The sequence below is a fragment of the Peromyscus eremicus genome, chromosome 9, assembly GCF_949786415.1.
Source record: "Peromyscus eremicus chromosome 9, PerEre_H2_v1, whole genome shotgun sequence".
NCBI lineage: Eukaryota > Metazoa > Chordata > Mammalia > Rodentia > Cricetidae > Peromyscus > Peromyscus eremicus.
This window is the reverse complement of record NC_081425.1, coordinates 105,947,306-106,019,394: the sequence shown is the minus strand read 5'-3', so window position 1 is coordinate 106,019,394 and position 72,089 is coordinate 105,947,306. Positions and strand designations below refer to the sequence as shown.

Below are 72,089 nucleotides of genomic sequence, written 5' to 3'. Positions count from 1 at the left end.
CAACTGCTGTTGAACTCTCAGAAGTATCAACTGCCTTACCTTTAAAATGGCTAACTAATTAACCTGTCTGGGTTGGACAATGGCCTTTGACAAAAGAGAAGCTACCAGCTTTAGAACAGCTGGTTCAAGAGCAGTTAAATGCTCAACACATTGAAGAATCTACCAGGCCTTGGAATTCTCCTGTATTTGTTATTAAAAAAAAAAAGTCTGTAATTGGAGAATGCTGACAGATCTGAGAGCTATTAATAAAGTAATTCAGCCAATGGGCTCCCTACAGACTGGAATGCCCTTGCCCTTTCTGCTACCCAAAGAATGGCCTATAATAGTTATTGACTTAAAAGACTGTTTCTTTACCATACCCTTACAAGAAAATGATAGAGAAAAATTTGCCTTCACAGTACCTAATTATAACAATACCCAGCCATTCAAGAGATATCAATGGAAGGTCCTCCCATGGAGTGTTAAACAGCCCTACCTTGTGCCAATACTTTGTGCAAAAAAGTATTGGAGATAATTCATGTAAAGTTTCCACAATCCACAATTTATCACTATATGGATGATATCCTATTAGCTGATCCAAAGTTAGACACATTAGAAAGCATGTTTGAAGAAGTAAAAAAAGTTTTGCCTCACTGGGGACTGTAAATTGCTCCTGAAAAAATACAAAGAGGAGATTCTATTAATTACTTAGGATATAAGATAGAGCTACAAAAAAAATAGACCCCAAAAGGTACAACTAAGGAGAGATCGATTGAAGACTCTTAATGATTTTCAAAAGTTGTTAGGAAGCATTTCCAACTTACTGTGTATCATGGGAATACCTAAAGATGCACTACAAAATTTGGCTAATACTCTAGAAGGGGACAAAGAATTAAATAGTCCAAGAGAATTATCAGCCGAAGCTGAGAAGGAATTGGCTCTAGTAGAAAAGACAATTCAAGAAGCACATGTGGATAGTGTGGATCCAGAACTTAAATGCATTCTTGTCATATTCCCCTCCAGACATTCCCCAACAGGTATTTTGATGCAGAGGGAAGATATTATAATGGAATGGATATTCCTACCACGTACACCAAATAAGAAATTAAAGACTTATATAGAAAAGATCTCTGATTTGATTCAAAAAGGTAAACTAAGACTTCGCCAGTTAACAGGAATGGACCCAGCAGAAATTGTAGTACCTTTAACTAATGAGGAAATTTCATCACCATGGAAAGATAATGAATACTGGCAGAGAGCCTACAGTAACTTTTTGGGAGAGATTAATAACCATTATCCCAAAAGCAAGAGAATAGAATTTATAAAGAAGCCTGAATGAGTCCTTTCTCACATTGTACAACAAAAGCCAATTTCTGGAGTTGTCTCATTCTATACTGATGCAAATAAATCAAGGAAAGCAGGATACAAATCAGGAGACTTAAGTAAAGTGGTACAAAGTCCATATAATTCTGTATAAAAGGCAGAACTGTATGCCATTCTTATGGTACTGATGGACTTCATACAACCCCTCAATATAGTCACTGACTCTCAATATGCAGAGAGAGTTCTTTTACATATTGAAGCTGCTGAATTTATTCCTGATAATACAGAACTAACTTCATTATTCATATAATTGCAGGAAGTCATCAGAAAAAGGGAACATCATATATATATATATATATCACATATCAGATCCCATACAGGTTTGCCAGGACCTCTAGCACAAGGTAATGATGAAACTGATCAGTTACTAATAGGTAATGTGCTAGAAGCCTCAGAATTTCATAAGAAATACCATGTAAATAGCAAAGGTTTGAAGAAGGATTTCTCCATCATTTGGCAACAAGCTAAGGATATTGTGAAAAAATGTCCTACTTGTTCCTTCTATAACCAAACTCCATTACCTGCAGGGAGCAATGCAAAAGGTATACAAAGAAATGAAATTTGGCAGATGGATGTGTTTCATTTTGCAGAATTTGGAAGATTAAAGTATGTACATCATACTATTGACACCTATTCAGGATTTCAGTGGGCAACTCCTATGAATTCTGAAAATGCTGATTCTGTGATTACACACCTATTAGAAGTTATGGCCATCATGGGAATACCTGTACAAATTAAGATAGACAATGCCCCCGCATATGTCTCCAATAAAATGAGACAGTACTTTGCTTATTACAATATAAAGCATGTTACAGGTATATTCACGATATTGGTGAAATTATTAAGGCCACTCCACATAGTTAAAAGGGAAGTTTATTTTGTGGGGTAACTTACAAGTGAATGGATAGTTTACAGAGTCTGAGAAAGGCATGGCAATGTCTGGCAATGTTCTCTGGAGAACACTGCTTGGTCCACCTCCAGCGTCCAGGGTTCAGAAACTAAGAGGGCCTGTGCATCCAGATCTCGGGTCTTCAGGGTCCACCCTTGGATCCGCCTTGTAGGTGTGACAGTTACCAAAGCCTCAATGGGGGTTGGAACTTCCAGATCAAAGCTAGAATGGCTACCCACTACATCCAACCAGCAATGGGAGAGTGTTCCCATGACTCCACATCCTCTCCAGCATGAGCTGTCATTTGTGTTTTTGATCTTAGCCATTCTGACAGGTGCAAGATGGAATCTCAGAGTCATTTTGCATTTCCCTGATGGCTAAGGATACTGAACATTTCTTAAGTGTTCCTTGGCCATTTGAGATTTTTTTTGGTTGTGAATTCTCTGTTTAGCTCTGTACCCCATTTTTAATTGGGTTATTTGGTTTTTTGATGGCTAGTTTCTTGAGTTGTTTATATATTTTGGAAATTAGCCCTCTGTCAGATGTGGGATTGGTGAAAATCTTTTCCCATTCTGTAGGCTGATGTTTTGTCCTATTGATGATGTCCTTTGCCTTATACAAACTTTTCAATTACATGAGGTCCCATTTTTTAATTATTGATCTTAGTATCTGCTATTGGTGTCTTGTTCAGCAAGTTGTCTCCTGTGTCAATACGTTCAAGGCTGTTTCCCACTTTCTCTTCTCTAAGGTTCACTATATCTGGATTCATGTTGAGGTCTGCTATCCAATTAGACTTGAGTTTTGTATAGGTGATAGATACAGATTTATTTGCATTCTTCTACATGCTGTTATTCAGTTAGGTTGGCAGCATTTGTTGAAGATGCTTTCTTTCCTCCACTGTATAATTTTGGCTTCTTTGTCAAAAATCAGATGTCCATAGGTGTGAAGATTTACATCTGGGTCTTTGATTCAATTCCAGTAATCTACTTGTCTGTTTTTATGCCAATACTATGTGGTTTTTACTACTATAGCTCTGTAGTAGAGCTTGAAATCAGGGATGATAATACTTTTGGAAGTTCTTTTATTGTACAGGATTGTTTTAGCTATTCTGTGTTTTTTTATTTGTTTATTGTTCCATCCGAAGTTGGGTATTGCTCTTTCAAAGTCTGCAAAGAAATGTGGGATTTTAATGGGAATTATATGGAATGTGTATATTGATTTTGGTAAGAAGACCATTTTTACTGTGTTAATCATACTGATCCATGAGCATGGGGGATCTTTCCATATTCTAATGTCTTCTTCAATTTTTTGCTTCAAAGACTTGAAGTTCTTGTCATACAGGTCTTTCACTTGCCTAGTTAGTTACCCTGGAATATTTTATAGTATTTGAGGCTATTGTGAAAGGTGTTGATTTCTTGATTATTTTTCTCAGCCTCTTTATAATTTGTATATAGGAGGGCTATTGATTTTTTTAATCTTGTATCCAGCCACTTCACTAAAGGTATTTATCAGCTGTAGGAGTTCCTGGGTAGAATTTTTAGGGTCACTTACATATACTATCATATCATCTGTGAATAGTGCTATTTTGACTTCTTCCTTTCAAATTTGTATCCCTTTGATTTTCTTTAGTTGTCTTATTGTTCTAGATAGAACTTCGACTACTTTATTGAATAGATATGAAGAGACTGGACAACCTTATCTTGTTTCTGATTTTAGTGAAATAGCTTTGAGTTTTTTGCCATTTAATTTGATGTTGGCTGTCAGCTTGTTGTATATTGCTTTTATTATGTTTATATATGTTCCTTGTATCCCTGATCTCTCCAAGACTTTTACCATGAAGGGATGTTAGATTTTGTCAAAAGCTTGTCATCTAATGAGATGATCGTGTGATTTTTTTTTCTTTCAGTTTGTTTATATGGTGGATTTATGTTGACAGATTTTCATATTTTGAACCATCTCTGCATCTCTGGATGACCTTTTTTATTTAAAAAGTTTTTTTTCATTTTACATACTAACCACAATTCCCCTCCCACTCCCCCCACAACTCCCCACTACTTCTCCTCACTCCATTTTCCTTCCACTCCTCAGAGAAGGTAAGGCCTTCCATGGAGAGTTAACAAAGTCTGGCACATCAAGTTGAGGCAGGACCAAGCCCCTTCTGCATCAGGGCTGAGCAAGGCATTCCTCTACAGGAAATGGGCTCCAAATCATCCACCATGATTAAGTAGGTTTCATCCTAGTAGTGATGACCTTTTTGATGTGTTCTTGGATTCAGTTTGGGAGTATTTTATTGAGTATTTTTGCATCAATGTTCATGAGGGAAATTTTCTGTAATTCTCTTTCTTTGTTGAGTCTTTGTGTGGTTTTAGTATCAGGGTGACTGTGGCCTCACAGAAAGAATTTGGTAATGTTCCTTATGTTTCTATGCTTTGAAATAATTTGAGGAGTATTGATATTAGCTCTTTTCTGAAAGTCTGGTAGAATTTTGTGTTAAAACCTTCTGGCCCTGGGCTTTTTGTTTGTTTGTTTGGGAAATTTTAAATGACTAGTTCTATTTCCTTAGGGGCTAAAGTCTATTAAAATTGTTTATGTAAACTTTATTTAACTTTGGCAAGTGGTGTCTATTAAGAAATTTGTCCATGTCTCTTAGATTTTCCAACTTTGTGGAGCAGAGGATTTTGAATTATGACTTAATGATTCTCTGGATTTCCTCAGTGTCTGTTGTTGTGTCCCCCTTTTCATTTCTGATTTTGTTAATTTGGATATTCTCTCTCTGCATTTTAGTTAGTCTGGTAAGAGTTTATTTTGTTGATTTCTTAGAAAAACCACCTCTTCATTTAATTGATTCCTTGCATTGTTCTCTTTGTTTCTATTTTATAAATTTCAGCCTCAGTTTGATTATTTCCTGCCATCTACTCTTCTTGTGTGTGTGTGTGTGTGTGTGTGCGCGCGTGTGCGTGCGTGCGTGTGTGTGTGTGTGTGTGTGTGTATGTGTGTGTTTCTAGAGCATTCAGAAGTGCTGTTAAGATGCCAGTATGAGATTTTTCCAATTTCTTTATGAAGGCATTTAATGATATGAACTTTCCTCTTAGCACTGCTTTTATAGTGTCCTATAAGTTTGGATATATTGTGCATTTATTTTCATTGAATTCTAGGAAGTCTTTAATTTCTTTCTTTGTTTCTTCCTTGATCCAGGGGTAACTCAGTAGAGTTGTTCAGTTTTCATGAGTTTGTAGACTTTCTGTTATTGTTGAAATTAAACTTTAATCCATGTGGTCTGATAAAATACAGGGGGGTTATTTCATTTTTTTTTTTTACAACTGTTGAGACTTGCTTTGTGGCTGAGTATATGGTCAGTTTTAGAGAAGATTTCATCAGGTGCTGAGAAGGAATATTCTTTTGTGTTTGGGTGAAATGTTCTGTAGATATTTGTAGGTCCATGTGAGTCATAATGCCTGTTAGGTCAGTTATTTCTCTATTTAGTTTCTGCCTAGATGCCCTGTCTATTGGTGAGAGAGAGTTGCTAAAGTCTCCCACTATTAATGTATGGAATTTGATGTGTGATTTAAGCTTCAGTAATGTTTCTTTTGCAAATGTGGTGCCCTTGCATTTGGGGCATAGATGTTCAGAATTGAGACATCATCTTGGTAGATTTTTTCCTTCGATGAGTATGAAATGCCCTTCTCCACCTCATTTGATTAATTTTGGTTTGAAGTCTATTTTGTTAGATATTAGGATTGCTACACAAGCTTGCTTCTTAAGTCCATTTGATTGGAAAATCTTTTTCCAACTTTTTATTCTGAAGTAATGTCTATCTTTAATGTTGAGGTGTACTTCTTGTATGCAGCAGAAGGATGGATTCTGTTCTTGTATCCATTCTTTCAGCCTGTGTATTTTTAATGGCAGATTGAGTCCATTGATATTGAGAAATATTAATGCCCATTGATTGTTGTGGTAGTTTTTACAACAGCCTTGTGTAAGACGAATTACTACACAGTCTTATTAATAAAAAACCTGGAGCCAGATATTAGGGTAAAAATTGAGAGATTGGGGAAGCAGAAAGAAGCCAGCCATGTTCTTACCACTAGAAATCCTTAACCAAAAAGAGGTTTACTTTCTGTATACTCATGCCTATATCTTTTCTGTACCTGACATCTCATTTCTTCTCTCCACCCAGATACATTTCCTGTCTGTCTGTACAGACCTCTAGACCTCCATGGTTAGTGCTGGGATTAAAGGTGTGTGCCACCACATCTGGCTCTGTTCCCAGTGTGGCCTTGAACTCACAGAGATCCTGTGGTGAATCTCTGCCTCCCGAATGCTGCTAGGATTAAAGGTGTGTGCTACTACTGCCTGACTCCTATGTTTAATATAGTCCCTGGCTTTTTCCTTTGAACCTGATAATCTTTATTGGTGTGTGCAAAATAAACTATCTCCACATGGTAGTTTGAATGTAATTGACTCCATAATCTCAGAGAGTGGCACTATTAGGAGGTGTGGCTTTTTTGGAGTGAGTATGGCCTTGTGGGGGGATATGTGTCCCTATGGTGGTGGACTTTAAGGTTTCCTATGCTCAGGATTCCACCCAATGTCTCAGTTGACTTCTTGTTGCCTGTAAGATATAGGAGTCTTAGCTACTCATCCAGTACTACATCTGTCTTCATGCTGCCACACTCTCCAAGATGATGATAATGGACTGAACCTCTGAAGCTTGTAAGTGAGTCCCCCTCAATTAAATGTTTTTCTTATAAGAGTTACTATAAGGATTCTGTACATGCACAGCTTGGAGGTCTTGTCTAGCACCTTATTACATCATCAGTGGGCAACTGTGTCCCAGCCTAAAAGTTGGATGTGCACCTCCTCTGTATGTCTCTGTCTCTCTCTCTCATGCTCTCTGCCTCTCTCTCTGCCTCTCTCTCTCTCTCTCTCTCTCTCTCTCCTCTTCTCTTCTCTTAATAAAGCTCTAAAAGGTACCACTGGGTTCTGTCATGACTGTGACCTTTCCACTGCCAGCCAAACCAGCATCCTATACCCTTTCATTGGTGCTGTTTGGACTCAGTGGATCTCAGAGTTGCCCACTGCCACCTCCGCAGTATGCGTCGGGACTGTGCTCATGAGACTGCCGCTGCCGCCTCCTTCCAGCAAGACCGCAAGCATGCGTGTCCTCCACCCTCGAGCCTCTGCTCCTACTGTGGCTTCCAGCCACTGGACCTGCACACCACTCCCACCACTTCAGCCGGAGGCTCCTACTGCCGCATCCTCCACCACACCAGGCTGCAGTCTGACCTATGTTCTTCATGCCAGACCCCTCAGAGGTGGTCCTCGGCTTCGTACCAGGACACATTCTATCTTGATGAAGGATAGAATATGCTCTCCGGCCCCTGGGGGGGTCTTCTGGGTACATACGCCTCAGCTCTTAGCCATAGTGCGATGGCAGTTTTGGGTAACCTGTGCTGATTCACAGATCCTTCCTCCTAGCCTCAGGGATGCTTGGGATAGAAACCTAGGATCCCAGTTTGTTATTTTAATTTTTTATTTTTCTCTTGGCTGCAGCTATGGGACAAAGGGGTGGATACCACTTAAATTGGTGGATACTGATAAATCTGGTCGCATAACAGCTTTGCAGGAACTTCTGCCAGCAAATGGGCAAATAAAAAGAGTTACTTTATCCCCAAGATTTCTGCTAAAGCTCTGAACCCTTTTCCCTCCCTGTTTCTGATGTTTTCTTTTTCTCTGCCATGTGTAACCATTTCTGTCTGTCTGACTTCTGCCTTCTGCTCTCTGGCAGTGGCAGGCTCTGTACTGTTGTGTGGGCTGCTTCTACTGACTCTAACTTTAACACTCTTCCCACTCATTCTCAAGCTGCCGTGAGAGGCATAGACGGGTCTGGAAGCAGGCTAAGATCCATACAATTAAGTTTACAGTAATCAAGATGGCTCTTAATCCAGAGATCAGTTTATAGTCTGCCTCCTGGCAGATCTTCCAAAAAGCTGTCCTTAAGCCAGCAATCATCAAAGAAAAAAATTCAAGACACAGAGTAAAATCCGTCTCTTGTTCCCCAGACCTCCCTGACTAAAACTTAAGTATCTAGAGAGCAAGGCTCCTGACCCCACAGGCAAAAGTGTTATCTGTGGCATTTAAGGTGTACCAGGGAAGAGATAAAACCCCAAAAACACAATTGCTAAGTACTGGCACTTGCTGACTCCTGAATGCTGTTGGGTCCCTGTTCTAAGTGTGGAAAGAAGGCCACAGGTTTGCAAGTGCCCTGCCAGGCCATCAGTAGCCTTGTTGAAAGTGCTGTCTAGAAAGACAACTGGTCAGCTGATTGCCCCCCCCCTTGCCAAGACACATGGGAACATCAAACTAAGACCTCCAGGAGACCTAGGCTTGACTACAGGCTTGCAGGGAATCCAGAACGCAGCATGGAAGTGATTCATTTCTTTCCTTCTAGACACCAGAGCCACTGACTCGGTCCTGGGAATTTGGGGATGTCACCTCTCCTCGTTTCCCTATTGTCAGGGTAGGGAGGACAGCCTTGCTCACCCACCTCACCAGATTTAATTGCACTTTCAAAGTACTTAATGGGAAAAGATTTCCAGCTAAGATAGGAGCTTCCATGTGCCTCATTTGAGGCTCACCCGCCTGTGCTTACAGGGTCCTGATCTTTGCCTTGTCCCTAATTCCAAAGAAATAAGTTCTCATGCACCACAAGCTTTTCTCTTCCCTGTTCTCTGTTCTAATTCACTGTTCAGCTAATGGTACAGGACCACCACAAAACCAGAGTCCAGAGATCATAAAGTAAGAAACTGTAACAGCTAAAAGTTATTTACACCCCCAGACCCAAAAGTATCTGGGCTCTATAAAAACAGACTTTAATCGGGGCTTTACAAAAAAAAAAAAAAAAAGACTTTAATATAAACATCTAGTATGTAAAATGCTTTTTAACAATTGATCCCCTCTCTTCTGGAGGCTAAACTAGTAAAGAAAACAGGTGCCTTAAATAATCTGTCTCTGATAAAACTTAACATGTTCCAATCTCTCTGTCTCTCCCATTAACACTAACCAATATAAGCAGACTACTAAACACCACATATGGTCACTAATCTTCTCATGGCTGCTTCTTAACATGGTCAAAACTTTCCCCAAGCTTCAGAAACCAGATTAAATCCATCTGGACAGGTTAGACCTATTTCCAGCTTATCCTGTCTCACCAGCATCCTGTCAAATACAAAAGCAGCCAGAGTGCCAAGCCAAGAGGGATGCACATCTCCAGAACAGTGGACAACAGACAGCCCATCATCCAACAACACCTATCTACCTCGGAAGACCCTCCTTCCCTCTTCCCCCCTTCCCAAGAGCCAACCAATGCCCTCCAAGTCAGCTGGCAGCAGTTTTTCCTGGGAGAAGCAATGCCCCTATTCATTCCTATCTACTTGCTTTTTTTTTATGATAAGCAAAAGTCTGGAATGTAAGGATTCTGTATATGCGCAGCTCAGAGGTCTTGTCCAGCACCTTATTACGTCATCAGTGGGTGACTGCGTCCCAATCTAAAAGCTGGACTTGCACCTCCATGCTCTCTCTCTGCATCTCTCAGTCTCTGTCTCTGTCTCTCTGCACCTCTCTCTGTCTCTGTGTCTCTGTCTCTTTGTCTCTCTCTCTCTCTCTCCCTCTGTCTGTCTCTCTCTCTCCCCCTCCCTCTCCTCCCAATAAAGCTCTTAAAGGTACCAATGGGTTCTGCAATAGCTGGAGTCATCCTTGTGGATTCCTGGAAAATTCCCTAGCACCAGGTTTCTCCATAACCCCATAATGGCTCCCTCTGTCAAGATATCTCTTTCATTGCTCTCCCTCTCCCTCCCCCAAATCACCCATTCTCTTTCCTCATGTTCTTATTCCCTATCCCCTCCCCTCTATCCTCCCCCCTACTGCCCCCAGTTTACCCAGGGGATCTCATCTATTTCCCCTTCCTAGGGCAATCCATACATCTCTTTTAAGGTCTTCCTTGTCACCTAGCTTCTCTGGGACTATGGATTGTAGCCTGGTTATCAAGGGAGGGATTTTTTTCATTTCCTCTTTAAGGACTTCTACCATCTTCATAAAGTTATTTTTAAGGTTGTTTTCTTATGCTTCAGCTGTGGTGGAATGTTAAGGACTTGCTGCCGTAGGATAACTGGGCTCTGGTGATGCCATATTGTCCTTTCTATTACTGATTGTATTCTTACACTGGAGTTTAGGCATCTGGATTTGGGATGATTATAGGTCTAGGTGTTGATTCCTGTGTTTGTCTTTGTTGAATGGGTGTTTTGTTCCTTGGTTTCTACTTCCTCTCTGATCTTCTGGCCTATGTGGACAAAGTTTCTGGTGACTAGTAAGTCTTAATGTCCTATAGGGTGTCTCTGCTGGGTTTGGGAGGCCTACAAACCTCTGGAATTTGGGGGCGAAAATGTTGCCACTGCAGTTCCAAGTATCTGTGTGGCCTCTGGGGTTCGAGGTACCTGCTTGGCCTCTAGGATTCCTAGTGCAATATAGTGTGGCCTTCAGTGTAGAAGAAGTTTTCTTCCATGACTGGGGTTCCTATGTCCACCCTGGCCTCTGGTAAAGCTGAAGTCTTCTGAAGTTGTAGGCTGGGATATTGAACCTCGGGAGGAGGGTGTTGGGAGGGTGGGGATGCAGTCTCCTTAAAATTACATATTATTCTTAGTTGTGGTCTTTTCATAATGTCCCAGGTTTCCTGGATATTTTGTGTCAGGAGTTTTTTAGATTTAACATGTTCTTTGACTGACATATTTATTTCTCCTATCATATCTTCAATACCTAAGATCCTCTCTTCCATCTCTAGTATTCTGTTGGTGAAACTTGTAATTTCTGTTCCAATTTCTAAACTTTTTTGTATTTCCTGATCAAATTCCTAAATTTTTTATTTTCAGAATTCCCTCAGTTTGGATTTCTTTGTGGTTTCTATTTCCATTTTTAGTTTTGAATAGTTTTATTAATTGCCTCACATTGTTTGTGTTTTCTTTAAGGGATTTATTCCTTTCCTCTTTAAGGACTTCTATCATCTTCTTACAGGCTGTTTTGAGGTCTTTTTCTTGGGCCCCACCTATGCTGGAATACTCAGGGCCTGCTGTGGTAGGGTTGCTGGGCTCTAGTGGAGACATATTGTCCTGGCTGTTATTGATTGTGTTTTTATGCTGGCTTCTAGGCATCTGAGATTGGGATGATTATAGGTCTGTGTGCTGGTGTCTGGCTTTGTCTTTGTTTTGTGGTTGTTTCCTTTTCCTCCTTGGTTTCTGTTTCCTCTCTGGACTTTAAGAGAGTGTGACAGGTGTGTGGTGCCTGGTAAGAAATTTTCTGTGGACCAGTTTCCCTGGCCTGCTCAGCTGGTGTTGTGTTCCTGGGGGTTGTCTGCTGGTGTTGGTGGCTGGGATAATGGAATGGATTGGGGAAAGGAAATTTGGAGGAGAAAAACTTTGTAATCCTGTGGAGATAGGGTCAGAGAAGAAAGGGAGACCACAGTCGGTGTTCTTCCAAAGAGCTGGAGGTGAGACTGGGAAAATGGATCTGGAGGAGCAGAAGGAGAGGTGAAGATCGGCAACCAGCCTACCTGGTTCCCTGGCAGGAGTGGCCTGTGGGTTAACAGAGTGCCTGCTGGTGTTGGGGGCAGGGATAAAGCAATGAGTCTGGGAGGGAGGTTAGAAAGGAAAGATCTTTGAGATGCACAGGAGATGTGGGCAGACTGGAAGGAACCCTGTAGAAGGTGTTCTGTTGCAGAGCTAGGGATGAAACATCTACCAAGCCCCTTCTGGATTTCAGCGTACATTGAAGAGCCTGGTGTTCATCTAATAGGTCTTCCTTTATATGTGACTTAGTATTTTTTCCTTGATGCTTTTGATATCTTTTCTTTGTTCTGTACATTTTGTGTTTTGATTATTATGTGCCATGAGAAATTTCTTTTCTGCTTCAGTTTGCTTGGTGTTTCTTGTACCTTGACAGGTACACCTTCTTTCGTTTGAGGACATCTTTTTCTATGATTTTGTTAAAAAATATTTTCTGTGTGTTTGATCTGAGTTTCTTCTCCTTCTTCTACATCTACTATTCATAGGTTTGGGATTTTTTTTTTTACTTAATAGGTTATTTGACTGATCTATCCAGTTCTTCTACCTTGTCTCTAAGACCTGAAATTCTCTCTTCTATATCTTTTAATCTGTTGGTGAGGCTTACCTCTGAGGTTTCTGTTTGATATCCTAAGTTTTTAATTTCCAGTTTTATTTCAGTTTGGTTTATTTAGTGAGTCTGTTTCTTTGTTTAATTCTACCTTCACATCTCTAGAAGTTTTCATTATTTTATTCAACTGTGTGTGTGTTTTCATTAAGGCATTTATTCATATCCTCTTTATGGTCCTTGAACATATTCATAATTGCTATTTTGCAGTCCTTGTCTCACATCTTGTGCTTCAGCTAAATTGCTTTCCTTGAGCCTGTTGCAATAAGGTGACTGGTTTCTGAAGATGGTATACTGTTCTGGCTGTTCATCTCTATGTTTTTGTACTGGGATCTGGACATCCAGAGTTGTGATATTTGAGGTGTCTTGGTGTAGATATCTGGTCTCATCTGTTACTGTCCCATGCTGGATCCCAGGCAAGTATGGTGGCTGTGAGGTCCCTGGTAGAGCTTTCATTTGCAGGTTGGTGGGTGACATAAAGAAATGGAGAGGAGCTAGGAGGAAAGGCTGAGCAGGGCATGAGGAAAGAGCTAGGAGGACCCTGGATCTGTACCAAGAGGTGGAGTTCCCAGGGGATGGAGGGAGTTGTGTAGCTGCAGTTTTCTCTCCAGGTCCCACCAAGCCCTGGCAGTTTGACAGCCCACTTATAAAATAAACACACAGATGTTTATATTATTTACAAATTGTATGGCCATGGCAGGCTTCTTGCTAACTGTTCTTATATCTTAAATTAACCCATTTCTATAAATCTATACCTTGCCACATGGCTCATGGCTTACCGGCATCTTTACATGCTGCTTGTCATGGCGGCAGCTGGCAACCCCCCTCCTTCCTGATCTCTCAATTCTCCTCTCTGTTAGTCCCACCTATACTTCCTGCCTGGCTACTGGCCAATTGGTGTTTTATTTATTGACCAATCAGAGCACATACAGACCATCCCACAGCAGAGTTGGGAGAGATGTCTCCTGTAAGCAAGCTACAGTAAGACTCTATCTTTTACTTTTTGAGATTAATAGAATTACATCATTTCTCCTTCTCCTGTCCTCCCTTCTAAACTTCCCACATACTGCTCTTTTCTCTCTTCCAAATTCATGACCTCTTTTTCAGTTATTTGACATATTAATGCTTTCATTTCCAAATTTAATTTCACTTTTTCAGTATTTCTCTTTTCTGAATTCCTCCTGTAGTGACTTTCTTATTCACATACTCTTTTTATTTTCTCAGCAGTTTGTTTGTGTTCTCTTTTAATTCACTGAATATTTTATGATCATTGTTTTAAATGATTTAGAATGTTGTCTCACTCATTTTCACTGGAATCCATTACTGTGGCATTTGTGACTTGGGGAGGGTGATATTGCCTGAATGTTGCATGTTTCTTGTGTTCCATTGTTGGTATCTGTGCATCTGGGATTACATCACTGCTTAGACCCTTTTTACTCTCTGGTGTTCTTCAATTTGAAGTATTTGCAATGTTCAAGAGGAACAGAGTTGAGATGTAATAACTTATCTGAACTAAGACTGTAACTCAGTGACTACAACTCCAGCCCACATGCCTGAGGTACAAAGCACAATGTTTAGTGCCACTCTGAGCTCAAAGTACTAGATTATTACATAGAGGAAAAAGTAAAGAGAAGCATAAAATTAGATATTGGTAGGCTAAACTGCAATTAATTATTACCAATGCTATAGGGAATTATGCTTTAAAATAAAAAGAAGAGGGATTACAGAAAGAGCAAATTAAGTAGAAAAGAGAGGGGAAGTATATGTATTATAGCTAATAAATAGTGGTAATACAATAAAATAGGTACAGAAACAGAGTAATCTTAAAACCTTGTTAATTGATGTAAAAAATAAAGCCAGAAAAATTGAGAATTATGTGAGCATGTGTGAAGGTTTAAAAAATGACAATAACTGGCAAAATTAAATAAAATTAAAATAGAAATATATATACAGCATCAGTCAGAATTACTTCCTTGTTGGGTCCTTTTCTTAGTTTGGGTACATTTGATCCACAGAGTTTAGCTAAGGTTGTCTTCATGGAGGTATTTGCATGATTCTGTGGTTGTCTGTTCTTGTGATCTTAGTGGGTAGAGAACTCTGAAGTTTGAGGAGTTGTTAGTGCTGAGAGTTTTGTTTATTTTTTTTTTGTTTTTTGATTTCAGAGTTTTTCTCAGGATCTGTCTCTTCTTGCTCCAGATTAATAGGTAGTGACATTGGATGGAAGCACTAAGTGGTTTCCCAGCATCTACTCCACCCAACTCTTTCAGCCAGAACTTTGCTTTCACTTTATTTACTTCTGGAGATTTCCTCTTTCTCTTTTGTTTGTAAGCCTAGACTGGGGATTATAATCTACTTCACTCTTCAGTGGCTTAGCAAAGAGTCCTTTGTTTCTGTTATAGTCCAACATTCAATGTTTCTGTGTTTCATCTCCTCATTCACAGTTTCACAGTTTGCTGTGAACTCCCTTGTATGTCCATGATTCTCTCCTCTTCATAAGATGTTTTCTTTCATATTTGTGGAGAAATAGAATGGTGATGCCTGTGTCTACATTATCAACTTCTGTCAGTGGTCATGGGCTGTTTCTTGATCCTTCCTAAGATCTTGCTAAAAGTCAGACTACTACGGTTGTAAGAACATTGACTAAAGTTAATTTTGTCTGAAATAATCTTTCATTTCATCTAACAGACTAAATTTTCATTTCACTGGCTTGTGATTACTAGCTGGGTATTAAAAACTTTCAATTCTAATGTTAGAGTTTAGAATATGATACCTCAAGGAATGTGTCCTTGGAATGCTGAACATGTTAAACTAAAGGAAAATGGGAAACTGCAGAAGCAAGAAGGTCAGTCTGAATTTCTGCTTTTCTCTCTGGAGATATGGCCATCTAGCTCTTCTCTACATCCCTCTCCTGAAAGTGGGCCATAAGGCCTCATTCCAGGGGCCTTGTGCAACACTGAACTCAGCTTCATTGAAGTGACACAGGAGGAAGGCAGACAGCTTCTTTGCTAGAGTACAGAAATGGCTTCTGGCCCATTTCCAGTAGTCTGTAGGCCTCCACAGACTGCAGTTTTCTCTACCTATGACCTCTGGATCTCCTCCATAATGCACACTGAACTTTGGTTACATCATTTGAGGGCTTTTTAGCCCAAAATTCCACACTCTTCCAAATTCTTCTCACAAATAAATTTCAAAGGCCTAAGAACCACATGGTCAGGTTTATCATAGCTACTATCCCACTTCTCAGCACCAATTTCCTGTCTTAATTAATTTTTTATTGTTGTTATAAACTATCCTGACAAAAAGGTTTATGTTGGCTTGCAGATCCTTTATGACATGGAAAGTATGGCAGCAACCAGGGAAGGCATGGGGCCAGGAGCAGGAAGCCAGATGGTCACACTTCAGTCATAGTCAGAGAACAGGAAGCCAGCTGGTCACACTGCAGTTACAGTCAGAGAAGAGGAAGCTGGCTGGTCACATTGCAGTCACAGTCAGAGAACAGGAAGCTGGCTGGTCACACTGCAGTCACAGAGAACAGGAAGCTGGTTGGTCACATTGCAGTCACAAGTCAGAGAACAGGAAGCTGGTTGGTCACACTGCAGTCACAGTCAGAGAGCACAGTGAACAGGAATAGGAAGCTGGATGGTCAGATTTCATTCACAGTCAGAGAGCATAGTGAACAGGAGCAGGAAGCAGAATGAACAGGAAGTAGAGTTATGATATAAAGCCTCAGGTAAATGGAAGTTGAAAATAAACTGGTATAATTATTACAATATTTGACAAAGTAGACTTCAAGCTAAAATTAATGAGAAGATATAAAGCAGACTACTGTATTATTAATAGGAGGAACAATTCATCAAGAAGGTATAAGAAATGTAAATGGATAAACACATTAAAAACTTAACAGTTTGCATCACAGCAAACTTAAGAAGGTAGTGTGGAAGTTTCTAAATGAACCAAAAGTAGAACTGCCTTATGACTGTATCACTACATATGCTTAAGATTCTAAGTCAGCATATCATAGAGCAACTCACATGCCCAGGCTGATTAACACACTGTTCACAAAGCTGAGAAATACAAGCAGCCTAGACTCCCAATCAACAAATGAATGAAAAATATTTAATATACACATAATAGAATTTCATACACTCAATAAGAAAAATAAAATCACTGCATCTGTAGGGAAATTGATGGAACTGGAAATCACTATATTAAGCAAAATAAGTCAGACTTAGAAAGAGAAGTGCCATGTTGTCTGTTACATACAAAAATCTGTATTTAAATTTATGTACTTGCATATATATATATATATATATATATATATATATATATATATACATACATATATTTATACTGTGTGTGTGTGTATGTGAAATTAGAACAGGCACTGTTTCCATTCTTTTTCTGTCACTGTGATAAAAACCCTGACTAGAGGAACTTAATGAACTGGTTCTCAGTTCACAGGAATGGTAAATTCAAGAGCTTGAACAGCTGGTTACAAACCACCCACAGTCTGGAAGAGAGCAGTAAATGTAAGATGCTGATTATTTTGTTCCACTTGAATAGTCCAGGATCCCCACTGCAGACTGTGTTACCCCCAATAGAAGTACGGGGTCTACCTACTTCTGTTAACACAGTCAAGACAATCTTCCTCAGGTGAGTCCAGAGGCTCATCTCCTAGGTGAGTCTAGAGTCTGTCAAGTTGTAAACACTAACCATTACATAAACCATGAGAGGTGCAGAGGAAATCTTAAGGGCCGGCAGAAATGGGGAGACAGATGGAATTAAAATACATGTGACATTAAATCAGAGTGGGTACTATTTAGAAAGGAAATGAATGAACCAAAAAATGAAATGAAGGGTGGTAGGCAGCATCACTGGGAAACAGGGATGAATATAAACAAATTATGTGGCATATGTATGAAAATGCTTTGCTAGCCTTAAAAATTAATAGTAAAAAAACTTAGTTCTTAAAAAAATAAATTTAATAGCAGCTTGTTACTCTGTTCTACAATGCTGGAAAAGTAGGAAACACACACACACACACACACACACACACACACATGAGTTTTTTTTATCATGAAAATCTCAGCCAATCTCTCTATAGAAAATAATACCTCTTTATAATGTATAATGACAGTGTATGTAGCCAACATTATAAATAATAATAGAAGAGGTGAGTGCCTGGGCTCAGCCTAGATCCCATCCCTGGGCACCAGCCACTCTGGGGAAGACCTGCCCAACTTGGCCCCAGGTTCTGGCCATTGGGCAGGATCCCTTCAACCCCAACCCCCACTGGGAAGGCTCCCCTTCTCCAAGATCCCCGGCAGACCCTGCAATCTCCACGCCCTGCCCCCATGCCCATCATCGCCCGAGACCCCAGCCACTTCCTGAGACGTAGAGACCGGCCCCCAACTCCCATCCTGCCCCAGACTTCCCTTCTGGACAAGAGGTGAGTGCCTGGGCTCAGACTAGATCCCATTCCTGGGCACCAGCCATTCCGGGGAAGACATGCCCAACTTGGCCCCAGGTTCTGGCCATTGGGCAGGATCCCTTCAACCCCAAACCCCAACAGAAAGGCTCCCCTTCTCCAAGACCCCCAGCAGACCCTCCAATCTCCACGCCCTGCCCCCATGCCCATCATCGCCTGAGACCCCAGGCACTTCCTGAGACTTAGAGACTTGCCCCCAGTTCCCATCCTGCCCCGGATTTCCTGTCTGGACAAGAGCTCTCATCCTGCCCTGGACTTCCTGTCTGGACGAGAGCTCCCATCCTGCCCCAGACTTCCCATCTGGACAAGAGAGAGAGACTATCTGAATCTGTCAGCTCTGTCTGGACCAAGTGTGCTGATAAGACCAAGAATGAACTACAAGGAGATGGGCAGACATCAAGGCAGAAGTACATACAACAAAATGAAGAGCAATAGAGCATCACCAGAACCTAGCCCTCCTCCAACATCTAGACCCGAACATAAAAAATTGGAAGAAGCAGAAGAAAACAGCCTTATGAGTAACATCATGAAGAAGGTAGAGGCTTATACAGAAGGAATCACAAATGAAATTGAGGAAAAGACAAACAAAAAATGGGAAAATGCTATAAAAAACTAGAGGAAAGGACAAATAAAGCAGAAGAAAACAATAAAGCCCTGAAAGAAAATCATGAAAAAGCAATGAAACAGATGAAGGAAACAGTCCAAGACCTGAGAAAGGGAAATAGAAAAAATGAAGAAGACACAAACAGAGGGAATGCTGGAAATACAAAATCTGAGTAAATGAACTGGAACTTCAGATGCAAGTATAACCAACAGAATGCAAGAGATGGAAGAGAGGATCTCTGGCGTTGAAGATACAGTAGAAGAAATAGATTCATCAGTCAAAGAAAACACTAAAGCCAACAAAGTCATGACCCAAAATGTCCAAGAAATTTGGGACACCATGAAAAGACCAAACCTACAAATAATAGGGATAGAAGAAGGAGAAGAATACCAACTCAAAGACACAGAAAATATATTCAACAAGATCATAGAAGAAAACTTTCCCAACTTAAAGAAGGAAATACCTATGAAGATACAAGAAGCCTATAGAACACCAAACAGACTAGACCCCCAAAAAAAGTCCCCTTGCCACATAATAATTAAACAACTAAACATACAGAATAAAGAAAGAATATTAAGAGCGCCAAAGGAAAAAGGCCAAGTGACTTATAAAGGCAAACCCATCAGAATAACACTCGATTTCTCAATGGAGACTTTGAAAGCCAGAAGGACCTGGACAGATGTAATGCAGACACTAAGAGACCATGGATGCCAGCCTAGACTAATATACCCAGCAAAACTTTCAACCATCATAGATGGAGTGAACAAGACAAAGCCAGATTTAAACAATACTTATCCACAAAACTATGGTGGTATTTTATTTGTACTGAAATGTGATTTTAATTGTATGTTAATAAATGAAGTTGCCCAGGGGTCAGAGCTATTAGCAAGCCACAGGAAAGCTGGGCATTGGTGGTGCATGCCTTTAATCCCAGCACTTGGTAGTCAGAGCTCTATAGATCTCTGTGTGTTCAAGGATACAGCCAGCATTGGAGACACATGCTCCAATGTGTGTCTGAAGGTCTATACAGACAGGCTGTGATGAGGCAGTCATGTGGTTGGTTTTATAACCAATGAAAAGGCAGAACAGAAAGTTTATATAAAGACAAACAGAAAGGAAGTAGGTCTCTTTTTCGGAGAGGTCTCCTGGATGAAGAGGCTAGCTGCAGCAGGCTGGTAAGGCTCTTAGCTCTGATCTCTTGGCTTTCTTCTTTGCTTTGGTTCTGTGTTTCTTATTTAATAAGATGGTTGGTTACATCTACATTTGGTGCCCAACATGACAAGAATGCATTAAAAACCGCTTGACTTGGCTTGGTCCGGTTTCCCACCTGGGTGGCTGGCTCCCTAGCCCAGGCCCAGGTCAGCTTGGCCTCGGGCCAGATTGACTGTAGCCCCAAGCTGTTAGCTTAAAGCTGGTGCTACAAACAGCTCAGTCCTGCCCTGCCGAACAGGGCCTCTGCCTGTAAAGCCAATGCACGTGGTCAGAGCTTAAGGAAGCCAGAGCCAAGGCTTGACTCTGCTCAAGCGGGAACACGTGGCTGGATTTAAGCTCTTAGCCAGAATATGTGGCTTCTCTCTCTCTCTCTCTCTCTCTCTCTCTCTCTCTCTCTCTCTCTCTCTTTCTCTCTCTCTCTCTCTCTCTGGATTCACACCTCGGACACTAGGTGGCTGCTTTGAAATTCCCTCGGATTTCTACTGTTCTACACAGACTTGGTAAGTCACTTAACATATCAGATATTTTAAAGGAAACTATTTAAAAGGGAAATTTTTTTCCACATTTAAAAAAATGGGTTTTATGTGTACATTGGAAGAAAATTGGGCTTTGTTTGAAATTTTAGGCAGTCCGACAATGGAACAACTATATGAGATTAATGTTGATCGAATTATGCAGTTTATTACTATGCTTATCCTCATTTTACTATTTAGAAGGATAGTCAATTTAAGTGCCAGGATAAAAGTTTTAGAAAAACTTGTTAAACCTGTAAAAAGGAATCATAGAGAAATTCAAATTCAGACAGAAGAAATTAACAGTGAAGTTGTTTCAAGATTGGATCATAAGGTTACAGAAAGAAAGTCTGTTTTCACACAGTCATCCTTAATTTATCCGGTAACCCTACAGCAGTTGCCTAATCAAATGACTACACAAAATATTTGGGCTCCAATTGAAATGTTATTTTTACAAAGGTTTAAGGAGGCAATAGTATCTTATGGCATGCATTCCCCATATGTAAAGCAAATGTTAAACTCTTGGTCAACATATAATAGGATTATACCACAGGACTGATGGGGGCTAGCACAAGCTGTTTTGGAACCAAGTCGAAGGCTCCAGTGGCTAACTTGGTTCAAGGATGAGGCTAAAAACATATAAAAACAATAGAGGAATAAAGGAATACAAGTCTGCCAGGATCAGCTTATTGGAGAAGGCCAATATACTTCAGTACAAACACAATGTTTGTGTGATGTCCAAACCCTAATTTTATGTTGAATGGCAGCCTTGAATGCATGGGACAGAGTTGAGAAAACAGGAAAAAAAAACTGAGTCATTTACAAAGAATCTTTCACAGATTTTTTTTTTACAAAGACTGGCTTCAGCAGTAAAGAGAATGGTCCCAGATTCAGAAGCTAGTCAGATAATAATTGAATCTTTGGCCTTTGAGAATGCGAACACAGCATGCAAAACAATAATCAGGCCATTAAAGGCAAGATCTGCACCTTTGGAAGATTGGATTAGAGACATGGTTAATGTTGAGGCTCATGACCAAGATGATATGTGGGTAGGAGAAACAATTTCAAAAGATTTGAGGAATGTTAGATGTTTTGGATGTGGAAAGCAAGGACATTTGAAAAGGGACTGTAAACAGGTCATTCCTAGAAATAATATTTCCTCAAGGAACAATGGCAACAGAATGCCCCTTCCTTCTGGAGTATGCAGAAGGTGTGGTAAGGGAACACACTGGACCAACTAATGTAGATCAACAAGGGATAAACAAGGTAATCCTTTGCCTCAGTTTTTGGGAAACTCCCAGAGGGGCCTCATGCAGGCCCCCATAGCAAATCCAGTTCAAACCTTTCCTGAGTCATAGAAGAAACCCCTAGTCAGAGCAATTAAATAACCAAATGCCTATTGAAATAAATCATGCTGGTCAGGATGATAAAACAGAGAGAATAGAAAATTCAGGGGAAAACATAAAGAAAAATTTTTGGCAAACTTCTATTAATGAACAAAGACCAAAATTAACATTAAAAATAAATGGTGTTTTGTTGTCTGGTCTGGTAGACACAGGAGTAGACGTTACCATAATTGCACCAGAATTTTGGCATCCAACTTGGCCTCTTCAGGAGGTAAATGTTCAACTGTTAGGAATTGGGACATTATCTCAAGTGAAACAGAGTGCAAGATGGCTTGAATGTATAAGTCCAGAAGGACAGAGAGGAAAATTTAAACTATATATGGCTAACATAGCTATGAACCTGTGGGGTCGAGACTTGTTGCAACAATGGAATACTCAGATTAACATCCCTCCAATCTCAGAAACAAATCACAAACTAGCACATGTTTCTGAGAGAAATATTAGAAGATATTATTCTAATGAGTGGTCACCAGCCATCCATATTATACAAGAACAGGGCACAACTGATGATCTTCCAAAGACACCAACAGCTCTACCTTTAAAATGGTTAACAGACAAGTCTGTATGGGTTCAGCAGTGGCCTTTAAAAAAGAGAAACTCCAGGCTTTAGTAGAGCTGGCAGAAGAACAGTTAAATGCTCAGCATATTGAAGAATCAACCAGCCCTTGGAATTCTCCTGTATTTTTTATTAAAAAGAAATCTGGTAAATGGAGAATGGTAACAGACCTTAGAGCAGTTAACAAGGTAATTCAGCCAATGGGCTCTCTACAATCTGGAATTCCTTTGCCTACTCTGTTACCAAAAGGATGGCCTCTCATAGTTATTGATTTAAAAGACTGTTTCTTTTCAATACCCTTACAAGAAAAAGAGAGAGAAAGATTTGCCTTCACAGTGCCTACTTATAATAATTCTCAACCTGTTAAGAGATATCAATGGAGGGTCCTCCCACAGGGAATTTTGAATAGCCCAACTCTGTGCCAATATTTTGTACAACAGCCATTGGAAGGGATACATAAAAAATTTCCTACATCTATAATTTATCATTATATGGATGATATTTTACTAGCTGACTCAAATGCAGATACTTTCGAAAGAATGTTTGAAGAAGTAAAGAAAATTTTGCCTTGCTGGGGATTACAAATTGCTCCTGAAAAGATACAAAGAGGATATTCTATTAATTATTTAGGATATAAAATAGAGCTACAAAAAATTAGACCCAAAAAAGTGCAAATTAGAGATAGACTACAGACTCTTAATGACTTTCAAAGATTATTTGGAGATATTTCTCATCTAAGAACTATTGTTGGGGTAAAAAAATGATGAACTGCATAATTTGTTCAAAACCTTAGAAGGTGACAAGGACTGAAATAGTCCAAGAGAATTGTCACCTGAAGCTGAGAAAGAATTGGCCTTGGTAGAAAAGAAAGTACATGAATGGCACGTCGATCGTATTGATCCAAAGCTGGATTACATTTTGGTTATTTTACCTTCTAGGCATTCTTATACAGGAATATTAATGCAGAGGGAAGATAATATATTGCAATGGATATTTTTACCAAATAAACCAAACAAAAAAATCAAAAACTTATGTGAAAAAAATCTCTGACTTGATTTTTAAGGGAAAATTGAGACTTCGTCAATTAGCAGGAATAGACCCAGCAGAAACTGTCATATCTTTAATTAAAGAGGACATTGAAAAATTATGGACAGAAGGTGAACCTTGGCAAAGAGCTTGCAGTTATTTTTTTGGGAGAAATTAACATCAAATATCCCAAAAGCAATAGAATTGTTCATATAAAGAGAGTTGATTGGATCTTGCCTCAAATTGTATGGGAAAAACCCATATCTGGAGTTTGTACATTTTACACAGATGCAAACAAACAAGGAAAGGCAGGTTACAAATCAGAAAATTTAAGTACAATGGTTCAAAGTCCTTATAATTCAGTTCAAGAATCAGAATTGTATGCTATTCTGTTGGTATTAATGGATTTTTCAGAACCTCTCAACATAGTAACTGACTCTCAGTATGCTGAAAGAGTAGTATTGCATATTGAGATGGCAGAATTTATCCCTGATGCTTCACAATTATCTTCACTATTTATTCAATTACAAGATACAATCAGGAAAAGGAGTCATCCTTTATATATAACTCACATCCAATCCCATACTGCTCTGCTAGGCCCTCTAGCACAAGGCAATGATGAAATTGATAAATTATTGACAGGAAATGTGCTGGAGGCCTCAGAATTTCATAAAAACATCATGTCAATAGTAAAGGTTTAAAAAAGGATTTTTCCATAACCTGGCAACAAGCCAAAGAAATAGTAAAGAAATGTCCTACTTGTTCCTTCTACAATCAAACGCCATTACCAGCAGGATGTAACCCAAAGGTTACTCAGAGGAATGAAATCTGGCAGATGGATGTGTTTCACTTTGCAGAATTTGGAAAATTGAAATATGTACACCATACCATTGATACTTATTCAGGATTTCAATGGGCAACTGCTTTGAGTTCTGAAAAAGCTGATTCTGTAATCACTCATTTGCTAGAAGTTACAGCATTCATGGGTATACCTACACAGATTAAAACTGACAATGCTCCATCATATGTCTCTGTTAAAATGAAACAGTTTTTTGCTTATTTCAATATAAAGCATATTACAGGCATACCACATAATCCTATAGGTCAAGCAGTTATAGAAAGATCAAACAGAACTCTAAAGGATATACTAAATAAACAGAAAGGGGTAACAAAACCCCCCAGAAATAGACTGCATAATGCTCTATTAACTTTGAATTTTCTCAGTGCCAATGAGAAAGGAACAACAGCCGCAGAGAAACACTGGATAATAGAAAAAACTACAGAATTAAATCAGCCTATATACTTCAATGATGTGCTGACCTCAGAATGGAAACCAGGATATGTGTTACATTGGGGACGAGGTTTTGCTTTTGTTTCTACAGGAGAAGATAAGCTGTGGGTACCATCAAAATTGATAAAGGTTCAATTTGAACAAGAGAGACCTCTTAATTAGAGGAGGTGATAGTTTATCAACCAGCATGAACATACAATTTAAACTAACTTACACCATTAACAAATGCCTTTTCATTTAACCAGATAATAACTTGCCAAAAAGGAACATCCCCAAAATTAGTCTTGGGGAAAGGTTTTTGTTTTTGTCTTTTAGGATAATGAAGGTTAAGGAATCTGAAGAACACTGGACAAATGAGACAACTGAAGAAAAGGAACAAATTATCTACCCCAGGAAACAGAGTGAAATGGCATATAGGTATATCATCTAAAACATTTTATGTCTTTCTAAATGTTTGTTTCTGCTCTTCTCTAAAGATCTAACACTACTGGTCTTCTAATAGTCCCAGTTCAATTAAAATTTAAAGCTGATTTTGGAGTTGGAGAATGGCTCTCTCCTTCTTTAAACTCAAGCATGTTGTTAAATGGAAAATGCAAACTCCCTGTATCATGCCAGAAGAAAAAAGCCATCTTTTTCTATGGGACAGGAGAAAAGCCAAATTAATTAAGGGACTATTCTATTACTAATCTCAACTCTTTGATTCTATTCTGATTCTTTAAACTTTTCTTAAAGTATGAATTTTATATCAAAATTTACAAGATTAATATATATATATACATACATTTTAAATTTTGTTAAGATATTAATGGTCGTATAGAATACTAACTAAATCTAGAGAAAAGGCTTCAATTAGCTGCATATATATGTGTCTTTGTGTTCCAGTCTCTTATCAGTTTTCTTCAGGAAATCACGGCTAGGCCTAACATCAACTGAAGTCTCCAGAAAGAAGATGGGGCCCCACAACAACAACAATTGCACATGGACAATAATAATATCATTAAGCTGACAAACATCATCTACAGATCAGCTTTGCACTACAAAGAGCTCAGAGCAATTTTGAGATGGCTAGCTGAGATGGTCCAGTGTCAAAGACTACTTGAATAAGGAATTGAGATAAACCCTGAACTTTGCCATTATACACAGACTGGATAATGAATGATATAGTTACCTTTCCTAGAATTTGACAACTAACCTAAAATTTTTCTTTCAGGATAAAGATAACTTCACCCATACCCAGCAGGAAGCAATTTTAAGAATACGACGCCCCCATTCCCAAAGAGGTGGTGTGGGGCGGGTGGATTTTTGGTCTTTTTAATGGGTTTTGAGTCTGGGATAATTTTCATTGTTTAGGGGCATTGGTTACAAGTTGTTGTCAAGGGTTAGGAAAAGGCTAAGCAAAGGAGATTAGATTTAAGGTTCTTGTTTTCTTTAAAAAAAAAAGAAAGAAAAGAAAAGAAAAAGGCAATTACTAGTTTTAAATACTTTACATTGGATTGGATTGTTTTATATTGTATACAAATTATATATATTGAAATTGATATTGTTAGAAAATGATATATGTATATTTCTAATTGTACTTATACCATTCATTTAACAATGTAATGCAATTTTCTGATCCTTGAATGTTATTATTACCAACTATTAGGATATAAAGAAATGAAAGTTAGTAGTTAGACATTACAATCAAACTTGTAATCATATTAGGTACGTTTTCAACATTGAGCAGATATATTTCAGATACACAGGTTGTCTTCAAACCCTTCAGAGATCTACAGAATATGGCATTTAAAATGTTTTAATAACTTAGAAAATTTTTCTTTTTTGAGACATGTCGACTCCTGGCAGTATCAATCTACTTCAGAGAAAATATGTGCATTGAAGAAACTGCATATGGAGTTAACTTTCTTTGTGGCAAAAGTTAGCCACTGGACAACAAAGTATCCTTGAATCAACTGCTGACAAACTGGACAGACAGGACATGAAACAAAGGACTACTGATTCTTACCAAAAATAGTGTGGTTATGGCTTTATCAAAAGGCATCTTCTGAAGCCAGGACAATATGGCACCATCCCTGAAGTGGCCTTCACAATCCGGAAAAGGTACAGTGCCCTTTTCTTCGAAGGCAGCTGAACAGGCAGTGGGTCGATGGCTTCTGATGTGCAATGGAACAGCAGCTGAAACAGTTATTCCTGAAGAGTAACTAAGCTCACGCCTCTCAATAGTAGACTGGCATTTAATAGAGGGATGTGGAGAAGAATGGGATGCCGAGATGAAGCCATATATACAAAGCCAAGAAGAATGGACAGCTGAATTAAAAAACCATCAATAATTTCCAGAATTTAAAATCCTGAATCATGACATGACACTAGTGGAATTTAGGTGTTTCTGGTACATGAACTGCTCTCACTCAATGTGAGGTTGAACTGTTGACCTTGTGTACATGCTACTTCACAAATGAGGCTGTCAGATACGCTAAGCCTATAGGCTAAAGATGATGCCCCAACACTGCGGAGAAACCTCAGGTGACTGTCCAGGCAGCTGGCTGTTTCTGTCAACTCACATTTTTTTTGGAAGCTGCTTGCATGCACTTCCTGTTTTTATTTTTGTTAGGTAATATTATTTCCTTCTTGGGTCTCTGAGGGAGTTGAAGATTAGTTAGTTATAGTTGAAGATTAGTTAGTTGTAGTTGAAGACTAGTTGGGATAGAAAGTGAATTAGGTATATTTTGGACTTACCAAAATAGGATAGATAATGGAATTATTTTCTCTGAATTTGTCAAATACAAATGGACTAGGCATTGTTTAGGTATTTATTACTTGTATATATTATATATAGTTATTGTACTTTAGTATATAGTTTTTTTATGTTAGTTATAACCTTTTTACTTTTTTCTTTTTATTAAAATAGAAAAGCGGAAATATAGTGGTGTTTTATTTGTACTGAAATGTGATTTTAATTGTATGTTATTAAATAAAGTTGCCCAGGGGTCAGAGCTATTAGCAAGCCATAGGAAAGCTGGGCATTGGTGGTGCATGCCTTTAATCCCAGCACTTGGTAGTCAGAGCTATGTAGATATCTGTGTGTTCAAGGATACAGCCAGCATTGGAGACACACACTCCAATGTGTGTCTGGAGGTCTATACAGACAGGCTGTGATGAGGCAGTCATGTGGTTGGTTTTATAACCAATGAAAAGGCAGAACAGAAAGTTTATATAAAGACAAACAGAAAGGAAGTAGGTCTCTTTTTCGGAGAGGTCTCCTGGATGAAGAGGCTAGCTGCAGCAGGCTGGCAAGGCTCTTAGCTCTGATCTCTTGGCTTTCTTCTTTGCATTGGTTCTGTGTTTCTTATTTAATAAGATGGTTGGTTACATCTACACAAACCCAGCCCTACAGAAAGCATTAGAAGGAAAATTCCAACCTAAAGAAGTCAGATACACCCTTGAAAACAAAGGCAATAGATAGAGCCACAGCAGTAAATCTCAAAGAAGAGAAGTACAAACACAGTACCACCAAAAAATAACAGGAATGAACAATCACTGGTCATTAATATCCCTTAATATAAATGGTCTTAATTCACCTATAAAAAGACACAGGCTTACAGAATGGATACGAAAGCAGAACCTATCTTTCTGCTGCATAGAAGAAACACATCTCAAATTCAAAGATAGACACTACCTAAGAATAAAAGGCTGGGAAAAGACTTTCCAATCAAACGGTCTTAAGAAACAAGCAGGTGTAGCCATCCTGATATCCAGCAAAATAGACTTCAAACTAAAATCAATCAAAAGAGGTCACGAAGGGCATTACATACTCATCACAGGAAAGATACACCAAGATGAAGTTTCAATTCTGAACATTTATGCCCCAAACACAAGGGCACCCACATATGTAAAAGAAACATTACTAAAGCTTAAACCACATATAAAACCCCACACATTAATAGTGGGAGACCTCAACACCCCACTTTCACCACTGGACAGATCTGCCAAATCGAAACTTAACAGAGAAATAAAGGACATAACTGATATCATGACTCAAATGGACTTAATCGATACCTACAGAACATTCCATCCTAACAAAAAAGAATATACCTTCTTCTCAGCACCCCATGGAACCTTCTCTAAAATTGACCACACACTTGGCCACAAAGCAAATTTCAACAGATATAAAACAATTGGAATAATCTCCTGCGTTCTATCAGACCACCATGGTTTAAAGTTAGATTTCAACAACAACAAAAACTACAGAAAACCAACAAACTCATGGAAACTGAATAATGCTCAACCGAATCACCAATGGGTTAAGGAAGAAATAAAGAAAGAAATTAAAGACTTCCTAGAGATCAACGAAAATGAAGACACCACATACCCATACTTATGGGACACTATGAAAGCAGTGCTAAGAGGGAAATTCATAGCACTAAATGCCCACATAAAGAAGTTGGAGAAATCTCATACTAGTGACTTAAGAGTACATATTTTAGTGATTTCAGCTCTCACTTTGATAATTTCCTGGTGTCTATTCTTCCTGGGAGACTTTGCTTCTTCTTGTTCTAGAGCTTTTACTTAAGAGTACACCTGAAAGCTCTAGAACAAGAAGAAGCAAAGTCTCCCAGGAAGAATAGACGCCAGGAAATTATCAAAGTGAGAGCTGAAATCACTAAAATAGAAACAAAGAGAACAATACAAAAAATTAATGAAACAAAGAGTTGGTTCTTTGAGAAAATCAACAAAATAGACAAGCCCTTATCCAAACTAACCAAAAGACAGAGAGAGAGCATCCAAATTAACAAAATCAGAAATGAAAAGGGGGACATAACAACAGACATTGAGGAAATCCAGAGAATCATCAGGTCATACTTCAAAAACCTGTACTCCACAAAACTTGAAAATCTAAAAGAAATGGATAATTGTCTGGATAGGTACCACATACCTAAGTTAAGTCAAGACCAGATAAACTATTTAAATAGTCCAATAATCCCTAAGGAAATAGAAACAGTCATTAAAAGTCTCCCAACCAAAAAAAGCCCAGGACCAGATGGTTTCAGTACACAATTCTACCAGATATTCAAAGAATAGTTAATACCAATACTCTTTAAATTGTTCTGCACAATAGGAACAGAAGAAACATTACCAAACTCCTTCTATGAGGCTACAATTATCCTGATTCCTAAACCAAACAAGGATACAACAAAGAAAGAGAACTACAGACCTATCTCCCTCATGAACATTGATGCAAAAATACTCAATGAAATACTGGCAAACAGACTCCAAGAACACATCAAAACAATTATTCACCATGATCAAGTAGGCTTCATCCCAGGGATGCAAGGGTGGTTCAGCATATGAAAGTCCATCAATGTAATAAACCATATAAACAAACTCAAAGAAAAAAAACACATGATCATCTCACTAGATGCAGAAAAGGCGTTTGACAAAATCTAACACCCCTTCATGATAAAGTTCTTAGAGTGATCAGGAATACAGGGAACATACCTAAACATAATAAAGGCAATTTACAGCAAGCCAAGAGCCAACATCAAATTAAATGGAGAGAAACTCAAAGTGATTCCACTAAAATCAGGAACGAGGCAAGGCTGTCTGCTCTCCCCATACTTATTCAATATAGTACTTGAAGTTCTAGCCAGAGCAATAAGACAACATAAGGAGATTAAGGGGATACAAATTGGAAAGGAAGAAGTCAAGCTTCCCCTATTTGCAGATGACATGGTAGTATACTTGAGTGACCCCAAAGATTCAACAAAGGAATTGATACAGCTTATAAACACCTTCAGCAACATAGCAGGATACAAGATCAACTCAAAAAAATCAGTAGCCCTCCTATGTACAAATGACAAACAGACTGAGAAGGAAATCAGAGATATATCACCTTTACAATAGCCACAAATGATATAAAATACCTTGGGGTAACACTAACCAAGCAAGTGAAGGACCTATATGACAAGAACTTTAAGTCCCTGAAAAAAAGAAATTGAAGATGTCAGAAAATGGAAAGATTTCCCATGCTCATGGATGGGCAGGATTAACATAGTAAAAATGACAATCTTACCAAAAGCAATCTACAGATTCAGTGCAATCCCCATCAAAATACCAACACAATTCTTCACATGCCTGGAAAGAATAATACTCAACTTCATATGGAAAAACAAAAAACCCAGGATAGCCAAAAGAATCCTGTACAATAAAACAACCTCTGGAGGCATCACGATCCCTGACTTCAAGCTCTACTATAGAGCTACAGAAATAAAAACAGCTTGGTACTGGCATAAAAACTAACATGTGAACCAATGGAATTGAACTGAAGATGCTGACATTAATCCACATGCCTATGAACATATAATTTTTGACAGAGAAGCCAAAAGTGTACAATGGAAAAAAGAAAGCATCTTCAACAAATGGTGCTGGCATAACTGGATATCAACATGTAGAAGGCTGCAAATAGATCCGTGTCTGTCACCGTGCACAAAACTTAAGTCCAAGTGGATCAAAGACCTCAACATAAATCCAGTTACTCTGAACCTGCTAGAAGAGAAAGTAGGAAGTAGTCTTGAACGCATTGGCATAGGAGACCACTTCCTAAATATAACACCAGTAGCTCAGACACTGAGAGAAACAATCAATCAATGGGGCCTCTTGAAACTGAGAAGCTTTTGTAGAGCAAAGGATACGGTCAACAAGGCAAAGTGACAGCCTACAGAATGGGAAAAGGTCTTCACCAACCCCACATCTGACAGAGGACTGATATCCAGAATATATAAGGAACTCAAGAAATTAGACATCAAAATGCCCAACAGTCCAATTAAGAAATGGTCTATAGAACTAAACAGAGAATTCTCAACAGAGGAAACTCAAATGGCTGAAAGACATTTAAGGAATTGCTCAACATTCCTAATTATCAGGGAAATGCAAATCAAAACAACTCTGAGATACCACCTTATGCCTGTCAGAATGGCTAAGATCAAAAACACTGAGGACACCTTATGCTGGAGAGGATGTGGAGCTAGGGGAACTCTCTTCCACTGCTGGTGGGAATGCAAGCTTGTACAACCACTTTGGAAATCAATATGGCACTTTCTTAGAAAATTGGGAATCCATCTCCCCCAAGATCCAGCTACACCACTCTTGGGCACATACCCAAGGAATGATCAATCATACCACAAAGGCACTTGCTCAGCTATGTTCACATCAGCATTGTTTGTCATAGCCAGAACCTGGAAACAACCTAGATGCCCTTCAACTGAAGAATGGATAAATAAAATGTGGTGCATATGCACAATGGCATATTACTCAGCAGAGAAAAACAATGACATCATGAGGTTTGCAGGCAAATGGATGGATCTAGAAAAAAAATCATTCTGAGTGAGGTAACCCAGACTCAGAAAGACAAACATGGTATGTACTCACTCATAGGAGGATACTAGATGTGGAACAAGGATGACTGGACTGCTACTCACATCACCAGGGAGGCTACCTGGAAAACAGGACCCCAAGAAAGACACGGGGATCGCCCAATGACAGAGAAATGGAATGAGATCTACATGAACAGCCTGGATGTGAGTGGGGGTAATGAAGGGCGAGGGCTGAGGGAAAGAGAGCTTGGGGGAGCAGGAGATCCCAGCTGGATCAATAACAGAGACGGAGAACAAGGAATAGGAGACCATGGTAAACGAAGACCACATGAGAATAGGAAGAAGCAAAGTGCTAGAGAGGCCCTGAGAAATCCACAAAGATACCCCCACAACAGACTGCTGGCAATGGTCGAGATACAGCCGGAACTGACCTACTCTGGTGAAAGGATGGCCAAACACCCTAATTGCCATGCTAGAAACCCCATCCAATGACTGAGGGAGCCAGATGCAGAGATTCACGGCCAGGCCCCAGGTGGAGTTCCGGCAGTCTAACTGGCGAGAAAGAGGAGGGTTTATATGAGTGAGAATTGTTGAGACCAAGGTTGAATAAAGCACAGGGACAAATAGCCAAACGAATGGAAACACATGAACTATGAACCAATGGCTGAGGGGCCCCCAACTGGATCAGGCCCTCTAAATAGGTGAGACAGTTGATTGGCTTGATCTGTTTGGGAGACATCCAGGCAGTGGGACCGGGCCCTGTGCTCAGTGCATGAGTTGGCTGTTTGAAACCTGGGGCTTATTCAGAGACGCTTGGCTCAGCCTGGGAGGAGGGGACTGGACCTGCCTGGACTGAGTCTACCAGGTTGATCTCAATCCTCAGGAGAGTCTTTGCCCTGGAGGAGATGGGAATGGGGGGGAGGCGGGGGGTGGCGGTGGCGGGAGGGGGGAGAACAAGGGAATCCATGGCTGATATGTGGAATTTAATTATATTGTAAAATAAAATACAATAATAATAATAATAAAAATGCTGTTTCAAGTAGCTAAGTAAAATTATTTCATGATTGGTCAGGACTTCTAAGATTTGTCATCTTTTCAGAAGTTATACCTCTATAACTTCTCAAGACTTCTTTTCTTTTTTTGTATTAGTTAATTTTCTCACTACTGGGACAAAACATCGCAACAAAAGCAGCTTAAGGAAGGACAGGTCTATTTGTCCTTCAGTTCAGGTCCAGGTCACCGTGGCAGCAAAGTCACAGCGGCAGAAGCCCAAGGCAGCTGGTCACACTGAGTCACAGCCAGGAATCAGGGGGTAAGAAATGCTGTCCTCAATGTGCCTTCTCCTTTCTCTGCAGACCAAGACACTGGCCCATGGACAGTGCACAGTTATAGTGTGTCTTCCTGGGTTAATGAATTTAATGCAGCTGATCCTCGACAGGCATGCACAGAGACTATCCTAAGTATGTCTCCTAGGAGATTTTAGATCCTGTCAAGTTCATAAGCCAGAATTCACAATCACACCCCCAAGAGAATATTTATCCATGTTTCTATGTAATCATGATTTATAGTCTTTTCATGAGGAACTCTTCACAAGCTAATTCATTTCAAGAACAGAAAGCATAAATTTTTACCACTTTCCTGTAATCTATCTTCCTGTTCTCACCAATGTGTTTGGTAAATGCATTGATTTACAACTTTTGTTGTGTGATCATAAAAGTTTATGTAAGCACATCCATGGTGGAATGTGTCATTTGGGAGGCAATCTGCTCTGTGACCAACGTCCCTCATAGTTGGCTAAGAACTAATCCCATTTCTCTTGGAGTGAAAGCTGTGTTTAGTACCAACAATCTAAATGTAACAAAGTCACTAAGCTTATTCTTTTTGAATTAAGAATGCTATAAACATTCAATTTTCAAAGAATTGCCCTCATATAAGTCAGGCTGTGGGTCTTTTCAACTCCAGTTGGATTACCTTCTACCTTATTTGTGAGTAGGCCATTTTGAAATGACTATGAAGTTCAGGATACTGAAGCAAAACATATACAAAGAAAGTGAGCAGAGCCAAGCACAAGGGCTGAGGCTTCCAGCCAGAGCAAAGTGTGGATGCCAGCAGACTTGAGGAAAGAGAGGAGAGCTCCTTCCCTTAAACTAACACAAAGTTTGGGCCACTTTAATTGTTTCACTGTTTACTTTAAGAGCTTCCAATACTGAGTGTTCCTGGTGGAAGGACAAACTGTGAGAAGGACTTTCTGATTGTGTGCCAGGGAGAAAGCTAAGTGATAGACCTAAAATGGTGCATATTTTTTTAAGAATGCCTTGTTTTAGGTGTGATTTTTTCCCTTATTCCTTGAGAAGAAAAAAAAAGATTTAAACATAAAAGAAGAAATGTAGATGTAAATCTTATTAAATAAGAAACATAGAGCCAAATGCAGAGATAAAAGCCCAAGAGGTCAGAGCAGTAGCTAAGAGCTGAGATTAAAACCACCTTCTTCTCCCTCACTGCCACTGCTGTCCTTCACCTCAGAAAGAGACCTACTTCCTGTGTATCTGTCTTTTTATTGACTTTCTGTTCTGCCTTCTCATTGGTTGTAAACCCAACCACATGACCTCCTCATCACACTGCCTGTCTATACAGACCTCCAGGTCTCTATGGTTGGTATTGAGATTAAAGGCAAGTGTCTCCATACTGGCTATGTGCTTGAACACACAGAGATCTGCCTGTCATGTGATCAAGATTAAGGGTGTGTGCTACCACTGCCAGACTTCTGCTATGGCTTGCTATTAGCTCTGACCTCCAGGCACTTTTATTTATTAACATACAAATAAAACCACATTTCAGCACAAATAAAATATCATCATATTTTCCCTTTTGTATTTTAATAAAAAGGAAAAAGGTAATAACTAATATAAGAAAAACTATATACAAAAAGTACAATAACTATATAAATATATACAAGCAATAAATACCTAAACAATGTCTAGTCCATTTGCATTTGACATATTCAGAGAAAATAATTCCATTATCTATCCTATTTTGGTAAGTCCAAAATGTACCTGATTCACTTTCTGTCCTAACTTATATTACTAACAGAACTATCTTATAATATCTTTCAAATTTATACACTTACTCTTTAGTGAGTTTCTTTTCTGAAATTCTTAACAAGGAAAACTGTAACTATGTAAACTTTAACTAACTATAACTATCTAGTCTTCAACTATAACTATAACTAATCTTCAACTCCCTCAGAGACCTGAGAAGGAAATAATATTACCTAAATAAAATAAAAACAGGAAGTGCACACAAGCAGCTTCCAAAAAAATGTGAGTTGACAGAAACAGCCAGCTGCCTGGACAGTCACCTGAGGTTTCTCCACAGCGTTGGGGCATCATCTTCAGCCTATATGCTTAGCGTATCTGGCAGACTCATTTGTGAAGTAGGATGTATACAAGGTCAACAGTTCGACCTCACATTCAGTGAGAGCAGTCCATGTACCAGAAACACCTGAATTCCACTAGTGTCATGTCATGATTCAGGATTTTAAATTCTGGAAATTGTTGATTTTTTTTTTAATTCAGCTGTCCATTCTTCTTGGCTTTGTATATATGGCTTCATCTCGGGATCCCGTTCTTCTCAGCATCCCTTTCTTCTCAGCTTGTGGGTGGCTTCAACGCTTATTAAATGTCAGTCTACCATTGAGAGGTTAGACTCTGTCAGCTTAGTTACTCTTTCAAGAATAACTGTTTCAGCTGTTGTTCCATTGCACATCAGAAACCATCAGTCCACTGCCTGTTCAGCTGCCTTCAAAGAAAGAGGCACTGTACCTTTTCCAGATTGCAAAAGCCACTTCAGGGATGGTGCCATATTGTCCTGGCCTCAGAGGATGCCTGTTACTAAAGCCATAACCACACTTGTCTTGGCAAGAATTGGTAGTCCTTTGTTTCATGTCCTGTCTGTTCATTTTGTCCTGTTTGTCAGCAGTTGATTCGAGGATACTTTGTTGTCCAGTGGCTAACTTTTGCCAAATGAAAGTTAACTCCAAATGCAGTTTCTTCAATGCCCATATTTTCTCTGAAGTAGATAGGTACTGCCAGGAGCTGACATGTCTCATAGTCATAACAAAAAAAATAAAAATTTTCTAAGTTATTAAAACATTTTAAATGCCATATTCTGTAGATCTCTGAAGGGATTGAAGATGACCTGTCTATCTAAAACATATCTGCTTGATCTTGAAACCATACTTAATATGACTACAAGTTTGATTGTAATGTCTAACTACTAACTTCCATTTCTTTTATATCCTAATAGTTGGTAATAATAACATTCAAGGATCATCAAATTGTATTACATTGTTAAATGAACAGTATAAGTACAATATCTTGAACAAGATTAGAAATATACATGCAGCATTTTCTGACAATATCAATCTCAATATATATAATTTGTATAAAATATACAAAAATCCAATCCAATGTAAAGTATTTAAAACTAGTAATTGTCTTTTAAAATTAGATTCAATAATCTATTTTTTATCTATATCTTCTCTTTATTTTTCCAAGTAGATTCAATAATCTACCCTCTATTCTGTCATTTCTATGTATTTTTTTTAAAACAAGAACCTTAAATCTAATCTCCTTTGTTTAGCCCTTTTCCTAACCCTTAACAACAACTTGTAACCAACCCTCCTAAACAATGAAAATTATCCCAGACTCAAAAACCACTAAAAAAAGGCCCATGCTACATCACCTTTTTGGGAAAAATTTTGGGTTAATTGTCAAATTTGAGGAAAGGTAGCTATATCCTTTGTTGTCCAGTCTGTGCACAATGCTAAAGTTCAGGGTTTATCTCAAGTCCTTATTCAAATAGTCTTTGAACCTGGATCATCTCAGCTAGCCCTCTCAAAATTGCTCTGAGCAGTTTGTAATCCAAAGCTGATCTGTAGATGGTGTTTGTCAGCTTAGTGGTATTATTATTGTCCATGTGGAATTATTGTTGTTGTGGGGCCCCATCTTCTTCCTGGAAACTTCAGTTGATGTTAGGCCTGGCCGTGATTTCCTGCAGAAAACTGATAAAAGACTCGAACACAAAGACATGTATAGATAGCTAATTGAAGCCTTTTTTCTAGAATTAGTTAGTACTCTATATGGCCATTAATATCTTAACAAAGTTTAAAATATATATACATAAATTAATCTTGTAAATTTTAATATAAAATTCATACTTTAAGAAAAATTTAAAGAATCACAATAGAAACAAAGAATTGAGATTAGTAGTAATAGAATAGTCCCTTAATTAATTTGGTTTTTCTCCTGTCATATATCAAAAGATGGCTCTTTCTTCTGGAATGATTCAGGGAGTTTGCATTTTCCTTTTAACAACATTCTTGAGTTTAAAGAAGGGGAGAGCCATTCTCCAACTATTAAGACAGCTTTAAATTTTAATTGAACTGGGACTACAAGAAGACCAATAGTGTTAGATGTCTTTAGGGAGGAGCAGAAACAAACATTTAGGAAGACTTAAGAAATTTTATAGATAATATACCAATAGGCCATTTTACTCTTTTTCTGGGGACATTTTTTCTAAATGATTTGTACTTCTTCTTCAGATGTCTGATTTGTCCAGTGTTCTTCAGATTCCTTAGCCTTCATTCTCCTGAAAGACAAAAAAAAGTACCTTTCCCCAAGACTAATTTTGGGGAGGTTCCCTTTTGGCAAATTATTATCTGATTAAATGAAAAGGCATGTGTTAATGGTGTAAGTTAGTTTAAATTGGATGTTCATGCTGGTTGATGAACTATCACCTCTTTTAATTAAAAGGTCTCTCTTGTTCAAATTGAACCTTTATCAATTTTGATGGTACCCACAGCTTATCTTCTCCTGTAGAAACAAAAGCAAAACCTCGTCCCCAATGTAACACATATCCTGGTTTCCATTCTGAGGTCAGCACATCATTGAAGTATATAGGCTGATTTAATTCTGTAGTTTTTTCTATTATCCAGTGTTTCTCTGCGGCTGTTGTTCCTTTCTCATTGGCACTGAGAAAATTCAAAGTTAATAGAGCATTATGCAGTCTATTTCTGGGGGGTTTTGTTACCCCTTTCTGTTTATTTAGTATATCCTTTAGAGTTCTGTTTGATCTTTCTATAACTGCTTGACCTATAGGATTATGTGGTATGCCTGTAATATGCTTTATATTGAAATAAGCAAAAAACTGTTTCATTTTAACAGAGACATATGATGGAGCATTGTCAGTTTTAATCTGTGTAGGTATACCCATGAATGCTGTAACTTCTAGCAAATGAGTGATTACAGAATCAGCTTTTTCAGAACTCAAAGCAGTTGCCCATTGAAATCCTGAATAAGTATCAATGGTATGGTGTACATATTTCAATTTTCCAAATTCTGCAAAGTGAAACACATCCATCTGCCAGATTTCATTCCTCTGAGTAACCTTTGGGTTACATCCTGCTGGTAATGGCGTTTGATTGTAGAAGGAACAAGTAGGACATTTCTTTACTATTTCTTTGGCTTGTTGCCAGGTTATGGAAAAATCCTTTTTTAAACCTTTACTATTGACATGATGTTTTTTATGAAATTCTGAGGCCTCCAGCACATTTCCTGTCAATAATTTATCAATTTCATCATTGCCTTGTGCTAGAGGGCCTGGCAGAGCAGTATGGGATCGGATGTGAGTTATATATAAAGGATGACTCCTTTTCCTGATTGTATCTTGTAAATGAATAAATAGTGAAGATAATTGTGAAGCATCAGGGATAAATTCTGCAGTCTCAATATGTAATACCACTCTTTTAGCATACTCAGAGTCAGTAACTATGTTGAGAGGTTCTGAAAAATCCATTAATACCAACAGAATGGCATACAATTCCAATTTTTGAACTGAATTATAAGGACTTTGAACCACTTTACTTAAATTTTCTGATTTGTAACCTGCCTTTCCTTGTTTGTTTGCATCTGTATAAAGTGTATGAACTCCAGATATGGGTTTTTCCCATACAATTCGAGACAAAATCCAATCAGCTTTCTTTGTAAGATCAATTCTATTGCTTTTGGAATATTTGCTGTTAATTTCTCCCAAAAAATAACTGCAAGCTCTTTGCCAAGGTTCACTTACTGCCCATAATTTTTCAGTGTCTTCCTTAATTAAAGATTTGACAATTTCTGCTGGGTCTATTCCTGTTAATTGACAAAGTCTCAATTTTCCTTTAAAAAATCAAGTCAGAGATTTTTTTCCACATGTTTCTAATTTTTTATTTGGTTTATTTGGTAAAATATCCATTCCAATATAATATCTTCCCTCTGCATTAATATTCCTGTATGAGAATGCCTAGAGGGTAAAATAACCAAAATACAATCCAGCTTTGGATCGATACAATCCACATGTCCTTCATGCATTTTCTTTTCTACCAAGGCCAATTCTTTCTCAGCTTCAGGTGATAATTCTTTTGGACTATTTAAGTCCTTGTCACCTTCTAAGGTTTTGAACAAATTATGCAGTTCATCATTTTTTTAACCCAACAATAGTTCTTAGATGAGAAATATCTCCAAATAATCTTTGAAAGTCATTAAGAGTCTGTAGTCTATCTCTCCTAATTTGCACTTTTTGGGGTCTAATTTTTTGTAGCTCTATTTTATATCCTAAATAATTAATAGAATCTCCTCTTTGTATCTTTTCAGGAGCAATTTGTAATCCCCAGCAAGGCAAAATTTTGTTACTTCTTCAAACATTCTTTTGAAAGTATCTGCATTTGAGTCAGCTAGTAAAATAACATCTATGTAATTATAAATTATAGATGTAGGAAATTTTTATGTATCCCTTCCAATGACTGTTGTACACAGAGTTGGGCTATTCAACATTCCCTGTGGGAGGACCCTCCATTGATATCTCTTAACAGGTTGAGAATTATTATAAGTAGGCACTGTGAAGGCAAATCTTTCTCTCTCTTTTTCTTGTAAGGGTATTGAAAAGAAATAGTTTTTTAAGTAAATAACTATAAGAGACCATCCTTTAGGTTACAGAGTAGGCAAAGGAATTCCGGACTGTAGAGAGCCCATTGGCTGAATTACTTTGTTAATTGCTCTAAGGTCTGTTACCACTCTCTATTTACCAGATTTCTTTTTAATAACAAATACAGGAGAATTCTAAGGGCTGGTTGATTCTTCAATATGCTGAGCATTTAGCTGCTCTTCTAAAGCCTGGAGTTTCTCTGTTGTTAAAGGCTATTGCTGAACCCATACAGGCTTGTCTGTTAACCATTTTAAAGGTAGAGCTGTTGGTGTCTTTGGAAGACATCAGTTGTGCCCTATTCTTGTACAATGTGGATGGCTAGTGACCACTCATTAGAATAATACCTTCTAATATCTCTCAGAAACATGTGCTAGTTTATGATTTGTTTCTTCTCAACTCCACAGGTTCCTATGAACCTATGGTTTTAATTTTCCTCTCTGTTCTTCTGGACCTATACATTCAAGCTATCTTGAACTCTATTTCGCTTGAGATAATGTTCCAATTCCTAACAGCTGAATGTTTACCTCCTGAAGAGGCCAAGTTGTATGCCAAAATTCTGGTGCAATTATCGTCACGTCAGCACCTGTGTCTACCAGACCAGACAACAAAACACCATTTATTTTTATTGTTAATTTTTGTCTTTGTTCATTTATAGAAGTTTGCCAAAAAATTTTCTTTATGGTTTCTTCTGAATTTTCTGTTCTCTCTGTCTCAGCTGTTTCATCACACCGAGCAGCCTGGTTTATTCCAATAGGCATTTGGTTATTTAATTGCTCTGACTAGGGGTTTCTTCTGTGACTTCAGGAAAGGTCTGAACTGGATTTGCTGTGGGGGCATGCCTGAGGCCCCTCTGGGAGTTTCCTGAAGACCAAGGCAATGTATTACCTTGTCTGTCCCTTGTTGATCTACATTTGTTGGTCCAATGTTTTCCCTTCTGCATACTCCAGAAGGAAGGGGCATTCTGTTGCCATTGTTCCTTGAAGAAACATTGTTTCTAGGAATGCCTTGTTTACAGTCCCTTTTCAAATGTCCTTTCCACATCCAAAACATCTAACATTCCTCAAACCTCTTGAAATTGCTTCTTCTATCCACATATCATCATGGTCATGAGCCTCAACATTAAATGTGTCTCTAATCCAATCTTCCAAGGGTGCAGATCTTGCCTTTAATGGCCTGATTATTCTCTTGCATGCTGCATTCACATTCTCAAAAGCCAAAGATTCAATTATTATCTAGCTAGCTTCTGAATTCAGGACCATTCTCTTTTCTGCTGAAGTCAGTCTTAGTAAGAAATTCATGAAGGATTCTTTTGGGCCCTGTATGACCTTTGTAAATGGCTCAGTTTTCTTTCCTGCTTTCTCAACTCTGTCCCATGCATTTAAGGCTGCCATTCAACATGGAATTAGGGTTTGGTTATTATATAAACATTGTCTTTGTATTTCAGCGTATTGGCCTTCTCCAACAAGCTGATCCTGGGAGATTTGTACACCTCTAGCTCTCCATTGAGTTTCTATGTTTTAGCTTCCTCTTTGAACCACATACATCACTGCAGCTGTGTCCTGGGTTCCAGGACAGCATTTACCAGTTCTCACCAGTCCTGTGGTATAATCTTATTACAGGTTGACCAGGAGTTTAACATTTGCTTTACAAATGGGAATACATGCCATAAGATACTATTGCCTCCTTAAACCTTTGTAAATCTAACATTTCAATTGCAGTTCAAATATTTTGTGTGTTCCCTTGACCAGGTAGCTGCTGTACAGTTACCAGATAAATTAAGGGTGATTGTGTGAAAACAGGCTTTCTTTCTGTAACCTTATAATCCAATTCTGAAACAATTTTACCGTTAATTTCTTCTGTCTGAATTTCTCTATAATTCATTTTAACAGTTTTTTCTAAAGCTTTTATCCTGGCACTTAAATTGACTATCTTTCTAAATAGTAAAATAAGGATAAGGAAAGTAATAATGTGCATAATTGATGTAGTATACATCCCATCCCATCAACATTAATCTTCTCATATAGTTGTTCCATTTTCAGACTGCCTAAAATTTTATCAACAAAGTCCAATTTTCTTCTAATGTACACATAATACCCATTTTTTTTAATGTGGAAAGGAAATTTTTTTCTCTTTTAAATAGTTTTTTCCTTTAAAATATCTGATATCTTAATTGATTTACCAAGTCTGCATAGAATAGTAAAAATCTGAGGGAATTTCAAAACAGCTACCTAGCGTCCAAGGTGGGAATACAGAGCTGGGCCAAGGCAGGGAGCTGGGGCCAAGCTGCTGAGCTGAGCCTAGTGGTTTTTAATGAATTCTTGCCATGTGGGCAACAAATGTAAATGTAACAGTCTTATTAAATAAAGAACACAGAGCCAAATGCAGAGTTAAAAGCCCAAGAGGTCAGAGCAGTATCTAAGAGCTGAGACTGAAACCGCCTTCTTATCCTTCACTGCCACAGCTGTCCTTCACCTCAGAAAGAGACCTACTTCCTGTGTATCTGTCTTTTTATTGACTTTCTGTTCTGCCTTCCCATTGGTTGTAAACCCAATCACATGACCTCCTCATCACTGCCTGTCTATACAGACCTCCAGGTCTCTATGGTTGGTATTGAGATTAAAGGTGAGTGTCTCCAAACTGGCTATGTCCTTGAATACACAGAGATCTGCCTGTCATGTGATTGAGATTAAGGGTATGTGCTACCACTGCCAGACTTCTGCTAGGGCTTGCTATTAGCTCTGACCTCCAGGCACTTTTATTTATTAACATACAAATAAAATCACATTTCAGCACAAATAAAATATCACCATAAAAAAATGACCAAAGTATGAATGTTGTAACAAGGAAGTCCTTATCAGCTTAAGTCTTCCTGAGAAGGTGAACATGACCTTGTTTGGGTTTTTAGATGAATGACAAACCACTGGCTTTATGGAGAAATACTCTCCTGATGTCTTCCTAAATGATGCTATTTAAAAATGTATTTTATTGAAATAAATATTTTAAAGGTTTAGGTGCTATTATTAAATTCTATAGCAAGCATGGTAACAGGTATCCTGTTGTTCAAACCAATATCAACAATTTGCCTAACATTTTATTAATAGGCTTCTAAAGCCCAATAACCTGCTATCTTTGCCATCTTCTGTGTCCCATCCCCAGTGAATTAACTTTACAATACTGTATACTGTAAGACAATGCAGAAGACATGTTTATGCCACCCAACTGAAGAACAGTTCAGAGAAGGCATATCATAGTATTTAGCCAGAGGAATATTTTGAGTACATACTGCATATCTACATGGAGAGGTGAAATACATACTCTTGAGTATATAAAATTTATACACAGCAGTTTAAAATTATGTACAAGACTAATTAGTAGAATATGTGGCTTTTATATGATATGGCTAGTATATGCAAGGCCCTCACTCTGTTATACCACATGACAACAAAGAAAGCAAGCAAGGGGAATGAGAAAGGAGAAATATATATGTATCTATATGGTATCTATATTATAATAATATGTATAGTAACCTAGAGTATTCCTGTTTATTTCTTATTTTCTATATGTTATTTAATGTTATATTTTTTACAAATATTTAAATATAGGACACAAGTCAAAAACAGTAACAGAATAAAAGCAAGAGGTTATTAAGATCTGGGGAATCCAAGAGCTCCTCAAATACCCTTTTCCATTTGTAAGGAATTGTGAGGAGCTTTCCGAGGTCTTATTAGCAAATTGCAGTATCTGGGATATTTGCAACCATAGCTGACCTTACTGGGAGATGTTTTTGTGTGTGTTTCTGTCTTTGGGTCTTTATCATTCCCTGATGGATAAATGAAAGCCACTGTGCTTGGTCTCTACTGGCCATTTATTATCCTCTGGCTTAAGTGAGATAATGAACACAGCCCCTAAGGAGCTTGTTATGACTGGGGGGCAGGGTTGGGTGGACATTTCTCTCCTCTCCTGCCTGTGGGCTGCTGCTGAATATTGACTTAGTTTTCCCAGTGGGAGAACGCAAGAATAGACAAAGGGCACCCAATGGGAAAGCAGCCAATGAGAAGGTTGGACAGAGTCTGGCAATATTTTAAGGCCAAGAAAGCTGAACAGTGAGCATAATTAGGTCTGCGTGGTAAAGGTCTGCCTAAGAATTCTTTTCCTTGGTGACCTCCATTCATCATGGAATCATATAAAATATGCAGTGGGGCTTGGTGGAAATTTCTAATGTATCAGGTAGTGGCAATTTTTTCCCCTGTTGAAACCTATATATTCTGAGCAATGAATTGTTTTGGGTAGAGAAGGAACGCAGCTGAAGCTTTAGTTGTCAAGCTGCTGCTGACAAGTTGCATATCTCCTAGGAGCTGTGATGTGTTTCTGTGATGCACACTGTAGTAAAGGAAATGTGCCCTACCATTCATTCAGTGACATCTCACTCTGCCAACTGACCATGACAAAGACAATTCTGGTTGAATTTCAAATATTGTTTCAGTATCTCATTACTTCACTTATAAAAACACTTAATTCTACTAAGCCATTATTACTTGTTGGGAAAAAATAGTTTTTACTATATGAAATATTTCCTCTGCTGTACTTTGCCAACATAACTACATGTCAAATTTTGCAGACCAGTGCCTTGAAATTGTCTTTATTTTTTCCTGCTAAATCAACATGAAATGATCTGGATATGAAAATATATGGTCTTGGTAAGCATGAGCAGCTTATACATTTTATATCCCTTATTACTATAACATAATTACATAATTGGATACAAACCAACTAAGATTTTTAATTATACTATTTTTGGCATACTGAAATTTTCTGGATGACAATAATATATTTTATTTTTGAACTCTTCAATTTCTCATTGGTTTATGTGATGTGGCATCACTTCAGTATCCAATCTATCTTCATTCTAAAGTAAGTATCACATGACCAGTTTTAATGATGCTGGATTAACAGGAGACACACACACACACACACACACACACACACACATCTCAAATAGCACAGAATTCCCTCAGTAGTCAGGTTCTATAGGTTCTACACTGAGATAAATGGATGTAATTTTGTTTCTAAATCTAGGAAGGTGTTTAACGATTTTTTTCAAGCTAACACACTCTAATCTGCATGCAAGCTTACTAAGGTTCAGGGTGTTCTAAGAAGGGCTCCTTAAAATTTAGTAAGTAAACAACTCAAAAGATTCCTGAAGTCCCTGAAACTTACAAGATACACTGGGCTCCCTCCCTGAGTCATTTCTGCTCCTGTAAGTAACCTTTCACCCATACTCCTCTAAGTAACCCTAATAAAAATCATTGGTTCACCAAGTTGGACTTTTGCTGGTGTCCTTACTTTGGTCTGTTGTTGATTCCCTATCACGGATGAGTAGATGATCATTCATGTCTCCCCAGAAATAGTATCACACAACAGCAAGGACCAGATTCCCAACTTGTGACTATATGTCCTCTTTGTCTGGTGTGCCAGCTGCTCTCACTGCTATCTCACAGCACAATCTCAAGAGAATAAAGAAAAGATTATTTTCTCCATTTAATTGTTTATAAAAATATTAAGTGCACATTAGAGATGGCCGTGTAATTTATGCACATGAAGTAAATGTGATAAAGCAATTTGTATTGAAACAAAGTCACATCATTTAAACTTAGCACCTGCAAATAATGGAGTCTGATGTGCTCAGAGATGACTGGATTATACCAAAGCGTTTATTCCACAGGTGAGAAAATATCTATTCCTAAGAACATCCATATGCAAGGGCACACAGAAAGTGACACAACTGTAGATACAGCTCAAATAAACCCACCCCAAGTAAAAGCCTTTTTGGCATTCCCTCTGAGCCTTTAAATGCCATTTATTGGCAGCCTGGAAGATGACATACATGTCCATCCCAGCCCCTGTGGGCCAGGGCAGCGGGTGCCACTCTGATGAACAAATATATAATGGAGAGATGGGGAAGCTGGAGAGATGGGAGAGAAAGAGAAGTGGAGGTGCAATGGCAGTGAGAAACAGGCTGATATGAGGAACCTGCACTGCCACAGGAAGCCATGTTGGTGTTCTGGGACCATGTTAATCTGAGTGACCTGTGCTGTTAACTGAGGCCATGGGAATGTGTTGTGGAATATTATTTTAAGGTGTGTTACTATTGTTTACGCTCTGGAACATTTGTTTTAATGATGCAAAGATGTGTTACATTCCTATATATTGCATTTGTTTAACTCTGTGAAGCTGTCTAAAACACCTGATGGTCTAATAAAGAGCTGAATGGCCAATAGTGAGGCATGAGAAAGGATAGGTGGCACTGGCAGCCAGATAGACTAAATAGAAGGAGAAAGCTGGATGGAAAAGAGAAAGGAGAAATAGAATGAGAGAGGAAGAAGGAGGACTTTGGGGGGCAGCCACACAGCTACTCAGCTACACAGCCAGATATGGAGTAAGAAGGAAAGAAAAGGTGTACAGAAATAGAGAAAGATAGAAGCCCTGAGGCCAAAGATAGATGGGATAATTTAAGAAAACCTGGCAAGAAACAAGCCAAGCTAAGGCTGGGCATTTATACTAAGGATAAGCCTCCATGTGTGGTTTATTTGGGAGCTGGGTGGCAGGTCCCCAAAAAGGGCAAAAACAAACAACAGGAATGTATGGGCCTGGGCTGCCACCAAAGGCCATGTCTGGGTCAATGGCTCTGCCACAGCCAGGGTCTGTGTTGATGTCCATGTCCTGAGTTACCACCAAAGGCCAAGTGGATGTTCGTGGTCTGGGCCGTCACCTGAAGTCATGTTGATGTCTGAGGGCTGTGCTTCCTCAGGGGGCCATACTGATCTGAATGGCCTGTACTGCCAACTGAAGCCATGGTGATGTCCAGGCCAGGGCTGCCACAGAGGGTCATGACTGGGTCAGTGGTCTTACTGTAGCTGGGGTCTGTATTGATTTTCATGGCCTTGTTACCACCAAAGGCCAACTGGATGTTCCTGTCTGGGCTGCTGCCTGAAGCAACATTGATGTCCAGGTGCCATGCTTAGCTGTCCCTGCCCCTCAGTGACCCCACCCCTCACTTAGGCAGCATAGGAGAGCTAGCTGCTAGGGTGAGAGCTGGCTCTGCCCCTCCCCTTCCCACCTACATACACAGAAGAGCGGACCCTGAGAGTAGGAGAGCTAGCCCTGATGGCACAAGCATGGGAGAGCTGGTCCTACCACTTGACAACTGTCACAGGCAGGAGAGCTGGCCCCACCCCTCACCTGGGCAAAACAGGAGAGGTGGCATGGTTGCAGGACAGCAGGCAGGCTGACCAATTCAGCTAGCACCCAGGCCCAGTTCCAGGCCCTTGAGTTGGTCCACCCCAACATCTGCTCCATTCATGAACTTCTGGAGCATGTGAAGGGAATGGTCCTGTAGAATCAAAGCTGTAGGATCTCCATGACATAAGGTAGCAATAAGATATCCAAGAGGAGTCCTGGTGAGGATCCAGTATTGATAATGTAACAGAAGCCAGAGGCCTTGAACCAGTTCAATGACTCATTGCAATGAACATTTGCAAGTAAAGTTGTTTGGGCAAAAGGGTACACTTTAGTGAGACACACCACAGCTTTCATGGTGAGATTTTTGTTTGTTTGTTTGTTTTCTTTTTTAGGGGAGGTTGCAGGGGTAGAGGGCAAATATGGTGGCATGGGAAGATAAGTGGGGTTGGGGTGCATGATGAGAAATTCACAAAGAATCAAAAAGTTTTTTAAAAAACCATTTATCAACAGATAGAGTCAGATGATGTGGTTTCTAAGTAACTACCTGATGACATTCTGTGAAATCTTGTCCTGGCTCTCTGACTAACCTCATGGTTTCCTTTTGCCACAGACCAGTTGACATGTGCCTTTTTCTTTAAGAGACACAAGTAGAAATGTATGAAGAACTTTCTTAAATTTTATCATTATACACAGCAGGATTGGTTTGCAAATGAGGATTCACATTTGAATTGTGTGAGTAGATAAAATTATTTGCAATCAAACCAAACATTGATAATCTAAATACCCAGTTTTCAAAATTACTTTCAGATTGTAGGGGCTCAGTCTATTTCTACTTCCATACAAATGTCACTTCTGGAAAAGGGAGTGAATGATGAGAGGTGGAAAGGAGCAAGAAAAGAAAAATGAGCAAGAAACGTGAACAAGTTTGTGGCATTGTAAATTGCCCATAGTGTATCAAAAACTTGGGCTGTTATACTTTTATATAAAAATTAAGTTCAACACTACACAAAACATTTCTGACATGTGATTTAGAAACATACAGCAATCAACAGCATGTTCACTGGTCTGTGGGTTTTTTTTTTTTTTTTTAACAAACTTGTTGGTAATAATTGAAGAAGCCTGATCTAATTGCTCCAGCAGTACTTCTCAACCATTTCAAGATATGATGATTGTAGCCATTTGGTGCACTGTGATATATGGAAGTGACTGTTGACCACAACTTAAACTCTTTGGTGGCTATAGCCAGCATAAGTATGGCCAGAATGATTCAAGAATGCAGAAATGTCTGCCATAAATCAAACAGTGAAGGGGAAGATAAATAGGAATCTCACTTACACAACTTAAGTAAAACATAGCTCTCTGAACAAATAAAGATAGGTTTCTTCTGTATCCCAGAATCTAATCAATATTTGTATGTATAATTCACCTATTACTTGGCTTAAAAGGGCTTATTGGGTATTGTTATCATTTTTACTATTTTCTACAGAGAAAATATTTTCCAGTTTCAAATAACTCTGGACTTTGGAATTATAACCTGTTTTTATGTTAAAAAAACATTTAAGTGGAAAATGTTGAAGGACCACTGAACTTGATGTTACATTTCCATATCTATATCTATATAAGATAATGATTATAAATGTTTGTTTAAAAAGGAGAAGTGCAAATGTGAATTTAACTAGAAGTTGTAGATTTTCAACACTATACACAAACTCCTTTGTTACGAATAAATATTTACGCTTCTAAAAAAAAAAGAATGCAGAACTGATAGGACAAATATCCAGGTGTAAACCATCTGCAGCTCTTTGAAGAGAAACAAAACATGGGACAATATCTACTCAAGTCATTCCATCATCTCCTAGAAGGATTTGTGCATTTCTGGATGACTTGTAAAATAGTTATTAGAACAAATTAGGGACCATGTAAGACTGTGAGTGGAAACTTAGGGTTAGGGCTTCTCCTTTGCTTTCCCCTCATCTATGCAGTGTAGAAAGTAAAAGTTATAAAGCTTATATCTAAGGTATCAGCACTGAGTAGAAGTCACATAAATAATACATCCATTACCATTACAGGCTTTTCCTATTATTTTCAACAAGTTTGTTAAAGAAAATCCACATTGCCAGATTGAGTGGGTAAAAAGCATTCAATCATGGTATTCATCATTTTCATTAAGCCAGAGATATGTCAAGATTAGAAAATAACTTCTATGATGAAATATCAAGAATTAATGCCAGCTCTCACTTGGGGAAAGAACAACCTGGCATGTAGAGCAAAGCATCCTCCAAAGCACAAAGCACCTTAGCTGATTAATGACCCAGAGCTTCCTCATGGGGCTTGAGCAATCCACTCCTGACGAAACTTAGTTTTGACTTAGGCTCACTTCCATGACCAAGTATTGAAAAAGCCTGCTTCCCACCACTGTCTCACGAAGTCCTGGACTCACCAGCTTGAGGTAGGATGGTGGACTGTTGTGGAAAGAGGGCATGACTGAAGTACTGAGATTCTTTCTTTGGACATCACCAAAACTATTAGAAGGCTACTCTGGAGTCACCATGCAAGGATGCAAGCTGAAGTCTTTCAATGGCTGAGGGGAGTGAGTGCATGTATTTACTCTTTGGCAAAAAGACTATTAAATAGCAATATTTTAGCTTGAAAATATGAGTAGGAGGAAACTGAGAATAAGGGCAGAAATGCATTTATTTCAAAAGAAAATAAATGTAAGGAGCTGTAAAGGTGTCTCAGCAGTAAGAGAATACTCGGTGCTTTTCCAGAGGATCCAAGCTTTGTTCTCAGCACCCATGTCAGGAAGCTCATGAGTGCCTGTAACTCCAATTCTGGGGGTCCAGCCCCTATTCCTGGCCTCCATTGGGAGCCCCACAAATATGGCATACACTCACAGAGACACATAAATAAAAATAATTTTAGAAACTGATTTTTTAAAGAGATAATGCTTAAAAGAGTACAGCTAGTATGCATCACTGGAAGTTTTTCATGGTCCTGCTTAACTGTCAAGAAAGGAGCGAGACAAGTGGCCCCTTAAGCAATCTTAGCTGGAAGACTGTTCTTTGTTTTGGGGGTGGTGCAGAAGTTGAATGCTGTCTCTTTCCAGTTGGTTACTTTTTAAAGGTTTTATTTTCTTTCTTTGTATGACATATATGTGTACCTCGATATCAAATGCTTTTGTTATAAATATATGACATTCACCAAGTAAACCCCGAGGAGCCATATTATGTCATTTGGAAGTCTACTTGACTGAGTAATGCAGTATCACGGGGTGATGGCTACATGCTGGAAGCTTAGATTGCAGGGTGTAGTGGTGGTCCTGTGTGTATCGGTAGGTCTCCGCCTTGCTCCTCACTCTTTCGCTGCTGCTCCTGTGAAATCTCTCCCTTCCTCTGACCTTCTATCTCCTTTGCTGTGGAATTAGTGGGGTAGGCTAGCTGGTGCATGTGTCATAGGCATCCTTTGATTTCTCTTTGTCGCCTTTCATAGTGTCAGCTCGTACGCTGACACTTCTGCTCAGACATTTATATCTGTGTGCTGAAACAGTAGTCCTCGAGGGCATTGATATGTTTAGGTCAATTAGCATCCAAAACAGAAATACACAATCTTACCCAATTCCTGGCCAGTTAGAGGTGAGACAAGTCTCTCCTGACACTGACAAGTTCTAAATCGATGGTGAGGGTTATGGCACAAAGAGGAGATGGCTAGACACCGCAGATAGAATAACTGGCCACTGCAGCAGGAATAATAGCTGAGGGGAGGAGCATTTTTGGAGATATTTGATGATAAAAATTTGTTCTTCATCTATAAATATAGTCAAAGTAATACATACAGAGGAGCAAAAGTAAGAATAGAACCCAGATGTAAATACAAATAAATCATTAGAAATTATGTTATAAAAAAGAAAGTGTGGCAGGAACAATGGACCACCAGCTTTTCTCCACATGAAGGGCACCAGCAGTTACTTCTCAGTGTTCCAGAGGTCCTGTTCCTGAGGAAGCCTGTCAGAGAAGTTGGTCTAAACTGTACCTGAATACATGTTGATAGGCACAGCTCATGTGGCTATAAAACATTTAATATTAGTACTTAGTATCTATGATGTTGCTTTCAAGACCATAAAGGATCAAATATATCTTCCTTAACCATTTTATTGCTGTTTTCCACTGGAATAACACACATGCAGACTCCATTTCTAGGTATTTTGAGACAGTCTCTCAGCCTTTATCCTGGTTTCTCTTCCCTGCATCCTATATCTGAAGGTTCCTTATCAGCTGCTTTTGACCTAACCCAACCCATCCCTCCCCACATGCCTGTCAGGGCCTGTGGCGAGCATCTTCTGATGTGACACTAGCTGTGAAGGGTTTCTCTCTCTTTAAAATTTCACAGTTTAATCCAGGCCTGTTTCCACCTGTGGTCCGACACAGCTGGGCTGGCTGCTGTCTTCTCTTGGCTCCTAAGGCTACTGTTCCAAGCAGCCATCTCCCCATTCTGCTTAAATGTCTCCTGATTTTAAGATATCTCAGTCTCTAGTCCTAGGTTGGGCCCTTCAGATAAGTCTTTAGGAAATATGGCTGGTAATGAGTAGCATTCTCACATTTTCTATGACATAAATATGTAAAGCTTCTAGTGTGTCTGCACATACCATCTCTGATTTAGTGAATATTCTACTACAACTCTCCATTTCTCCTTCTGTGTCTTTTTGGGTCTTTGTATCTTTAACATCTTTGCCTTTTTCTTTTTTTTCTTTTCTTTTTGTAAATTTTATCCAATGTGCATGTATGCATGTATACCAAATACAATCCTTGGTCGAAATTTCTGCACTCAGAAATTAATAATCTATATTTAAAGCAATGAGGTGCAATTTAATCCTTTTCCTGAAAAAAAAAAGAGTTCCAGAGACATATGCCTATCATGTTATTCCCAGGTTAATTTTATAGCTCAACATAGCACAGTTACATGAGCCATGTATTTCTTTTGCTAAGAACATATTAACAAAATATATTCACTAGAAATTTCCATTAGATCTTCAACTTGGTTTAATAGGTATCATTGGTATATATTACATTTCTCAAAATTAATCAAATACTCCTTAGGAAAACTGTTGTGGCTATGGATCTCTTTAGACCACCAGTGCTAGGTACAGTGCCTTGGACACAGAAGGTGTTTGCACCCAGGGCATTCCACCTCTGAGAATGTTCTGGGAACCTTTCTTTGAAAGTGTGGCAAGAGTCAGGGCTGGAGAGATGGCTCAGCAGCTAAGAGCACTAACTACTCTTCCAAAGGAACTAGGTTCAATTCCTACCAACCACACGGTAGCTCACAACTGTCTGTAATTCTAGTTCCAAGGATCTGATACCCTCACACAGATATACATGCAGGAAGAACACCAATGTAAATACAATAAAAATAAATAAATCATTAAAAATTATGTTATAAAAAAGAAAGTGTGCCAGAAAAAATGGACCAGACAAGCCCAGCTTTCCTCCACATGAAGAGAACTAGCAGTTACTTCTCAGTATTCCAGGGTTCCTGGGTTCCTGAGGAAGCCTGTCAGAGGAATTGGTCTAAACTGTACCTGAAAGGATATAATCTTAACTCACTTAAAGGACACTTCTTTAAGGTATAGTGAGGGTCCCTGACCTTGACTGGACTTCCATGACACCTCCAAGCATGCTGTCCTGAACTTTGGTCCTTCATTATTCCCATGACCCCTTCTCTTCATGGAGAAGACCACAGGTATTAAGATACCTCTCACCAAGTTCTGCCATTCTTTTCAACTACAAACTCAACCATCTAGACAGACACTGAGAGTCCAGCCACAGCATCCTCCGCATTTGGCTTGCTTCTTCCAGTCTGCCCAGTATTGTTTGGATAGGGGACTGTGTGGTAATACTGGGAGATGTTATAACTCAAGATCTTCTCACCACCTCCCAAACAGCAGAAAGGCCTGACTGTGACATCATGCAGATGAAAAATCCTCATTCATTCTTTTTTGTTGTTCTTTCCTCTTCTCTCTCTTTCCTTTCTTTCATCTTTCTAGTTTTTAGAGGACCGTAATTGGTGAGGAAAAGTCAGGCCTTGAGTAATGAAAACCAATGATCAAGAATGCAAGGTTACCTGACTCGAAATGAAGAGCACGGTCTTCTTAGAGAATAAATAAAGAAAGACAATATTAAACAAGCATGCCACTTCTGGTTTTGAATAGGACTCTGGGAACTTATGTAAACAGAACTAACTCACAGAATACTTTGCTCGTAATTCAGACACCAATTTAATAACCAGCTGTTGTCCTAAGCAAGCTGTATTAGTAACACAGTCAAGTTTGTGTCTTTTTACGATGACAAATTTTATTAATTTATAAATAAATATAAATTTACCAGCTAGATAAACTTTATTAGTTTTAACTCACCAATTTTTTATTAAGGCATTTTTTATTCATTTTACATACCAACCACAGATCCCCTTCTCTTCCCTCTTCCCTTCCTACCCCTCCAACCTCCCCTCACAACCTACCCCCCATTCCCTCCTCCAACAAGGTATGGCCTCCCACTGGGAGTCAGCAGAGCCTGCTACATTCAGTTTAGGCAGGTCCAAGCCTCTCCCCCTGCCTCAAGGCTGTGTGAGGTGTCCCACCATAGGTAGTGGGCTCCAAAAGGCCAGCTCATGCACCAGAGATGGATCCTTATCCTACTGCCAGGAGCCCCTTAAGCAGATCAAGCTACACAACTGTTTATCTTATGCAGAGGGCCTAGTCTAGTCCCATGGAGGCTCCACAGCTGCCGGTGGTTTGGTTGTCTCTGTAGGTTTTCCCATCATGATCTTGATGCCCTTTGCTCATAGAATCCTTCTTCCTTCTCTTTGACTGGACTCCCAGAACTCAGCCTGGTGCTTGGCTGTGGATCTCTGCATCTGCTTCCATCAATTACTGGATGAAGGCTCTATGATGACAGTTAGGGTCTTCACCAATCTGATTACTGGAGTAAGCCAGTTCAGTCACCCTCTCCACTATTGCTAGTAGTCTAAGCTGGGGTCATCTTTGTGGATTCCTAGGAACTTCCCAAGCACCCAGTTTCTCCCTATTCTCATGATGTCTCTCTCTATCATGGTATCTCTTTCATTGCTTTCCCACTCCATCTCTTTTCTACCTCAAACATCCTATTCCCTTATGTTCTCATCCCCCATCCCCTACACACCATTGCCCACCCCTCATCCCCAATTTACTCATGGAGATCTCATCTATTTCCCTTAATCAGGGTGATCCATTCATCCCTCTTAGGGTCCTCCTTGTTAGCTTGCTTCTCTGGAGCTATGGGTTGTAGTCTCATTATCCTTTGCTTTACATCTAGTATCCACATATTATGTTTGTCCTTCCAAGTCTGGGTTACCTCACTCAGGATGATATATTCTAGTTCCATCCATTTGCCTGCAAATTTTATTATGTCATTTTTTTTTTTACTGCTGACTGGTACTCCATTGTGTATATGTACCTCATTTTCTTTATCCATTCTTTGGTTGAGGAGCATCTAGGTTGTTAACAGGTTCTGGCTATTATGAATAATGCTGCTGTGAACATAGTTGAGCATGTGTTCTTGTGGTATAATTGAGCATTCCTTGGGTATATTCCCAAGACTGGTATAGCTGGGTCTTGAGGAAGATTAATTTCCAATTTTCTGAGAAACCATCATACTGATTTCCAAAGTGGCTGTACAAGTTTGCATTCCCACCAACAGTGCAGGAGTGTTCCCTTACTCTGAATCCTCTCCAACATAAGCTGTATTAGTGTTTTTGATCTTAGCCATTCTGACAGGTATAAGATGGTATCCCAGAGTCATTTTGATTAGCAATTCCCTGATGACTAAGGATGTTGAGCAATTCCTTAAATGTCTTTTGACTATTTGAGAGTCTTCTGTTGAAAATTCTTTGTTTAGCTCTGTAGCCCATTTTTTAAATTGGATTGTTTGGTATTTTGATGTCTAGTTTCTTGAATTCTTTTTATATTTTGGATATTAGCCCTCTTTCAGATGTGGGATTGGTGAAGATCTTTTCCTATTCTGTAGGCTGTTGTTTCATCTTATTGACTGTGTCCTTTGCTCTACAAAATCTTCTCAGTTTCAGGAGGTCCCATTTATTAATTGCTGCTCTCAGTGTCTGAGCTACTGGTGTTATATTTAGGAAGTGGTCTCCTGTGCCAATGCATTCAAGACTACTTCCTACTTTCTCTTCTAGCAGGTTCAGTGTAATTGGATTTATGTTTAAGTCTTTGATCCACTTGGACTTGAGTTTTGTGCATGGCAATAGATATGGATCTATTTGTAATCTTCTACATGTTGACATCCGGTTATGCCAGCACCTTTTGTTGAAGATGCTTTCTTTTTTCCATTGTACAGTTTTGGCTTCTTTGTCAAAAATAAGGTGTTCATAGGTGTGTGGATTAATGTCAGGGTCTTCAATTAAATTCCATTGATCCACATGTCAGTTTTTATGCCAATACCAATCTGTTTTTATTACTATAGCTTTATAATAAAGCTTGAGGTCAGGAATGGTGATGCCTCCAGAGGTTGCTTTATTGTACAGCATTGTTTTAGCTCTCCTGAGGTTTTTTTGTTTATCCATATGAAGTTGGGTATTGTTCTTTCCAGGTCTGTGAAGAATTATGTTGGGATTTTGATGGGGATTGCATTGAATCTGTAGATTGCTTTTAGTAAGGTTGCCATTTTAACTATGTTGGTTCTACCTATCCATGAGCATGATAGATCTTTCCATTTTCTGATATCTTCTTCAATTTATTTCTTCAGAGACTTAAAGTTCTTGTCATACAGGTCTTTCATTTGCTTAGTTAGTGTTACCCCAAGGTATTTTATATTATTTGTGGCTATTGTAAAGGGTAATGTTTCTCTGATTTCTTTCTCAGCCCATTTATCATTTGTATATAGGAGAGCTACTGATTTTTTTGAGTTAATGTTGTATCCCTCCACATTATTTGTGGTATTTATCAGGTGTAAGAGTTCCCTGGTAGAATTTTTGGGGTCACTTATGTACACTATCATATTGTCTGCAAATAGTGAAAGTTTGGCTTCTTCCTTTCCAGTTTCTATCCCTTTGTTGTCTTATTGCTCTAGCTAGAACTTCAAGTACTATATTGAATAAATATGGGGAGAGTGGACAGTCTTGTCTTGTTCCTGATTTTAGCAGAATCACTTTGAGTTTCTCTCCATTTAATTTGATGTTGGCTGTTGGCTTGCTATATATTGCCTTTATTATATTTAGGTATGTTCCTTGTATTTCTGATCTCTCCAAGATCTTTATCAATGAAGGGGTGTTGGATTTTTTTGGGGGGTGTTGGATTTTGTTGAAGGCTTTTTCAGCATCTAATGAGATGATTGTGTTTTTTTTCAGTTTGTTTATATGATGGATTACATTAACAGATTTTTGTATGTTAAACCATCCTTTTATTTCTGAGATGAAGCAAGCCTACTTGGTCATGGCAGATTATTTTTATGATATGTTCTTGGTTTCTGTTTGCCAGTATTTTATTGGGTATTTTTGCATCAATGTTGATGAGGGAGATTGGTCTGTAATCTCTTTCTTTGTTGCATCTTTGTGTGTTTTGGGTATCAGGGTAACTGTAGACTCATAAAAAGAGTTTGGTAATGTTTTTGTTTGTTTGTTTGTTTCTATTGTGTGGAACAACTTGAAGAGTATTGGTAGTAACTCTTCTTTGAAAATGTGATAGAATTCTGCATTGAAACTGTCTGGTCTTGGACTTTTTGTTTGTTTGTTTGTTTGGTTGGTTGGTTGGTTGGTTGGGAGACTTTTAATGAGTGTTTTTATTTCCTTAGGGATTATAGGTTTATTTAAATTGTTTATCTGGTTTTGATTTAATTTTGGTATGTGGTACCTATCCAGAAAATTGTCCATTTTCTTTAGATTTTCCCATTTCATGGAGTACAGGTTTTTGAAACATGGTCTGACGATTCTCTAGATTTCCTCATTGTCTGTTGTTATGTATCTTTTTTCATTTCTGATTTTGTTAATTTGAATGTTCTCTCTCTGCCTTTTGGCTAGTTTGGATAAGAGTTTGACTGTCTTATTTTCTTAAAGAACCAACTCTTGTTTCATTGATTCTCTGTATTGTTCTCTTTGTTTCTATTTTATTGATTTCAGTCTTCAAGTTAATTATTTCCTGGCATCTATTCCTCCTGGATGAGTTTTCTTCTTTGTGTTCTAGAGCTTTCAAGTATGCTGTTAAGTTGCTAGCGTGAGACTTCTCCAACTTTTTTATGAAGGCATTTAGTGCTCTGAACTTTCCTCTTAGCACTGCTTTCATAGCATCCCATAGGTTTGATTATGTTGTACTTTCATTTTTCATTGACTCCTAGGAAGTCTTCAGTTTCTTTCTTTCTTCCTTGACCCATTGGTGATTCAGTTGAGCATTACTCAGTTTCCAAGAGATTGTAGGCTTTCTGTAATTTGTGTTGTTGTTGAAATCTAACTTTAAGCCATAGTGGTCTGATAATCTGTTGAGATTTGTTTTGTGACTGAGTCTGTGGCTGATTTTACAGAGGTTCCATGGGGTGCTGAAAAGAAGGTATATTCTTTTGTGTTAAGGTGGTATGTTCTGTAGATATCAACTAAGTCCATTTGAGTCATAACATCTGTTAGATCCCTTATTTCTCTGTTACGTTTCTGTCTGGCAGACCTGGTGAGAGTGGTGTGTTGAAGTCCCCTAATACTTGTGTGTGGGGTTTGATGTGTGACTTAAGTGTTAGTAATGTTTCTTTTACATATGTGGGTGTCCTTGTATTTAGAGCATAAATGTTCAGAACTGAGACTTTATCCTGGTGGATTTTTCCCATGATGAATATGTGATGTCCTTCCTGATCTCTTTTGATTAATTTTAGTTTAAAGTCTATTTTGTTAGATATTAGGATAGCGAATATCTATCAGCTTGCTTCTTAAGTCCATTTGATTGGAAAGTCATTTCCCAGCCTTTTACTCTGAAGCAGTGTCTGTCTTTGAAGTTGAGGTGTGTTTCTTGCATGCAGCAGAAGGATGGATCCTGTTTTCATATCCATTCTATTAGCCTGTGTCTTTTTATAGGTGAATTGAGTCCATTGATATTGATATTAATGACCAGTGATTGTTGATTTCTATTGTCTTTTGGTAGTAGTTTGTATGTATTTCCCTTCTTTGGGATTTGCTGCTGTGGAGTTATGTATTGCCTGTGTTTTCATGGGTGCATCTAACTTCGTTAGGTTAGAGTTTTCCTTCTAGTGTTTTCTGTAGGGCTGGATTTGTGGATAGGTATTGTTTAAATCTGGGTTTGTCTTGGAACACCTTGTTCACTCCATCTATGGTGATTAAAAGTTTTTTTGTCTATAGCAGTCTGGGCTGGCTTCCGTGGTCTCTTTGTGTCTGCATTATGTCTGTCTAGGACTTTCTGACTTTCAGAGTCTCCATTGAGAAGTCAAGTGTTATTCTGATGGGTCTGCCTTTATAAGTCACTTGGCCTTTTTCAATTGCTGCTCTTAATATTATTTCTTTATTCTGTATGTTTAGTGGTTTAATTATTATATGGGGAGGGGACTTTTGGGGGGTCTAGTCTATTTGGTGTTCTATAAGCTTCTTGTATCTTCATAGGTATTTCCTTCTTTAAGTTTGGGAAGTTTTCTTCTAAGATTTTGTTGAACATATTTTCTGTGCCTTTGAGTTGCTCTTCTTCTTCTGTTCTCATTATTCTTAAGTTTGGCCTTTTCATCGTGTCCCAGATTTCCTGGACATTTTGTGTTATGGCTTTTTTGGCTTTAGTGTTTACTTTGACTGATAAATCTAGTTCCGCTATTGTATTCTCTACACCAGAGATTCTCTCTTCCATCTCTTGTATTCTGTTGGTTATGCTTGCATCTGTAGTTCCTGTTCATTTACTCAGATTTTCTATTTTCAACATTCCTTTGGTTTGTGTCTCCTTCATTGCTTCTGTTTCAATTTTTAAATCTTGAATTGTTTCCTTCACCTGTTTAATTGCTTTTTCTTGGTTTTTGTTTATTTGTTTGTTTTGTTTTTTGTTTTTGGCTTTCTTTAAGGGAGTTATTGATTTCTTCCAATTTTTTATTTGTCTTTTCCTCAATTTCTTTAAGGGAATTTTTTCATTTCCTCTTTAAAGGCTGCTATCATCTTCACAAAGTTATTTTTAAGGTCACTTTCTTCTGCTTCTTCTATGTTGTGGCATTCAGGTCTTGCTGTTGTAGAACCACTAGGTTCTGGTGGTGCCATATTGCTCTTTATGCTGTTGTATGTATTTTTGCACTGGTGTCTACCCATCTCTTCCTCCAACAGGTATAAAAAGTGTCTATGTCTGAGGGAGCTGCTCTTGGTCCAACCTGTGCTTGCTGTGTCTGTGTCTCAGGGGGTCACTCTTGGTATAACTGTAGCTCTTGGTCTAATTGGAGCTGGCAGATTCTGTGTCTCAGGAAGCTACTAAGGTCACAAAGGGATGGATGGGTTTGGAGTAGGGAGTGGGTCTCGTAGATTGAAGGGTCCGATTGGGGGGTGTTGGTGTGTAGTTTTTCCACAGGAGTCTTTTCTGCTGGCTAGCAACTAGGGCAGCAATGGGTGGGGGTTCCTAGGCACAGGTTATATTCCAGGACCTAGGTCTTAGAGCACCATATATTCTTGTCTTAACTTGCCATTCATGATCATTGGCAATCATAAGTTCTTTTATTCCATTTCTATCTTAGTTGCTAATTAATTAATTTTAGATCCTATACCATAGTTCACATAACTATAGGTTACAGAACAAGTATGGAAGGGACGAAAACCTCAAGGATCTAAGGAGGCTTACTGAAGGCAACACAGACATAAACAGATGTGTGCTGGTACCCAGATGAGTCAGTAATAGCCCACTCACAAAACTGCTCATGCTAAAGCCTGCCAAAGCACAAGGCTGCTTTTAGATGCAGTTGGCAGGGCAGGGGCTGAACCACTGGAAGTTCAAGCAATGTGTCAGCCAGGGTAACCATGCGAAACTAAAGCTCTGGACAATGACTCAGCTCTGTGAGGCATACCCAGATGGCTTGGTGATATGGCCTTATGGAAAGTGGTTGGGTACCACTGTTGCCAAGTATTGGGTATCTAGAAGCATCCTGTATCTTTTTAATACAGTGTGTGGTATGATCTGAATTTTTACATGAAACAAAACTCCCTAACTGGTGTACTTATTCAAAAGCAAATTCTTTTTTCCTGGGTTATTGTGAACTTGAATTTGTTGTCATATACTTGCTATCTCAGTTCTCTTCAGAATATATTTTTAAAGGGAGAAGTAGGAAATGATTTGTCAATATCAGTAATTAATATATAAAAATCTATATTTTTGCCAAGCCAAAAAAAAGATTTTTTGCCTGCATGAATATTTTGGTTTCCAGTCATGACAGAAGCCCTGTAAGTGGAATTTCAGTTTGTAATGTTTTTAAATATGGTTTCTTTATGAGTGGCTTAGAACTGGATTTGCATGTTAAAGGAAACAAAATGGCTGGTTTTTTATCAACCTTGTCATGAATTAATATTTAATTCTCAGTATTTTTTCCTTACTTAACTGATAATACATAACAAATATATATTTTAGCACATGCTAACAGAATTTGTTTTCTACACTTCTCCCTTTGTATTTTGACTCTTCTATTTGGCTTATTAACAATAGCAAAGAACCATCTTACAGGAAAGCTAAGAAAAATTATTTCTCTGTTGCTTTTAATATTTAATTTTTGCTTCAGTACAAATAAGTTTTATTTTAGCTTAGTGCTTCAGAAACTATTTGACTACTGTGAACTAGAAGATACAGCTACATCTAAAGAATTTATTATTTTACATAAATATGTTTGTTTAGAAATTCTATCATGGAATGACATGCCATGATCTAGTAATAAAAGATAACAATATAACCCTTGATATCACTGGATATATTGAAGAAGAACATATTTGTAATCCTGGATAGGAAAACATAAGAATCCATTCAAATTATTCAAAAGGGTTTTAAAATTAAGGAGTTCCTTTTGTTTATAAACATTGAAGATCAATAATAGAGCAGAAAATAAAGTAGGGGGAGAAGCTGCGTTAGCAATGGATTTTGAATGGACCATATTTGGATATGCTTGGAACACCCTGTCAAGGAAATCTACTGATCTTTTGACTGGATAGTAACTTAAGAGAAGAATATATTATTGAATGTAGTGGTGCAGCAAGCATTTATCACAAATCACTGCTGCTTTCATGGTGTCAGTCAGAAAGACCTCTACACTGAGGAACCTCGAGTACTGCTTTCTAAGTAGAGACTCTAGAGACCTTAATCTGAGAACTCTAACCCCAAGCTGTCTTGCAAGAACAAACAGAAATGAATCATTGAAATATTTACACCTAAGACAAGAGCCTTCTCTAGGGTACAAAGTTGTATGATAGGTCAGGACAGAGCTAGCCCTCACAGGAAATTATTTTCAGTGGCTTATTAATCTGATGTCCCAAACTTATTCATAGATGTATAGTAATTCCAGTAGCCAAAAACAAACAAATAAACAAACAAAAAACCCAATTTTTATCCAAAAACTTGGTCATATGATCATGTAATAAGAATTTCTTTAGCTGTGAATAACATCTGTTTAAATCATTAAACTATAATTATCTTATCAGGAAAGAAAAACACAAATTAATGAAGTTAATTTAATAAAGTAATGAAGTACACTAGTTACAAGACAATAGAGTGGATATAGTGTAGTAATCAGTGTTGCAGAAAATTCAATGTGGAGTGATATGATTATCAGAATTATGTAGAAGGTAGCTCAAAACATAAAGAAAAAACGAAAAGAAGTGCTATTATTGATGCTTACATTTACTTCTTTCATCCAACTTAGAGAGCTTAGATTCATGATGATCCATCAAAATGGATAAACTTGAGTTTAAACTTTGACTTGTGAAACATCTTACTGCTAATGCTCAAGACAGGAGTCAAGAGGATTATGGGGTGAACATTCTTTCCTTTAACCTATATTGCTTTGGACACGGCTAATGGCAAGTGCTTCACAAACACAAAAAAGGTAGTTGATGCACCAACTTTCTTCCTCTACAGCCCAGAGAGCTGCCATGCACTTTGGAAATGGAGGCTATTTACCAGAACTCCACTGACTTCATCCTCCTGGGCCTCATCACCCACCCAGCATTCCCCGGGCTGATCTTCGCAGTGGTCTTTTCCATCTTTGTGGTGGCTGTAACAGCCAACTTGGTCATGATTATGCTCATTCGTGTGGACTCTCGTCTTCACACACCCATGTACTTTTTGCTCAGCCAGTTGTCCATCATGGATACTGTCTATATCTGTATCACTGTCCCCAAGATGCTCCAAGATCTCCTGTCCAAAGAAAAGACCATTTCCTTTCTGGGATGTGCACTGCAAATATTTCTCTACCTGACACTAATTGGGGGGGAGTTTTTCCTGCTGGGCTTTATGGCTTATGATCGATTTGTGGCTGTATGCAATCCTCTACGGTACCCCATAATCATGAGTCCAAGGGTATGTTTGCTTATGGTGCTGGGTTCTTGGGCGGGTGGGTCTTTGGATGGATTCATGCTGACACCTGTCACTATGAGCTTTCCCTACTGTGGATCTCGAGAGATCAACCACTTTTTTTGTGAAATTCCAGCTGTGCTGAAGCTATCCTGCACAGACACATCACTCTATGAAACCTTGATGTATGCATGCTGTGTACTGATGCTGCTTATCCCAATATCCTTCATCTCGGTCTCCTACACACGCATCCTCATCACTGTCTACCACATGAGCTCTGCTGAGGGCCGGCGTAAAGCCTTCACCACATGTTCCTCCCACATTATCGTAGTGAGCATTTTTTATGGGGCAGCCTTCTATACCAACGTACTGCCCCATTCCTACCACACACCTGAGAAAGACAAGGTTGTGTCAGCCTTCTACACCATTCTCACTCCCATGTTGAACCCACTCATTTACAGTTTGAGGAATAGAGATGTGGCTGCAGCTCTAAGAAAAGTCCTAAGGAAACATGCCTTCTCTCAGAGATTACAAGTGGGACATGTGCCTGGGAAATACTAGTAGGATGGAGCCAATATTCCTGTGTGGATGCTATAATCTTAATAAAAAATACACTCTTTGTTCTTCTCAGCATCATTTTAATAATCTAAAATTATCACCCAGTTAAATCACTCTGTTGTACTCATTACTTAAGAATGAGATATGAAATTAAAGGCAGTGTTCTCAGCATTACTGACTTTCTTGTCTGAATTCAGCAGGAAAATATATCAGCATTTCAGCCAAACTAAGCTATGAATCTTCCTAGGCAAGATGAACATTCCTCTGAAGTGCTCTGTACTGGTATCTTTATGTGCAGGATTTGGCCATATGTTCTTTGTATCTGTATTAATTATGAACATCTGTGGGGTGGAGCCTATGCTCCATGCTAATTTATATTTTACATCTGAATAATCCCAGTCATCCTTGCAATGCCAGGAGTACTTTCCAAGTCCTCAAAGATTTAATTTAATACAACATCAAACATATATAAATTAAAGATTTTCTAGTGATGACCATGTAATTTTATTTTAAGAATCAGAAAACAGGATGTCTGATTTGAGATTTGATGCAAACATAAATTCTCAACAATATGTTTGCCTGAACAAGACCTGTGTAATGACCACAGCAGTTAACATGCCAGGGTGGATGTGGGTAGACCCTACTCCTAGACTAAGAGATACAGGCAACCAATAGCTAGTGAGGGAGGGGAAATTAGTTATCTTCTGGGACAAGACTCAGATATATTATATAATACCATGTGGTCATGCCAAAACACATGTACATACAAGGAACTCTAAATTTTGACTCTGTAGGATATATATATATATATATATATATATATATATATATATATATATATATATATAAACACCAAGAAAATAGATCATAAATTTAAGAGGCAGTAGGGGCACATGGGATTACTTGGTGGGGAGACAGGGGCAGAGATTGTATAAATTGTATAAACACAGTGAGGTCATATATGACATTATTAACAGATTTTAAAATTAAAAGGCAAAAGAAAGCCCACTAATAACCATATGTTTTCTCCTCCAAGAAACACACATCACTACCAAAGATGCATACCACTTTAGGGTAAAAAGATGAAAAGAAAATGAAACTAATAACAAGCAGGTGTATCTACTCTAATATTGGATAAGAATAGACTTCTAACTAAAAATATAAAAGACAATCAAGGTATTTTTATGTTCATAAAGGGAACAACACCTATCATGTTGATGTTATAATTCTAAACATACATGTACCAAACACAGGCTAATTCATAAAGAGCACTCCATGTAAGATACAGTTTAATCATAACATAGTGATAGTGAGTGATCAGTGCCCTATTCTTACCAATAAACAGGTCATCTAGAACAAAAAAAAAATGAGAGAGAAACATTGAAGTTAAATGACTTGAGTCAAATTGCCTAATATACATCTACAGAACATTCTATCCAAACACTAAAGAATACACATTAAAAGACACAACAAAAAAGAAACAACAAGCCAATATCCCTCATAAACATAGATGCAAGGATTCTTAATAAAATACTTGCAAATCAAATACAATAATATACCAAATAGATAATCCTCCATAACCAAGTTAGCTTTATCCCAGAGATAAAGGCATGGTTTGAAATTATATCAATGGATTTAAAAACAAAAATCATATCTCAATGATACAGTGAAGAGTTTTGACACTATCCAATATGACTTTATAATAAAAGTCTTAGAAAGAATAGAACTAGATTCCCCCAACATAGTAAAGGCTATAGGACAAATCCACAGCCAACATCATCCTAAGTGGAGAGAAATTTGAAGCAATCTCAGTGAAATTAGAAATAAGATAGGACTGTCTTCTATCCCCACTCCTTTTTAATATAGTATTTGAAGCATTCACTGGAGCCCAGGAGAAGGAAATTACATGAACTAAAATGGGAAAAGAACTCAAATTGTTCCTATTTGAAGATAAACTTTTATACATCAGAGACCCCCAAAAGTCTGCTAGAAAACCTCTAGAAATGGCCAACGCTTTCAACAAAGTAGTAGGATACATATCAACTTACAAAGACTACTAGACTTTCCATGTACCAATAACAAGTATGCTGAGGAAGATATCATGGACATATTGCCATCCATAACAGCCTCCACAAAATAAAAAGTTTATGAATAAACCTAACTAGAAAGTGAACAGCTTCTACAGAAAATTGAAAACGAAGAAGCCCAATTTAAATCTCTGAAGAAAGATACCAAGGAAGAAAGTAGATGTCATCACATATTCATGGATTGATCAAATTAGTATTATAAAAAGGACTATCCTAAAAAAAAAATAAATTTAGAGATTTGGTGCAATTCTAACCAAAATCCATGCAACATTCTTCACAAAAAGAGAAACCACCCATTATACAAAATTCATATAGAAGCATAAAAGATCAGTGTAGTTAGAGATTTCTCCAGTCTTGCTGGGGCCTGCAGCCACTCAGACCCAAGTAAATACACAGAGACTTATATTATTTATAAACTGTATGGCCATGGCAGGCTTCTTGATATCTAGTTCTTATATCTTAAATTAACCCATTTCTATTAATCTATAAGATGACATGTGGCTTATGGCTTACTGGTACTTTACATCTTACTTCTCATGGTGGTGGTGGCTGGCAGCGTCTCCTCACTCAGTCTTCCACTTTCCAGCATCCTCCTTTCTGCTTATCCTGCCTATACTATACTTCCTGCCTGGCTACTGGCCAATCAACATTTTATTTATCAACCAATCAGAGCAACACATTCACAGCATACAAAAAGACATCCCCAGCACTTCCCCTTTTCTTTTTTTTCAAAAAGGAAGGTTTTAACTTTCACATAGTAAAAGTTCACATTACATATAACAAAACAATTATCAAGCAAGAATTATAGTTATAATATCTAGTCTATTTGTATTTGGCAAAATTAAGAAGATATCCTATCTATCCTACATTTGTGAGTCTAAGATTTCTATCTAACTTATCTTATCATAACTAAGGAAATTATAACTATCTAGTCTTCAACTATATCAAAGACTTCAGAAGGATATAATATTACCTGAGAAATGGGAGAAGGATGCAAGCAACTTTTGGGAGTTTTGTGAGGTTAGACAGAGACAGCTGGCAGCCTGGACAGTCATCTGAAGTTCCTCTGTAAAGTTTGAGCATCTGTTTTTAGCCCACAGGCCTTGAGTCTCTCAGTCACTTTTCTCTGTGTTCTGTAGAATATCTGGCAATTTCTCTGTGAAGCAGGAACCTGAAGGACCATTTTGCTTTGCAAAGTTTAGTGGTCACCTTCCTATGGGTCCTGCATGTCTAGTTGATACATTTTTTTTCAAGCAGTCCAGGCAAGAACAGTGTCTTGCCCAAATGGCTATTTTTGCCAAGAAGAAGATAAACTCCATATAAAGTGTCTTCAATGCCCATCCTCCTCTCTGAAGTTAAATCAGTGCTGCCAGGAGCAGACATGTCTCACTGTCCAGAAAGTTTAAATTTTTAAAACATTTAAATGCCATATTCTGTAGGTCTTTGAAGTATTTGAAGATTACCTACCTAATTGAATTATGTCTATTTATACCTAGAAAATTTAACATGACTATAAGTTTGACTATCATAGAAGACTAATTATTAATCTGTATTTCTTAACTATCCATTATAATATAAATGATATAAACATAATACCTTAAACAAGAGTAGAAATAGATATAGTAGAACAAAACCAACTCTAAATTTGTATCAATAAACTAAAATCTATACCAATGTAAAATATTTTAAACAAGTTGCTCTTTAAAAGTAGGTTCAATAATCTACCCTTTCATCCTATTATTATCTATCTGTCCCCTTTTCTTCTTTAGAAAGGGATTGCATTTATAATCAACCCACTTTAAATAAAATTATTGGTTTTTCTGTCCCTCACCAGAGAGCTCTTCTCAACCTTTTTTTTTTTTTGGAATATGCTTGGGTTTAGAGAAGGAGTGAGCAAATTTCACCTCCAAAGCCAGCTTGGTATATTTGGGAATTTGGGTGTAGCTTCTTATACTACTTCCTGCTGGATGAGGGCACTGTATCTTATGGGGACACAAAGAAAATTTTAGGCTTATGGGGTAGTCCGTGAAGCTGTATTATCTGAGCCATAGTGTCATTGTAGACCTTTCAAGGGGTCTTGGGTGGTCAAACCTGATGTATCTTAATCTGCAATAAATCCATAGCCTCTTGGAAACAAAAGCAGAGCCTCCTTTCCAAAGCAACATATCCATACATCCAAATTTTGAAGTCAAGGTACCTTTAAAATATACATATTGGTTTAACTGAGCAGTCTTTACAATCAAATGTCTTTCTGCAGTTAAAAATCCCAAAGACAATGTAATCCAGATTCTCTGTGTGATATCCATCTTTATGTGGCTTATTTTTATATTACTTTTACTTTCTCTTTAAAGACTTTATTTTTTAAAATTACTATTTCTTTATATAACTGCATATATTACCTTTTTTCTCTTCCAAGCTTACATACATTTGCCCTATTTTGGGCACCAGATGTAGCAAGAATCTTAAAAGGTCTTATTAATAAAATCAAAACCAGGAGCCAGGTATTGGAGCTAAAGCTGGAAGATCAGAGAAGCAGAACAAGCCATAGCCACCTCACCTCGCCAATTCCTCAGCTGATCCTGTTTCCTCAGACGGGAAGCCTCTGAGTCCTCATCCAAATGGATCTGAGCTGAATTGCTGCTCAAAAGCTTAACAGGCTCCAGTTTTTGCTCCTCACGCCTTATATACCTTTGTGCTTCCTCCCATCACTTTCTGGATTAAAGACATATGTCACCATGCCTGGCTATTTCCAGTGTAACATTGAACTCACAGAGATAGATCTCTGCCTTTGGAATATTAGGATTAAAGGTGTGTGTGCCACCATTTTCTGGTCTCTATATCTAGTGGCTGTTCTTTTCTCTGACCCCAGATAAGTTTATTAGGGTGCACAATATATTGGAGAACACAATAGACCAGAATAGCCAAACAAATTCTAAGAAGAGAAAGGCTGGGGGTGGGTAACCATACCAAATTTCAAGCTGTATTACAGAGGTGTAGTAATAAAAACAGCATGAAGCTACCACAGAAGCAGATATGTAGATCAATGGAACAAAATGGAAAGCATAAACATAAGGGCATGCAACTGTGCCCATCTGATATTGACAAAGATGACAAAAATACACACTGCAGAGAACACAGCATCTTCAACAAATGATACTTAGAAAATGGGATGACCACATATAAAAAAATAAAATTAGACCCATATCCATCATCCTGAACACACACACACACACACACACACACACACACACACACACACACACACACACACACACAGAGGCATGCACCAAAAAAAAAAACACACACACAAAAAAGCAAACCAAACAAAAAATCTGCCAATGTATCAAAGAGCTCACTGTGAAACCTGAAACACTGGAAGTGCTCAAAGAAAACATTGGCAGTGCCTTACAGAATATAGATTTAAGAAAAGACTTCTGAATAAAACTATTTGTTCAGGAATTAAGGTCATCACTTGACAAGTGGGACTTCATTGTGATGTCTATTCTTGATTGTCAACTTGACTACAACTGAAATTAACTAAAGCCCACAGGCTGGGCATACCTGTGAAGGATTTTTTCTTAATTAAATTATTTGAAGTGAGAAAACGCACTTCTAATCCAGATCTTTGAGTAGGGAAGACACATCTTTAATTCAGATCTTTTGAGAAAGGGAAATCCACCTTCAATCTGGGCCACACACTCTGAGGCAGGAAATTGGCTTTCCTTAGGTCTGCTTATTCTCACTCTTGGCAGCAAGTCCATTCCTCCACTGGCATTAGAGCCTTCATCTTCAGGATTCCAGAGTACACTGAAGATCAGTTGAGACATCCAGTACTGCAGACAGAGCAGCTACTGGATTCTTGGACCCTTCATTGGTAGACAGCTATTGGACTAGCTGGACCACAGCCTGTAAGCCATTGAATAAAACTTATACATATATATTAAACTAGCTGAGCAGTGGTGGTGCAAGCCTTTAATCCCAGCACTCTGGAGGCAGATCTCTGAGTTTGTGGCCAGCCTGGTCTACAGAGTGAGTTCCAGGATGACCAGGGCTACATAGAGAGACTCTGTCTCAATAACAAATACAAAAACAAAAAACTGAGGTAAACTGAAATCTCAAAGTAGTTTTGATTTTCATTTCCCTTGTGGCTAATGATGTTGAACACTTTTAAATATATTTCTTGCCCATCTTTATTCCCTGTTAGTTTTTTAAAATGTATATTAGTCCTCTCACATGTATAGCTGGCAAAGATTCTCTCCCACTCCCAGGACTTCTTTACTGGATTGATTGTTTGCTTTGCTGTGTATAAGCCTTTTAGTTTTATGAGTATATTAGGGTTCTCTACAGGAACAGAACTTCTAGAATGAGGACTTATATCCAGAATACCAAAAAAGAACTAAATAGAAATAAAAATGGATTAGAAATGTCTTTAAAAGTGTTCAAAATTCCTAGCCATCAGAAAAATGAAAATCAAAATGACTTTGAGATTTCAATTTAAATCAGTCAAAATGGCAATAAAATAACTGGCAATGAATGTGGGCAGGGATGTGGGAAAGGGGCCTCACTGACTGTCAGTGGGACTGCAAACTGGTGCAGGCACTGTGAAAGCCAGTACTGAGACTTCTCAAAAAGCTAAATATATATCTATGGCATGACCCAGTTGTGACACTCCTGGGTATGTGCCCAAAGGACTGACATGCTATTCCCCAGACACTTGCTTAACCATGCTCATCACCACTCTACCAACAGCAGATAGGAAATGAAATAACCTCAATGTCCTCCAACTGGCGAATGAACAATGAAAATGTGGTAATGTACACAATGGAATTCTTTGCAACTCTAAAGAAAGGTGAAATTTGCAAGCAAATAGATGGAACTGGAATATATCATTCTGAATGAGGTAACCCAGGAATAGAAATACTGCATGTTCTCTATCATTTGTGGATCCTAGCTCTGAATCTTTAGTTAGTATGTTGCCTGGAGTGACCACAGAAACCAGGAAAGTGAAAGGTACAAAAGGGACCAGGGTGGAGGTGGGCAGGGACTGTGAGCAGCTCTGCAGAGGAGAATAGTAGGACGCAGATGTTATCAAGGGAGAAATGTCAAAATGGGAAGGACCTTTGGATGGGAGAGGGAGAAGAACATTTGCCTATGTTGCCACCAAAAGCCATATGGATGCCCAAGATCTGGGGTGCTGTGGCAAGGTTGGTGTCCAAGGTCTGTGCTGCTGCTGGGGGCCATACAGACCTGAGTGATATGTGCTGCCAACTGGGGCCATGGTGTTGTACAGGCCCAGCCTGTAGCCAGGGTTTTAGTTGATGGCCATGGCTCCTGTAGCCATTGAGGGCCATGAGGATATGGGCTGCCATCTGAGGCCATGTTGCTGTTCAAGGACCATACAGTCACTGGGTCCATGCCTATCTGAGTGATCTGCAATGCCAATGAGGGCCATGGAAACATTCTGTCCCAGGCTGATGACAAGGACCATGGCTGGGTCTGTAATCCAACCACAGTCAAGGTCTTTGTTGATATCCACGGCCTGTGTTGCCATCAAGGGCCACATGGATGACTGGGGTCTGGGCCACCACCTAGGGCTATGTTAGTTTCCAAGGGCCACATCAATGCCAGGGCCATAGATCTGAGATTTGAGATCTGAGTGGCCTGCACTGCCATCCAGTGCCATGGTATCATCCAGGCCTGGGCTGCTACCCAGGGCCATGTCTGGGTCTGTGGCCCTGCCACAGCCAGTCTGTGTTGATGTCTGGGTCTCCTGTTACCACTGAAGACAGTGAGGATAGGGCTGCACAGAGTTGGCCCTGTACCTCACTGGCTGCAGCACTAGGAGGAAGAACTGGCCTTGCCCCCTACCAACTGCAGCACTATGGAGAGTGAGCACTGTACCTTGCCTGGACAACACAGTAGAGCTGATCCTATTGGCTGGGGTGTAGGTAGCCAGCCCTGAAGGCATGAGAGTGGGAGAGCTAGCACCACTGTCCATCTGTCATATGGTAGCATGGGTGAGGGAGAGGTGCACCTCTCTCCCGTTGACACATACTGAAGGTAGGAAAGCTGGTCCTGGGGTCATGACAGTGGGAGAACTGACCCTGCCCCTCATCAGCTGCAGTACTTGGGAGAGTGGGACTTGCACCACATCTGGGCAGAACAATAGAGCTGACCCTGTTGACTGGACACAGGTGATCTGGTCCTGTGAACGTGTATGAGAGATCTGGCCCCACCCCTCATCTGCTATATGGTGGGGTGGGTGAGGGAGAGATGCCCTCCCCATGCACCTACCCTTGATGTTATGGCATGTGAAAGAGCTAACACTGAAGCTGTAAGAACAGGAGAGCTTGTCCTGCCCCTCACAGGCTGTCAAGTTTGGGAGAAAGGGCCCTGCACCTCACCCAGGCAACACAGTAGAGCTGACCCTGTTGGAAGGGGTGCAGGTGAGCAGGCTCTGCGGGCATGAGAGCAAAAGAGCTGACCCTGCTCCTGACCCCCATCTACCATGTGGTGGCATGGGTGAGGGAAAGATGCCCTCCCCCCTCCTCCCTTGCCTCATGTGGCAGGCAGGAGAGCTGGTTTTGGGGGCATGAGAGTGGGAGAACTGGCCTTGTACCTCTTCAACTGGGGAGAGTGGGCCTCGCATCTCCCCTGGGCAAAACAGTAGAGCTGACTTGATGGTGTGGGTGCTGGTGA

At 38.8% G+C, this 72,089-nt stretch overlaps 1 protein-coding gene across 1 annotated transcript; it reads left to right on the top strand.

Moving 5' to 3' along the window:
* Positions 1-62,337: 62,337 nt before the first annotated feature.
* Positions 62,338-63,306, top strand: LOC131920169 (olfactory receptor 2T2). The gene has a single exon (XM_059274570.1). It carries the CDS (start codon positions 62,338-62,340, stop codon positions 63,304-63,306), a length of 969 nt encoding a protein of 322 aa, XP_059130553.1.
* The last annotated feature ends 8,783 nt before the right edge of the window (positions 63,307-72,089 follow it).

Coding starts and splice junctions, on each gene's coding strand:
- LOC131920169 (XM_059274570.1), top strand. CDS start 62,338: ATGGAGGCTATTTACCAGAACTCCACTGACTTCATCCTCCTGGGCCTC.